General features: G+C 31.9%; 1 long non-coding RNA gene across 2 annotated transcripts; it reads left to right on the top strand.

The window, feature by feature from the left end:
• Positions 1–32,298: 32,298 nt before the first annotated feature.
• On the top strand, positions 32,299–65,365 carry LOC149957240 (uncharacterized). Of its 2 annotated transcripts, XR_016478194.1 has the most exons (5): positions 32,299–32,353; positions 32,407–32,480; positions 65,030–65,182; positions 65,239–65,268; positions 65,322–65,365. It is a non-coding gene; the product is annotated as an uncharacterized LOC149957240 (long non-coding RNA). The 2 variants fall into 2 exon arrangements; XR_016478193.1 differs by lacking the exon at positions 32,299–32,353 and having other exon boundaries at positions 32,398–32,480.
• Positions 65,366–72,089: the final 6,724 nt, after the last annotated feature.

Genomic DNA, 72,089 nt, shown 5'->3' with positions numbered 1-72,089 from the left:
AATTTTTGGATGAATAAAAATATCCTTTTGCTTAAAAAGACAACCAGATATCTTAAATTTACGTACAAATCTCTCACCACTATTGCCTCTTATGACGAGCTTATCTTTTTCATCACCTCGTATCTCCGTGAAGCATTTGTCTTTTTCAATGAAACCTTCTTTATTGTACACTTTCGTTAATTCTCTAGGTGTCTCTCATTGAAAGGATTCTTCTAGAATTTTCCCACCACAAAATGTTTTTTAATGTAAAAATATTAGTGTTGTAAGTCGGAATATTTTCCGTATTTTTCCGAAAAAAATAAAACAACATTTTCATTCCATGATCAGTCTAATATTGTTTGCATATTTAAATGAAGCGGCATTTTCATTTTTTTTCGAATCTAATAAACTCCCTAATAAAACAAAATTTAAAAGCGCCGTATCAACAGTAGTGGTGGACTAAATATGAACCATTTTTTCCAAGATGGCCGCCAAAATGACCCCAATTTAAAATTCTAATTAGTTAATTGCGAGATAGGGAAACCAATTCGCGACCTTCGCTATATAACCTTGACAACTTTTGGCCCCACCCAATCACGTGATATCCAACTTACCCCTGTTCAAAATTAAACTTTATTTACTTTTTGTAAATAAATAAATAAATAAACAAACAATACACATTTTAAACAAATTACAATTGGGCTGGTCAATATCCGCCCGAGATATAGCCACTTATGTATAACCCCGGTCGAAATAAAATACAATTTATTTACTTTTGGAGATACAACGTTTTTACATTTGCAATACAAAGGTAAAATTATCCCCAAACAGGATAGCTTGTTGGTTTCAATAGTACACTAATACATTCTAAAATAATATAATCAAATAAAAAATCCGAAAAACCATTATTTTAAAATAATAAATTAATTACATAAACAATCAAAAACATTTTAAAAAACATTACAATGAACTTAATCGGGCGATATCCGCCAGAGATATAGGCACTAATGTATTATGAAAAAAATTCAATTTATTTACTTTTAAAGATACAATGTTTTAGCAATTCAAAAGTATAATGTTATCCACCTACAATAAAAACGTATTACTTTACCAATATAAAATAATTCTTACATTTTTGATGATACAATGTTGTTTTTATTGATACTTTTGCTAGTGTTCGGAATTGTTTATTCATTATCCACAAATTTTCCGATTTATTTTAAAAACGATGGGAAAAAGAATATCATTTTAACTTATTTAACTATGTTTTTTTACACAACCATGCATTTATTTGAATAAAAGTGGTATTTATTTAAGTAATTATTTGTTTTTATTAAAATAAAAGGCTTATTCACTTTCAATTATTTAAACATTTTGCAATTTTAATTAAACTATTGGTTATTTAAATAAATATTTAAATATAGCCGAGCTTATTTTATTCATGGATAAAAATTAATCGAAAGCCGAGCACTAACTTTTGCAACTCCAAAGACTATATTTTTACCCAAATGGATGTCTGGTTAATGTTAAATAGTAAAATAATATATTCTTAAGTGGGAAAACATTTTAAGTTACATAATCAATAAAAATTCTTAAAAACATTTATTTCAAATAAATAAAAAATAATTACTTTTATTAATTTAATAATAGCAACATTGTGAATACACGTAGATATAATTTTTCGGACTATACACAGTGAACGAATGGTTGTTTATTGGTGACTAAATTAAAACAAAATTAAATTTAATAATTTTAATTATTTTCTAATAAAATATGACTTACTTTAATTGATTGATAATTTTAACTTTCCGGTGAACTGTCGTTACGAGAAACACGCAAAGCAATCCTAGTCAACGCGATCTATAAAATTCTGCCGGATTGCGAGCTATATCTTTAAATTCATAATTTATAATTACCTCTAGGGTGGAACTGGTTCAACATTGTAATCTTGTAAAACTGATTTGATAGCCACACCCTATTTATCGTCACGCGTAGAATTTATCAACTACAAATGTTACAACCTTGTAAAACTGGTTTGGATTTTCAACAATTTAATGTCACACTTTCAAACGCAAAATGTTTATTATCATCTGGCATCATTGATCCTACTCTATTTTTTCCTCACTTTCACATCTCCGCGCCAGATGGAATTAATCAATAAATTATAAACGCAGATCACGTTCCGCCAGGAGACATTCCACAGAGCCCCCTTAAAAAGAGAAAAAACTGGTTTTTACAAACAAACGCTTGATATTAATAAAATATCAATTATTAAATTGTCTAACTTGAAAAAAATTGTAAATAAAAATGATTTGTTTTAAAAACAAAGCTTATTGACAATTTACTTTTTGAAGATACAATAGTTTATAATACTTAACAACTATGAATAATAGTAATAATAATAATACTTCTTTCGCAAAAGACTAAATGTATTGGCTACCAGAATAGTGCAATAAAATAATAAGATAAACAAATTTACACCACTAAAATTATTTTTTAAACAATTGGAAAATAAATTATACAATTAATAAGCATTTAAAAAATAAGACAATCACAAAATATGTACAAAATAGCCTATTTAATTAAGAGATAATTAGTAATATGAACAAAATTAAAGGTTGTAAAAATTGAAATATTATAAGGATACAATTAAATATGGTTATATTTACCTTAAATCGTAAAAGATATTTCTTTACTACGAAATTAGGTATCAGGTTTGAAATCCGGGCTAAAACTTGTTATTTTTAATTAGTATAATTAAATGAATATAATGATAAATATTAACTAACAAATTATTTGATTTTATGCTGTTGTATTATGTTTACGTAGTTAAAAGAGCGGTTTCTATGCTTAATTATCCCTACACATTACATTTGAACAACAGCATCATTGCTAATAATGGAATGGATTTGGTTTTGAATATAAACATCATGTTTTTAAATTTAATTATTTAAAACGTAAAAATAAATAAAAAACAGTATCATTTTTGTATTTTTATATTGTAAGCGTAGTTTCTACAAATCAATTATCTGTAAAAGCTTTTTATTATAAATTAATATAAAAATATAAGAATCATTATTAAAAAATAGCAAGATTTCACTAGAATAAAGTGAATTTTCTTAAAAATACTTTTATCTTATATTTATAAATAATAAGTGTAACCTTGTACACTATCGAATGTTAATTATAAAACAATTTAATTTTCTGGTATATGTTTTTACATAGAGGAAATTATTTACGTGTTTAAACAGGCAACATCATTTGTTGATCTTGTGTGCTTTTTCGAACGTACGGGCGCAACCGTCCTAGATTTTGTTATTGTAATAAAAAGATAAAAACCAAAATTTTATTTAACGCAAAATTATATTCTGTTTTCAAGCCAAGGTGTCAGATTATGAACAATTTAGCTTAAATTATTATTTACTAATTATACGACATGTTCTACAAACTGTATCATAAAACCGTTTGATTTATGGATTTCAGTTTAAAAAGCAGATCCGTTATCGTATTCCCAATGACATATACATTTCATCTGTTAAGTACATGTTTTTAATTTTACATTAACTGTGGAATTCAAAATAGAAATATTAATTGCAGAAGCATGTTCCTTAAAAAAGAGGATATTTAAATCGATTATTTTTTAATTTTAAACCTTAATTAACGTGCCATTATTAATTCTGTTTAATTCACAATGCGCTTCTGATTTAATCTGTTTGTTTTAAAAATTTAAATATTCAGTTTTTTATGTTTGCAGAGCGAATTTCACCAAATAAAATAAAAAAATACTGGTAGAGATAAAAATATTAAATTAAAATTGATAAAAAGTAAATTAAATCTTATATAGAATCTGGAGACTTTAGTTGATTGAAAGTAGTTAACCGCCACTTCCTAGCCAAGCGGGGGCATGGCTACCGCGCCCACAGCTGCGTGACGGGGGGGGGAATGAAGCGGGGATCGCGTTGCCGACCCCCCCTCGGGCGCGTGTCACACGCGCGTGCACTCGTGCGTAGCGAGCACAGGTGTTAATTAATTAGTCGACCTGTCAATCAAGTGCAGGTGTTCAAGGTCATTTAAAAAGGGTGAATATTAATGAGCGTGGTATTGTTTAACTAGGTGGATTACCGTTAGGGGTCATTGACCTGTTATATGGATAGTATAGTAACATGTGTTTGGTAAGCGCGAAAAGGATCAATGAACAAGTGGAGGGGAGGTAAAGTTTGTATTTACTAGTTATAAAGTTTGTACCTTTATAATTACCAGTTAACCGTTAGGGTTCATGACCTGGTAGCTATATGGTTAACAACTCATTAGCATTTTTTGCGTGAATTTAACACGTGTTTTGGGAAAGCGACGCGAGGATCAGTGAACAAGTGGTTAAACTCTTTAGGTCTTTTACATGTTTGACATGATTTTGGCGGGGAAACGGGTATAGTTTGTACTCAATATGTCTATTACATGTTTGTACCTTTATAATTAACCGTTAGGGGTATTTGACCTGGTTAACAATTCATTTTTGGCGGGGATTTAACTTGTGTTTATGATGGTGTAAGCGCGAAAAGGATCAATGAACAAGTGGAGGGGGTAAGGTTTGTATTTACTAGTATAAAAGTTTGCATGGTTTAATTACCTGTCAACGGTTAGGAAGCGTCTTTGACCTGAACAAGTGATCTCTTTTAGTGGATGTTATATAGTGGAAATTTTAGCATTTTGGCGGGAAAATTATTTAACATGTTCTGAAGACGGTTAGCGCGGAAGTATTACCTGTCAAGACATCAATGTTAGGAAGCATCTTAAGTAATCTTAAGAAGTAATTATTAATGAGTTTTATAAGCTGTGTTTTAACGTTAGGAAGCGCGGTAAAAATGACTTAACAGAACGGGGTAAAGTTTGTAGGCTGGTCTCTCTTTTAACGGTTGTTATAAGAACTCTTAGTCATTTTAGCTGGAAAATGCATGTGTTTGGGCCGCCATCTTTAATGATTCATATTCAAACGGGTTCTGTAGGGTATATTGAAAAGGGTGTCCATCTTAGTTATTTTTAGGAAATTTGCCATATATACTTTAGATCAAGCTTGTTTTAAACCAGTAGTTGCTAACAGATTTTTATATATATTAACCTTAAACGTCGCATTTAAAGTCGCTAGATGATTTGGGCCTAGCTGGTTATTATTATGACAATGCATCATGTATTAATTTTATATTACTTAACCTTTACGCGCGGGAACCATTGTTTACATATTACGGGGTAAAACCTAGCAATCGTTAATTATAAGCCTAAAATTTATGAATTGTAAACTGCGTATTCAAGGTTATTTTTGAGGTGAAGAAATTAGGGAGTTTAGTGATCATCTTGGATGTTTCAAGTTTTTAACATAGTCAATACGTTAATGGCAGTAAAGATTGCATATCCTGTCATCCGTTAGGAAGCGTCTTTGGGGTCATCTCACGACAACATTTGTTCAAGGTCAATTGAAAAGGGTGAATAACATAATGCCAAAAGACATTTCAATAACTCACGTGTCGGCGTGTGTAACAAGTTTTCCCTATATGGTTCGATCAAAAGCCGCGTCATGTGATCATCTGATTTACGGTTATTGAAAGGGGTCTTCCATATATTAAATTATTAGTTTTTCAATCATGCAATGCTGCCATTTTTCGCCACTAGGTTGATAACTATGGACTTGGGTACATGTTCCTAATACCTAAAACTGTTATTCTAGGGAGAATGATAGGAAATTAAAAAAAACATTATTTTTAATATTGCCACTTGGGGACGCTTAGGGGTCCAGTTGCGTTGGGGACATGTTAGATATTTTTTAAGTGTAGAAAAATTAATTACTGCTGAGGGTGGCGGCGTCGGCGTTGTGTCCTTAATAATTATCAATTACTTGTAAAAGTATATTAACCTCGTCTTTACAGACTTCTTAACGGTACATAACAGGGTAAATTGTCAAGCGGGGCCATCTTTGCTATTTTTAGGATATGTATACGCCACAATGACGGTGTTTTCCCTATATGGTTCGATCAAAAAAGCCGCGTCACGTGATCATCTAGTTTATGGTTAATGAAAGGGGTCTTCCATAAATTAAATTATTAGTTTGTCAATCGTGTAATGCATTTTTTAGGTATAAACTATTTACTCTTTGGATTAGCTAATGCTTTAAGGGCGCGGGATGAAGTACCAGACTTTTGTTATTATCTGGATATGTTACTTATGAAACATTAACGATTCTTCTAAATATAATGCGTTTATAAGTTCACGTATTGAATATATAATAGCATTAAGAACTTATGAATACGTGGCCAATTTACGAAATATTTACATAACAAGGTGGGTTCGCACTCACAATAAACGTAAAAAGATCATCTAACACTACCTGTATATTATTCCGTGTTAACCAAGCGGCGCGAGGAATGTTTCCGCAGCGATTTAATAGACTATAATATGTACGGTCCGTTAATCTTCGTAAGTGGTAGCGAAAGTATGGGAGGGGCAACTACGTGAAAGAACGCTCAATTAATTTGTGAACCTGTAAAATGACTAATAATTTTATTAAATGAGTGTAAAGGTAAATTAGTGGTAATTCTATCGTAGCAGACATGGGCTTACTGTGATATTAACAAACCCTATTTAGTTTTTAGAGTGGCATTGTTGTTTTTCATCACGAGGGGTAAACTGAACTCTTATAAACGTTCGATTATTATTAAAGAGCATTATAGTATTGCCATTTCTCACCACCAGGGGTAAATTAAGAACTTAGTGGCAGCATACACTACCCTGCATTAATGACAATAACATAATTAATACGCATTGTTTAAATACTTGACCTTTCAGCGAACGAAATGTCCCGGAATTTAGTTTAATGGTTTCGGTCATCAAAACTACTGTTGAAAACATTTACACTTTCGGTTATAATTAGACTATTATTATTCACCCTTTTAACGCATACTATTATTATTTTAACAGCAAATATATAACTTAGATATGACATGGTATTTCATTGCGTCATGCTACATAGAATAGTGGGCGGGAATTATTTACTGGCAGGTGTTTAAATTTTTAAAAAGCGTCATTTTTACCAGAGAGGTAATGGAAATGGTTGAAAGGAAATATTTAAGTTGCGGAAAGTCGATAAGTATGACATTCTAAGTTACGTCAAATACAGAGCTATTTAGAGGGTGATTTGTTATCTTTTTTAAACATAAAGGTGTACAATATTTTTGGGAAAAGTACCGCTTGTTTGAATTTAAAAAATTTTCTTAACAGAAATACTACATTATTTTATTTAGATTATAAATATAGCACTCAGTTAATCAAGTTAATTTTTAAAGAAATATGCAAAAACGTAGCAGCTTATCGATTTGAAATTTTCGTTAATATTGTTGGCAATTAAACTTTAGGTTCATTTCACAGAAAATCATGTTTAGTTACCACTTAAATACAATTTTTTTATACCTGTTTAATGTAAAGGTCGCTTCACGATTTGGTGGCGCTTTGGGTTTTAGCCTGGCTATTATTTAATAGACTAGTTTCTTAATCTTTCAGGACTTTTTGTTAGTAGATTTCTGAAGTTATTTGTCAAAAATTTCGCGTTAAAGAATACGTTTCTCAGTATAGTATAAAAAGCGAATAAGAAAAAAAATTCGTTGTGTTTTACGACTACCTATCTATCATAATTTTTTGATCTATGTTTTCGATGTGTCTGTATTCAAATTATTCCAATGAAATTTTCATAGCACATTGAATATTTTTAATGGCAATGGAAATAAATTCTAAAAGTACATGGTTGATATAGAACATTACGCGACGTTTTTCAACTTTAAGGCAGGTTACTATCTAGCTTTGAAGTTTTTGAAACTTGAGATATAAAACATGAATTCCATCTATTTGGGATACTATAAAAATAGCTCTAAGTAATTGTTTTTGAAAGTTCATATTCTACCAGAAATATTAATAAAATATATTATAACAAATTCAAGTAGTTTACGGTTATCAGATATTTACAAAGTTTTAAATCTGTTTAGGTCAACGATTTGTATTACTTTTTGTTGTACGAGTTGATAATCAGCTGTTTTGTATACTAAATCAATCGCGATTTTTTATTACCAACATTTAATACGTTTTATTGAATAAAGAGTAAAAACCCGAAATGAGATATTCAGATCACGTTTTTCATGAGCTCTTATGCCTCCTGATGTCACGGACATTTAAGTACAATCTCCCCGATGTTATAAACCGATGCTCTAATTGCAACGCTTCGCTCTGTCTCTCCTCTCGCCAAACCGCCAGCGCCGAGATATCCTGCGGGCTTAGACAGGGTGGATGGAGAGCCGTCATCTAGACTTTCGCTTTTTACACGCCAGCTTTTTCCGGCCTTTTGATCAGTGTCTTTTTAAGAGAAACTTATCATTTTTGATACTATTCAGCGGCCCCATTTTTTGAAATGAATCAATTTTTATAGATACATTTAAATTTATTGAAAAACACAAACAATTTATACAAGGAAAACTTTTTATAAATACATTTTAATTTATTAAAAAACAAATAATTTATACAATTAAAATATTTTTAATTACATTCAAATTTATTGAAAAACACTAATTATTTTTATAGACACAATTAATTTTAAATGATATTTTTGTAGCCAAAAGGGATACTGGTACCGTCGCTTTTAAAGATCCGCTTGTTTGACGTAAATCCAACGAGTTTTTCAGCTGGTTTTTGGAAAAGCTGCCTCGTTTTTAAACGTTTCACGTTAAATGGGACTTCAACGCTGTATTTCAATTGTTGGTTTCGTGTAGCAAGGTCCTTTAAAGCTTGAAAGTTTAGAATTGACTGATTTTTTTAGTCAACGTAATGCCTTTCAGTTTAGTGTCAATCTTTCCAGATTCGAATAAAATTGAATAAGCTTTACATCCCTATATAAAAAAGCCGAATATAGTCGTCGAATAGCGGACAATCTTTATCGAATGTCTCTCGATAATGGTGTACTTCGTGAATGTTAATAATTTTGTAACCGTTCTCTATCGCTAGATAAAACTCGGGGGTCATCCACACGTCGGTTATGCTACGCTCTCGATTAGTATGGGTACATTCGAAACATTGTTCAGCTGCACATTTGTAGCAGATAGTATAATAAATTTTACTATTTACTTTGGCTGAGAGAATAGGGAGGTTTAAATCGGTAGGTGGCAGCACCGTAGCTTTAATTAGACCAAAATAAGCGTTAACGGAAAAATTAAAGTTACAAGTTATAATTTCGGGGCTCGATTTGGGATATTTATAGGAACTCATCTGGACGGAAGGGTACATGCTATTAAAATCCACGACTTTGATTGGTCGATCGGGAGTGGCTTCGGCGTAAATTACAAAGTTTTCGACCCTCCCCCCACGAATGGCGTCTCTCGCTCTTATGGGTTTGGTAAAGGGTAGGGAATCGCAAAAACTCACAATTGCTGGATCTTCTACTAACTCATCATATTCGTGTTTCCATATTCTAATAAACTGCGCATTAGGCCTTTCCTTTTTTTAAATATTTTCGCGGTCTAGGGTTTTGAGATAAATATTTAAATTTGAATCTTTTAACTGTTTATCGTAAGCCTGATGGTCAGTGTGCAGTGGGCATTTATGGTAATGGCAGCCGTAAAATTCGGCAATTATTTCGGGCAAGAAACAATAACCGTCTAATCGATAGTGATAAATGACATGTTCTCCACCTAGCGATCGAGCCGTTTGAAATATCACGTTGAGTTTTTTTCCCAAATAAGCTAACCATTTTAGGGCCTTGACACTATGTCGTTTCCTATAACCCGTCCCCGGAACAATCGCGATAGTGTTTGGTTCGAAAAATCTACTAAGGAATAAATTTGTTACGGCTTCCGGAAACGTTATGGCGTTTGACCCTAACAAATCAAAATCGACGGTTTTTAAAAATAAATTTCTAAAACTATCGAATCCTTTCTGTAAAAGTTTAACGTCATCGATCGCGTATTCGATTAAAACTTTATTTAGATCAAAAACGACGTAACGTTGGGAATCGTACCATTAATTAAATTCTACGATTTCCTCGTCCGTAAATTTGTCGATACCAAAATATTCTTTCTCGGGGAGGTCGCCGATATAATCTAAATTGTCTTCCGTAGCAAAAGAATAACAAAACTACCCTTTCTTTTGGACAATCTTAAAAGTTTTCGAGAAATTTCGAAGGGCTGTAGGTAGGAACATGTAACTACCGAGAAAGGCTATTTTAAATTGAGCGAGAAACATACCCAGGGCTTTGGAACCGGTATAAATTATCTCGGGTTTTATTTTCGTTTTAATAGACCATTAAGAATAAGGAGCGTATCGAAACCACTCCCGAAATGGCTAATTAATATGACGTTTTCAAAGACCGGCCTCGTAACTGTATCTCTTTTCCGACCATTAACTGTCACCTGGCATGCTAATAAATAATCTAAAAATTGTTGAACGCAATCAAATCCGTGAAATTGCCGGTAATCATAATTGGTCGAAAATGGCGCTTATTGCATCACGGATATGATTAAAATGGGTCTAATTTTAGTGTCAGTCGTTATGGTCTCAAAATCAAAATAGCATAGCCGTTTCTCATTTGATTTTATCTCTAATGGGAGGACGTGACACTCGTTTTTGGGATGCTCAATTTTGCAAAAAGCGCATTTGTTATCGCAATCATGATTGCCTTCATAGTCTTTCCCGCAATTTAAGCAGCGCCTTAAAACCTGACAGGTCCCTAGCTTTACGTGTTGGGAGAAACAATTTGGTCCGGCAAAATACCGATTACAGTCATTACAACGGGTAACCTGCTCTGTACTAGGGTGGAATTCTGGGCCGCGACACTGGTGGCATTTAAGATTGGGTTCGCAGTCGTGACTTTTTTCTTTGTTTTTGTATAAAAGGACTAGACAATATTTACAGAAAGATTGCGCCCCAAACATTGCCGAATAAGATCGTACGACGTGGGTGTGGTCTTTAATTTTTAAGAGGAATTTTTTTTTCTTTGAAGGGGCCAATAAACACTTTATCGAAATCATCGTCCGCCGTGATTAATATAATTTGGTAGTCGGGTAATATATTTTGGAATCGGTTAATATCAATTATTTCTATGGGACCTTCGGGAACCCCCGCTAGGGCGTGTAATTTTTTGGCTTCGAGTTCTTGTTCGGGTTTTTTCCCGTTTCTAATTGTCTTTAAATCGTTTTGATTAAAACTAGCACCCTGTCCTAAACTTTTCAAATGCTGATAGTCGGCATAAACTCTTCCCACCGCCAGGGCTCTCGTAAAACATAAATTGTCCTTATTTCTAATGGAAAAAAATGTGTTACCTGGGTTAATATACTGATCTAGACATTCATAACTTCTGGCTCTAACGCTGCGAGGGGGTCCTCTCATAAGGGTGTCTTGAAGAAATATTAGATCAAATCGGAGGGGCGAATCTAAATATATTGTCTTAACGGACTGGGCTACCTTTTCAATCCCCGTTAAAATTATCTCAGCTGTCAACTCATTGATATTCATTAATTGGAAATTTATCGGATCGTGCAGCTCATCGGAAATTACCACCACCCTGACGCGCGTGTAGCCTAAATTATCGGCCTTTATTCTGTCTAATATTGATTGGAAAATACGGGTCAATTGGTTACTGATATCCGCGTGGTTTAATTGGTCTAAATTTTTAAAATTACACTCGAATAGCATAGATTTACACCTATACTTCCGAGAAGAACTGGCAATGATTTTATCTATTGAGTAAAAATTTTTAGGGTTGAAACGGGTGCTAAGATCAAGGGCCATTATTTTAAAGTCCTGCGTAAATATTTAATACGGTTTGAATCGTTGTCGTAAACTTCACAGGAATTCTGCAAGTTTAATAGTTTTTCGTAAGTCCACGATTTTTATAGACGTATCTTACACGACAGGTGAGCGTTCTACCGCAGAACCACGGATACAGTTACGCTTCACTGAACTCTTCCGAGGAGAGGTATATTTTGACTTGCCAACTTGTTATACTGGCAATTTTTATCCCGACAATATCCTTCCAGCCGTCGTCTACTTGCTTAGATGGACCTGGCTTGGATGGGGTGCTTTTGGGTGGCGCATCAACTGGTTTGAATAGTGATTGTTTAGATGGGTTGTCGAGAATCCTGTGGCATAATAAGTCTTCTTGTAGAAAAGCTTTTCACCTTTAAATTCGAGACCACGTTTGATCTATTGGTGAACAGTTGGGTGTTTTGGTGCAATGCACGAACTTTTTCTAAAATTCAATAAAAACAGACTGAATAAACTATTACTCTTCGGTCAACTTCCATGGTGTCAAAATAATAACAATAAACGATCATTTAAAAATGTAATTCCCCAAATTTTAAAATGTACTTACAATTTCTTCGCGTCGAATGCAAATTGAGAAATAAATGCAAATCAACGCGCGCCTCTATTTATATTTACAAAATCCCCCAGCGGGACGCTTAGGAAACTCAATAACACACGCTAATTTCTGTAACGGTTTTTATTAATACATGCGTAATTTTTCGTAATAAACAAAAATCCCCTAGCGGGACGCTTAGGAACTTCTATAACACATGTGTAATTATTTATAATATAATCTGAATATCTCATTTCGGGTTTTTACTCTTTATTAAATAAAACGTTTTAAATGTTGGTAATAAAAAATCGCGCCCGAGGGGGGTCGGCAACGCGATTCCCCGCCTCATCCCCCCGTCACGCATTTGTGGGCGCGGTAGCCACGCCCCCGCTTGGCTAGGAAGATGGGGGTTAACTACTATTGAAGAGTAAATTGGTTTCTTCGTATTACACCTCTGACAGTTGGCTCAAAAGTTCTTCCTCTTCTAGCAAAACGTATTCAATTAATATTTCACACATGCTTTTCAATGAATTATGTTTAATTACTTATAACCATATAGATTTCAATACATTTGAAGAAGCGAGTAAAATAGTGGAAGAGCATAATGTGACGTGGTTAGATGTGCAAGAAATAAAAAAGCATTTGGAAGAAATGTAAAAGCATATTGAAGAGTGGAAATTTAAGCTAGAGGAAGCTAGACAAAGAGAAATTTTACTGAGAAATAAAGTTAAAGATATAAAAACAGCTATAATTGGATTGAAAATATTGCAAGATAGTTGGAAGAGAGCAGAAAACTAGAAAGCGTGTTTACAAAAGGTTCTTTTAAGTATTTTTAAATATTTGAATACCAGAATTGTATTTTGTTGCGTTAAAAGTAGAGCTTAGATGTTTTTCTAGTATTTTTCAATGTATTTGGATATCTTAAATATATTTTATCCGATTTAAAGTAGAGTTAAGACGTTTTTGTAATATTTTCTATGTATTTGCGTATTGTAGTATTGTTCCACATATATTTGCGTATTGAAATATATTCACATGTAATGAACGTAGAGTATTTTCCGACCTTTATTTACACTTTGGAAAGTTAATTTATCGTATTAAAAATGATTAAAGAGTTTTTATAGTATCTTTCTGACTATATTTGTGTATAAAAATTTAATTTTACCGTATTTAAAATATAGATAAGTGGTTTTTGTCGTATTTTTATACTTATATTTACATATTAAATATTTTTTAATTTTAATTTTCCTATTTAAAACACTATCTTAAATATATAAGTTTATTCCTAAATTTATAAGCTTATTACAATTGACATATCATTTTCGACTAATCGTACAAAAATTAATTAAGAAATAATATTTGTAATAGGAAAATCGTGGAGGTTAAATTACTTGAAATACCGTAAGCCTATGTAGTATTTTTCTACCTATATTGGCATTTCATAAATATATTTTAACGTATTGAATGTAGAGTATAGAGATTGTTGCATTATATTTCATCCTACGTGACTACATCAGAAACGTCAATGTTATTCTCTTTATTAATCAAGCCGACCCTGAACTTATGTTTTACACTTTGTTCTACGACATTTTAACATACACCATTTCAATACACTCTTAACTTATTCCATACGCTATTTAAAACACATGAGATAAAGATAACGAGGAAACAAGTTGACTCTGAACAAATATGTTTTACTCTACGGGAAGTATGTTGTAAGATTAAATTCATAATGGTTAATGTGAAGTATTTTTCTACCTTTTTTAAATTTTGTGGTATTTCTTTATCTATATATGTGTATCGGAAATGTATTTTAAAGAATCGAACGTAGAGTAAAGAGTTTTTTTTTGTATTTTCTGTCTATATTTGCGTATCGGAGTTGTGTTATGTCGTATTGAAAGTAGAAGAAGAAGGAATTTGTATATTATTATTCTACCTATTAACATATCGGAAATTTATTTTATCAAATTTAAAAAAGGGGATTTTAGTAGTATTTTTCTATCTATATTTTCATATTTGAAATGTATTTTAAAGTATTAAAAGCAGAATAAAGTTCCATAAGAATTCATCATACTGACAAGAGTCTTACCAATCATACATACATCATCTAATCTGGAATTTATGTTTAACAAATGGATAAATTCGTGTTTACAAAAGGTTCTTTTAAACGTAACTTAGTGCATTAATTAAGTATTTTTTTAATTGGAATAACAGATTTTTTTCATTTTAAAGTGTAATACCTAGAAGGATGTTAGACAATTTTTCCGAAAAAAATAATAACCATTTTACAAGTATATTTAATTTCAGGTTCCGAGTTGAAAATTATCTTATAACATTGTATTATTGATTTTGAATTTTTGGTTAAAAACAAAATTTGGAAAAAAGTTATGTTATTAATTTTATTCAAATAAGCAACACTTGTTAGTTATAAACTAAATTAATTGTTAATAACTAAAACACAAAATTTGTTAGTAAACCATGATTTTCCAAAATTAACATATTAACCTCACACAATGCAAAGCTTATCAGACAGTAAAGTGAGTCATAAAATATATTATAAATCAGACAAATTAAAGGTGTTTCGGGTAGTTAAATTGTTCTCTTAGTAATTTGTATGATCTCTTAAATGTATCGACTGCATTTTTAAATTTCAATTAATTTAGTTTTGTATTGTATTGTATTTAAAAAATGTTAAGCTATATTTTAATAATTATATTTATAATAAGTTGTATCGATGTATTCAGGACTATAAAGCACTCTACCGCACATTTAAAACTGTTTTTACTTGGTAACGGTTTAAATTTACATAATACATACTAAACGCTCAGATAAAACAACTCTCATCAAGGCGGAGTTTCCCCAACTGTCTTAGCCGGCGGGCTATTTTAGCGTGAGGGAAAACGTTACGCGCACCAACTCCAGGGTATACCGGGAGAAAAAGCCTTACGATAAGGAAGGATAGTGAGAAACGCGCTCTATTAAAGCATTCCTGCACGTGTTATGCGATCTAGCTAGAACTAAATTTACTGTGTTTTATAGCCGTTACGTTGAATTTCTAATTAACTCGTCAAAAATTGTGTATTTAAATCACAAAAAAGTTGATTTTGGTACTATTTATCTTGAAGAATTCGTTAAATACACAATGGCTTTTAAAAAGGGTACGTTAAAACTTGTATTTTTAAAATAACTTATATTGTTTTAAAATTGTTTTTTGTTGTTGTAGTATCTTTAAAATTTAGGTTAGACAGTCGACTAGTTGTAACCGTATCAATTTTTCGGAAAGAGCCCGGAATTTACATTTCCAATGGGAGTCAAAGCATTATCATTTCCTTGCAGACATGAGACGCTCTCACAAACGCATGTCTTCAATTATTGAAAATCTAAGCTCTACATCAATAAAAAAGGTAAACCTGCCAATTCCGATCGTTGATCCTTATTCCGATTGTACTTTTCATTACAGTTTTGAAGTGTCTTCCGATGGTGGAAAATTTATGTGGTCATTATTACCTTTTACGCAAAAGTATCTTGAATACGAAATGAACTATTCAACCAGTTTTTCACTTAGTAGAGTGCAAGTGTTAGCTTTAGACGAATTTAAACTGCGTATAGATGAACAGATAAATCGGTTAAGAAATAGCATGTTTGGTGTAAACCAAATGTTTTGTGTATTGGTTGATAATTTTTCGAAATTTCAAGAGTTTTATAAACCACTGGAAAAGCGAGAAGTACTCTATGATTTCGTAGAAATCTACGCCTCCTTTCGTATTTCACAGGATAATCATGTGGAAGAAGATTTTTTAAATCAATTTATAGGTTATTGTCCATTTGACGTAACGGAATTAATGGATCACTGTTTAAATGACGTACAATATTTAAAAAGTGTTTTCAGCTTGTAAACAAATAATGTATTCTCTGTCATCATATTTAAATAAATATACTATTTAACAAATTATATTATTTCGCAATAGTTTATTAAGTTTTATGAAACAGTTTACACGAAATGAGCACACTGTCACGAAAAAACTTTTCAAACTACCAATTTTTGCATAGTTTTTTAGTCATTTACACCGTTCTCGAGGAAAACAAGTTAGACGAATGATAATGTCGCACAAAATTAACAATCTCGATTTTTTAAATGTATTTCCGTCTGTAAAAAAGTACAAACATGATCGCTTCGGTCAAATTGTTTAGTGAATATGAAATAAGCCAGCTTGATAAGGTTTAAAAAAAAATTTATTCAAAGTAATTTCAAAAGTTAACAAATTTCTAAATAATTTCAATTTTTCATTATGTTGATAGCGTTGTTTATAGGTGTAAAATTGTTTAAATTTTTCTTTAGATGTTAATCCTGTAGAAATTGGATTCGGGTGCTTTCAGAAATATCATCCGTTTGAGTTACTTTTCAATAAATCTTTGCACATAAGGATTGAAATTATTTATATAATTGTATATTTGATTGTCAGTTTTGCCATTTATATAAATTACCAATAGGTGACTCTACAAAAGATTTTCGCTATAGAGGTTCATGGGAATTCAGTATGTTTGAGCAAGGCATCGTCTGCTAAGATCCGGCTGCTGATACTAAGGCCCGCGTATATACAATTTAGGTTTTCAATATTAACAGCGTTACAAATAGATAAATAAAGGCTAGGGTTGTATTAAAAATATCATTTTATGTGTTATGTGTATTATAAGGTAGTCTGGTTTTAGTTATTTTTTATTTACTAACCTTGAAAGATATAAAATACTCAGCAAAAATAAATAATCTTCTATAGCAGTTAGAACTTTCACTTTACTGTTAAACTAAACTACAGGTAAGCCTTGTCTTAAATAGCGGACGACACTAAATTATCGGCCAACTTCGAGATTTCATTTGACCGTAGTGACGCAAACTTACTGAAAACACGTGACCACCGATCTTTTGTAAAAACACCTATTTCTTTGATGTTTGACGTTTTGTGACCTATCAAAACACTTGCTTGTAACTTGCATGGTGGTTCGTAAGGGTTATATATTCCAAACCCATTTTTTTAAAGTTTGAAACATGGGTTTTTTTAACTTTTACTGTTTTTATTTTAGGAGTTTTTTGGTAGTTAACTTTTCTTTTAGACACAATTATAAGTATTGAAAACATGTTCAAAAATAAAAGTCTTTCAAAACTCATACCCCTTTTTTTGTTATTCAACGTAATATATTTAGTCTAAATTACAAACAATTTAATATTTGTGTTATCTTTTGTTTTAATTAGAGCATTAAATGTTAACTAAATAATATTTTTATGGTACTCGATCGACCGGTATTTTGCTAAAAAATTCATTATAAAATGCTACAAAATGGTTTAGATTTCTTTCGATCTAGACTGTTAATTAAATTATTAATTAAACAATAGACCAAAACCTTCTCGTTTAAGCTAGAATAGGGTTTTTGATTTGAACGATACTCGCACGGTATATTACCACAGTTCTGCTTTAAAACAAATTTACATCTCGGGTAATATTTTGCGTGTTCTTCGAAAGGAATATCGTTCTATTTCCAGCATAACAGCTTTCCATCGCAGCAGAAACATTTGACACAATCTTTGAAATCTGTGTAGTAAAAACCCGCTTGTGCCAAATCTCTTACGTCTATGTGATCAATCGGGAAATTTTTAAACGATTGTATTCGTACCAATTCAGATCGCATTGGGCTTAAATTCCAAGGATTGTTCGTTATGCGTAGCACGGGAACATTTTCTGTAGATTCATCCTGAACAAATTTGCAATTCGGATACCGCTGTATATGAATTAGTGAAGGATGATCACCCTTTCTCCAACTGCCAACCAAACCATCGCAACAAAAACACATTTTTTAATCTTTATGTCCGGTGTAAAATAATCCGGTGTTTGCCAACTCGTTTTCATTTAAAAAGGTTTCCTTAAAATTTGAGTTGAAACTCTTTATCCTTTTACTTTCAAAATGCATTTTTAACGTATTTGACTGACTGTGAGTCATCGGAAAAGGTTCGTTGATGAATGCTGTATAAATATAAAAATCCAGAAAATGTTGCTGTAGTCACTCGTATCACATGATTGTTAAATGTGACTGGCGTCTTCTAGCGGTATTTCCCAAAACTAAAGTTTTACAAAGATTGGTAATATTATAGGGCATTTTAAATCAGCTACTTGTTTTTGAGCTAATTCTTAATTATGCCAATTGTTTTCAAAACACCTGTCACCAAATACCTCATGTTCCGATAAAATCCGTAATTATTCTACAATAATTCGGTCATTTTGTTCGTTGCAAGCACTCATCTATTTACAAAAACATTACATAAATTTACCCAATATTTATTTCAATTAGATAATAAATGTATTGATATTATTCCCATTAATAATAATAATCACCTAAGTTAATATCTAAGGCACCACCCAATGGTAAATGAACTTACACTTTGTAAATTGAACTAAGTCAAAATTAAAAAACTAAACAAAATGATATTAATTACGCAATATCATTGGAATTTACCAAATATTATTCAAAATAAAAAAATAACATTTGAACTTCATCAAATTTATATGAATGTAGACAATGTTGTTTCTACTAAATTTATTTATTTCAATTAAAACAAGATACAAGAATTTACCAAAATGTATTCGAAAGTTTTGAATTTATTATCAAGTCAATCATAATACTTTCAGTTAATCCAATAATATAAGAACTTACCAAATTTAATTTGATTTAGCCGAAATGTATTCAAATTTACCCATTTTATATGAAATTGCCCATGGGTTTTTTTCTTCAAATCACTAATAATATAGAATTTATCGCAACAATAGATACATTAATTTGCGCTATTTTGCAAAACGGTGCACAATTTCTTTCAAAATAAATAGGATTGATTTACTCTGATGTTAAAATGAGGTCATTGTTCCATGTTATTTAATAGAACAGGTAAATCTTGAAAGATAAAGACTTTATTCTTAAATAATTTAATATTATCTCCCCTGGAATGACTCTTAAAATTAATAATCACATAATTTGCAACATGTTCTTAAATATCAAACTAATGGAGTGTTACTTGTAAATTAACAATTGCAAACTTCATTAAAACTAACATTATGAAAATGTTTCCTAATGCGATATTCTACTATAATCTTCATAAATACCGCAAAAATAATGTCAAATCTCTTATAATATATTTTATATTTTAAAATTCAAACCCCATTTGATATAATATTATATTGAAAATGGTCTTTAAGCTTGGTCTATTTATCTAATAATGTTCTTTTGGCATGTAAATATTTTACCTAGGACACCATTTTTAATATGTTAAATTTGCTATGATCAACTTTAAAGGATTATTTGTATAGTATGTGGTAAATCCAACTATCGGAATAAATAAATTAAACTTATTGTAATAATTGTAACATACAATACACATTAATCAAGGCGATGGTTAATAAATCCTATTGAATCACAGATAAGTGAATTGTGAACGTTCAATAACAGACCGTAAAATTAATAACTAATACCAAGGTGAACAAGCTCGGCAACATGATAACAACCCAGTATTACCACAGGTTCGATTGACTCCATTTTCATCACTTTTACCCACAGGTAAAACGACTAGAAGTCAATTACCTATCCATTAATAGTGTGGCCCCCGGCTAGAATGTGTTTTGCGATTCATATACTCTTCTCTCGGTTAAGTGGAACTTATTCTTCCCTTGTTTGAAATATTTTACTAATTCAAGCATTCAAAGTTTTAAATAACACTAAACATCGCGATAACGACATTAATTCTTATAAGATTTAATCATACGGTTATTGCATAATAAATCCAAACATGATTTTGTAGAAAATATACTAAACATTTCGTATAAGTGTAAATTTTCTTGTCTTATGTGTACATTTAACAGTTTGTAGGAGTATGACGGAAATCTTTGTCCAAAAAAATAGATTTTTAAATAAAATTATAATTTTTCCAAATATGGATCTTGGTATTGGAAAGGATATCTACAATTTCCACGTTAATTGTAGATTTTCTTTATTATGGAACTAGAACGTCGTAAAGATCTTGTATTCGGAACGCAAATGGTTGTAATGTAATATATGTTAAAACCTTGAGCCACCAATTGCTAATGTTGTTTAAATCTTCAATGTTTGTAATAGAAATTAAAATAGTTGGTGGAAAGTTACCGTGCACATATAAAGAAAAATGATATTGGGTTTATAAGCGATTGTTCAATGATTTTTATACACCAAAAACAACAAAATCATAACCAATTCAAATTGAAATATTCAACATAGGCTATTTTTTTAGAACATCAAACGAACATTTGTTTCAAAATATCAATTTTTTTTAAATTTAAGTCTCAAGTTAAATTTTAACTATTTGACAACATATACAAATATTATTTACGGATGAATTTATAACATTGTTAATTATATCGATATAAATAAATTACTTTTTTATTTTAATAGAGCTTAATTTTTTTATATTAAATTATTATTTTTTCTTTGTTTAATTTAATTAAATTTTTAATTAACTCAATATTAATACAATATATTTGTTTGTGCTGTCTTGTTTTTACCATCATCTATAAACATTTTTTATCTGTTTGTTTTGGAAAATATATATTATAATTATTATTGAATATCTTCAATGAAAGTAAATTGTTGTTTTTAAAGATTTTTTAGCAAATATTTTTTATTTTTTTTAATAAATTTAAAAAAATATATTTATAAACGGAATACCTATCATATTTAACATTTGTTAAAAATTATCCAGTTTTTTAAAAACTCTGTGGAATATTTTATTAATACGTGGTGGGCACATTTATAATTTTTAAGGTTTTAAAATAATTTTGTGTGGAAATATAAATTTAGTTTGAGGTCGATGCTATCAATTGTTCATAAAAACTTATGCATTAGTGAGGTTTATTACTATACTTAGAGAGACTACTCTTAGTTTATCAATAAATATATTCATCAAATAAACATAGATAAGGATGATCTGTTTTAAAAGGAATTGATCATGTATATCAAGATCGGGATTTTTTATTTATGCATTGTTATTTACTTGATTAATTTAAATTAAATAATATTAAGTCTCTTTTAACAAATTATTTACAGATATAGTAATATATTCTAATATTTGTGTATATCAAAATTAAAATATAACATTTTTGAACTGTTGGTTAAATATTTATTTAATTGTGTTACACAAATTAAATTATAAACAAACATTAAGTTGGGTTAGTTGGTAGAACCAAATCCATGACATCCTCTTTCCGTTTCTTTAAATTTCTGTTAAATAACAAAATAGTATATTATGTACAAAAAAAACTTTAGGTAAACTCTTGCTTAAACATACTTCAACCTGTACTACCGATGGATAGGTTATTCTCTCACAAATCAATTGCGCTATTTTATCACCTCTTAAAATTTTATAATCAACTTTCCCATGATTGATTAAAACAATACCAATTGGTCCAGTATAGTCTATGTCAATAACTCCGGCTAAAACATCAATTCCGTAATGAAGGGCCAAACCACTGCGTGGAGCTTTTAAAACATGGTAAATTAAGAACTGAATTCTTAAATTTTTACAACATTATGAAAAATTTTACCAATACGACCATAGGTGTTTTCGGGAAGTAAAATTTTTAAATCTGTTTCTATTAACAACCTGTCTCCAGAAACCAATATATAATCATATGCAGATTTTAAATCTAAGCCTGCTGAAAATTTGGTTGCGCGAACTGGATCGAAAGCATTCTTTGATATTTTTACAAAGAACATCGCACTTCTTCTATGGGATTTGGCTTTCGACAGATTTTTTTCAAATTGAAACATGTTGTTAAGCTTGATCAAAGGAGCAAAATTGTCCATTGCCATTTTTCCTAGCTCCTATAGTTTGGCCAGTAGCAGCGGTCAAAAGTGGACAAAACTTAGCATAGTCTATTTGATAAAAGAAGTCACGGCCCATAGGTTAGCCCTCTACGTTCGCCCGTCGCTAGTCCGGGCTCACTATCAAAAGAGTTTTCTTACTAAGATTAGGGGTGCCACCAAAACAGAGCGTCGGATTTGGTTTCGTTCTAATCGCAAGATGAACGATCACAGTAAATAAATAATTAAATATTGAGTTTTAACTGTCGTGTGACCGTGACCACGGCCCCCTGCACGTGCTCGCTCCGCGTGCGCTCTGATCGCCACGATAGCGGCCCGGACAAAGAATTCTCATCCTATGTATTTTCGCGACAGTGAGAAATCTCCGCTAGAGGCGATGTCGGGCCCGCCCTAAATTTAAATATTTCAGCGGATTTTTAATGCTTTTTAACGGCGGTCGATTTAAATTGTTCGAGTTATTTTGAACTGTTATAGAAAAATTATTGCGAATTTTAATAGAAAAATTCCACCATTTCACCTTTAAAAGGTAAGTTTTCGAATGAAATAGTTCGTTTTTCTAAATTATTGCAATATTTTGAATGATATCAGTTAATCACTAAGCCTAACTATTGTTCCCAATGGTTTTGCATTATAATGAGGTTTCAAGGTATGAAAACTTTTTAATTGTAGTTTAAACTTTGAGTTTTGTTAAATAACCATATTTTTTTGGTTATTTTATCTAAACCTAGTTCAAGTATTAATTATAAATATAAATTTTTTACTTAATAATTTATAAATAAAACTGTAAAGTACTAAAATTTATATTTTCTCACAAACTCCATTGAATTATTGGTTGAAGGTTCAACGACTAATGACTGACGCTGACGAAGGAAACGATGATGCTATTTTCTTGTTAAATCTAGTTTGCAACTACAACAAAAACGCCCTACATTAAATGAAGTTTAAGTTAGGCAATGCGTTACATGGGACATTTCTTCTCCAAAAGGTTACAACTACCCTAGACGTTACAGCATCATATCTTTGCCATCCAAGAATACTCTCAAAAGATACGTCGGAGGTGTTATGAAACTAATTGTAATAAATGAAAATTAAACCAAAATTGTTCAATAATTTATTTCCATAAAATCTTTATTTTGCGCTTAGTCATAAATCCTATCAACTTTCGATTCCATTCGACTTGTATTAACATAATTTGAAATGCAATTAATTTTTGGCCTATGCTAAATGGTACACGCTATCTACTTAAATGAAAATTATTACAATTACATAATACGTATGGCTTATTTAATAACAGTAAACACAGCGAAGTAAATTCTTATATAGTCAAGCCCATCGTATTTCTTGTTTAATTCCTTGGGCGTATAATTTGTTTTTCTTCAATGACACTGTTAATATTATACTAATAAACTGACTGTTTTGAAAATCATTAGGCATTTTGACTCTTAGTTCATCGTAGATTGCATCTTTGAAAACAAGTTAATGAATAATGACAGACCACCGTTAGAAACCATGTTTTAAATATGACACTAATCAGAATTATAATAAATAAAATTTGGTAAATAAACAACCACCACTTATAAATTCACATATACGGGTATATTTAGTTATAGAAACATTCCATTGAACCACAACCTACCTTTTCAATATCAGTAGAAAGAAAAAGCTTATAGTTTGCTTTTACACAACTTCCTTAGATTATATCCTTTACTGTACTCTACATTGTTTAAATCTAAAAAATATAATTACTTAGTTTGTAAAGCTCCTAATGATTTATATAAGAAATGGAATTGTAAATATTATACCTACTTACTGACTAAAAATACCTATGCAAATGACTTCTTCTGAAAACCACGTGTTCGTTTGTTTACTTTTCTTTCGAGTAACGGTGATTGCGCCGTCTTTTGCTTGAAGGCTGATTTTTAATAAATTATTCCGCGAAATATTTAGCTTCAAAAAATCTCGAAACGCGTTTAAACTGTTCATTAATAATTAACTTAAATATGGTATAAGTAATTTATCTCTAAATTTTATATTTTATAAATAAGTAACGAAATACCAAAAATTCGTAATCTTTCCCCTAACATTTCAGTGTAAAGTTTAGTCTACATTTTTCCCGCGACGCTGTTTTAGCGCTGGCGACCCCGCCCTTTCACTGTTGCGGTTTTAGAGCGATTGTCCGGGCCGCTATCGTCGCGAGCAGAGCGCACGCGGAGCGAGCACGTGCAGGGGGCCGTGCCGTGACTATGACTGACTATGTGACTATATTGATAAATAAGTGTTTGATCTGTTGTGGAGTGACTGTTTCTATCCTATCAGCGAGTGTTGAATGTGGGATTCAACGAAACGGTTAATCATATATATTCTGATTTCCTAAGTATTTCTTTTATGTTATGTTTTATTTTATTTTATTATTGCTCATAAAATATTGAATATCAAATAATTCCACGTACGAAAATTCATCGAATAATAAGTTGCGAGAAAAGAAATAATAATGAAGTAGAGGTGTAAAAATCTTGGCAAGAAAACTCTTTTGATAGTTAGCCCGGACTAGCGACGGGCGAACGTAGAGGGCTAACCGATGGGCCGTGACTTCTTTTATCAAATAGACTATGCTAAGTTTTGTCCACTTTTGACCGCTGCTACTGGCCAAACTATAGGAGCTAGGGAAAAATGGCAATGGACAATTTTGCTCCTTTGATCAAGCTTAACAACATGTTTCAATTTGAAAAAATTTGTCGAAAGCCAAATCCCATAGAAGAAGTGCGATGTCCTTTTATTTCCATTTTTTTAAAAATCTAGTTCACTTTTATGTAAGAAAAATGTTCAAACACTTGTCTTATTTGAACTACGTCCCCGGAACGAAACAAATTTGTCAGTCAATGTGCTTTCCTACCATGGAAAATTTCACCTTTTTATACAGAATGTGACTGTATGTATAATACTATTAACCGTAATTTTTTTAATCTGACAACGCCATATTTTTATACAAAAGAATACGCATTTCTAAAAAGATAATACACATTTTACTATACTTAATGTATAATATATCCAAGGTTAGGTTTATAATTTAAAAAATAAGTATAGTTCATTTTTGTTTTAAATTTGAATTCAGTCTTTTATTATGTTTAAAGGATATGTATTTACGAGAATGATGTATTATAATTTACGTTTGATATTAAGTTAGAAGGTTACACCTATTATTTATAATTATAAGAAATTAATTATTTTGAGACATAATTACTTGATTAATCATTTCTAGAAATGTTTTTTAAATATGTGATAGTATTGAAAAACTGCGCCTTGACACAAATTTGATCAATATTTTTAACTCTCAGCGTTCTAATTTAAAATCTTTACTAATTTATATATTGATATTTATCTCGCAAAATAAATAAAAAACTTGAGAATTTGTCTTTAAATATTTAATAGCAAGATATTTTTGGTTAAAACAGTTATAAGTAAATAAATAAATTAGGATATGTAGTATATAAAAAATACAACTTGTGTAGAAGACGAATTAAGCTCGGTATGTAATCATCCTTGATCTCAAAACACTGTGCATAAATTTTAATAAAAGGATTTATAGATATTTAATGTAAAGGAACTAGAGAAAGAGTATAAAATTAAATAATTTTTAGGTTTATATTTTAAAATATATTCTTATAATTATACTAATTAACTATAACAAATTTTAGCCTAAATTTTAAACATAATACCTCATTTTTTAGTTAAGAAGAAAAACTTCTACGAAATAATGTAATTATAAATATTTTTAATTATATCGTTATAATATTTTAGTTTTTTACAACCATTATTTTTTTAATATTCCTAATATCTTCATTGGATGGTTTATTTTGTACAGATTTTTGGAATTTATTTATTTTTTTAAATCTTTACAAATTGTATAATTTATTTTGTAATTCTTCGAAAAAAATAATTTTATTCGAGTAAAATTTTATTTATTTTAATCTAATTATGTGGTTTGTACTAGGATGGTATCCGTTACATATAGACTTTCTGTGGTCGACTACAAATTTTGTCTAAGGCAAAATACATATTATAAAAAAATTGTATCTTCAAAAGTAAATTGTTATTGAATTTTGTTTTGAAAGAAATCTTTCATAGGAAAATAATAACAGTGGATTCAATATAAAAAGATTTATTTACATGTTTTAAATAATTTTACAAGTTTTTTCAAGATTTGTCAAACTTCAATGGGTGTTTCCGCATTGTTGGGAATTAAAATTTGATTATTTTTACAAAATTCTTGAAAATAGACCAGTGCTTCCCGCTGATTATCGCTCGTCATTTTCAAATCAGGTGGAAATACAAAGTTAGACTCCATTAAAGAATTCAAAGGTTCTTCAGCCATGTTAAGAATATTCGAATCTATACTTTCTTCTTCGTTAGTAGTTGGTTCAACATTTGAGTTCGAAGGTTGAATCTTACCGTCGATTACTAAATCATCGTACCATTCTTGATTTTTTACGTTAAACTCGTTCAAATAATCAATAATTTGCTCGTCTAATAGTTCATCTTCGAGTGTGTATTTCTGGTGTTTTGAATTTAAACAATCACACACTCTTTTCTTAGTTAGTGTTTTATTCGAAAAACTACATGTTAAATGGTTCATTAAATGTTGCTTAACAATTATCCTGTCTAGAAATAGATCTTGACAAATCCAAAATTTTTCCTTAAAGGTAAATCCCTCCATACTTTTAAACGCGTGTTTTCGACATGGCGGGTCAAAATAACACGAATTATCAACGAGTGAATCGCATTTAAATTCTGGTTTCCCCATAAATACCTTCACTTTTTTAACTTTTAAAGGGGGCGATTTTTGAGACATCTTGCGTTTTCCCATTTCAACCGTGATATAATAAAAAAATTTACTCGCAATAAAATTTTTACAGTGATATTATACAACTCAATTGGTCCCCCTACCTGTTGAAAAAAAGGTCAACAAATAACTTGTTTAAATTTTGTGTATTGAGGAGGGAAAGCACATTCCAACGATACGAACACCGCTTTTAATATATAAAAAGTACATGTACTTACGATAAATTTGTATTATAATTAACGTTTAATAAGGTTGAAAATAATTACAAAATATAAATTATTTTTGAAACATAATTATTTGTTTAATTATTTCTAAAGGTTATTTTAAATATACTATATTATGAAAAAAGATTTTACCTTGACTTATTTTTATATAACTTAAAATCTTAGGGGTTTTAAATTTATGATAATACTAATATCTACACATACAGCATTTGTATAAAAACTCGAATTTAACCTTTAATCATTAGAAATATATTCGCCGTGTAAACGAGCGAGTTGAATATTAAGAAATACAGTTTTTCTTCAATTTTGGAGATAAAAAGTATGTTATTTAGTAATTTTAATATTCTTTAATTATATTTTTTTAATTATTACTTTGCAAAATTTTGTTGGAAAGAGGTTCTGTTAAAGTACAAAAAGATGGTTTTATTTGTTGTCCTTATTGTTTTGGATATACTGAGTTGTTAGAAACCTATGGTGGACTCCTATATTATTGTTGAAATAAACAATGTCGATTTTACTACCGACCTGTTGTTTTTAGACCAGACAATTGTTTATCAATGAGAATTCCATCGGATGCATTATTAATCTTTCCTCAACAATTAATTTGTATAATATGTGGTGTAAGAGGAAATAGAAGACGTTCGAGAGATACAGATTGTATAGAATCCGAATATAGCTCGGTATGTATTTATCCTCGATCTAAAAAACACTGTGTATAAAATGAAATAAATCTTTTTTATAAATATTTCTTGTATTATATAGAGAAAATTTACATAAACAACAGAGCAATACAAAATAAAATTTAATATTTTGTAAAAAATCAGTTTTTTGATTCACATCAAATATATACAACATTTATTAGAGCAACCATTTTTTTTCTCTTTATAACGGGGCTCTGTGGAATGTCTCCTGGCGTTTATAATTTATTGATTAATTCAATCTGGCGCGGAGATGCGAAAGTGAGTAAAAATAGAGTAGGATCAATGATGCCGGATGATAATAAACATTTTTGCGTTTGAAAGTGTGACAGTCAATCGTTGAAAAATCCAAACTAGTTTTACAAGGCTGTAATTGTAGTTGATAACGTTTACACGTGACGATAATTAAGGGGTGGATATCAAATCAGTTTTACATGGTTACAATCTTGAACCAGTTCTATCCTAGAGGTAATTTTAATTTATGAATTTAAAGATATAGCTCGCAATCCGGCAGAATTTTATAGATCGCGTCGTCTACGATGGCTTTGCGTGTTTCTGGTAACGACAGTTCACCAGAAAGTTAAAATTATATATCAAATAATGTAAATCATATTTAATTTAAAAATACTTAAATTGTTAAACTTAATTTTGTTTTAATTTAGCCACCAATAAAAACCGGTTCGTTTACTGTGTATAGTCAGAGAAAATTCTATCTACGTGTTAAGGTATTAAAAAATTTGCTATTTTTAATTTAAAAGAACGATAATTATTTTTTATTTATTTTAAATAAATTGTTTTGGAATTTTTATTGATTGCGGAGATTAAACCGTTTTTCCATTGTATCTTAAAAAAATGTAAGAATTACTTTATATTTATAAAGTAATACGGTTTTATTGCAGGTGGATAAAATTATTCATTTGAATCGCTAAAACAAAAAACCTTGAATCTTTAAAAGTAAATAAACTGAATTTTTTATAATATATTAGCGACTAAATCTCTGGCGGATATCGACCAATCAAGACCATTATAAGGTTTTAACATATTTATTAATTGTGTATTGATTGTTTTTGATTGTTTATTATGTAATTAATTTAATATTTAAAAAAAAATGTTTTATTTGATTATGTTACTTTAGAAAACCAACAAACTATCCTGTTTGGGTAAAATTATACCTTTGTATTGCAAATGTAAAACATTGTATCTCCAAAAGTAAATACTAATTAATTTATTTATTATAAACATAATTGGCTATATCTCGGGCGGATATTGAGCAGCCCCCATTGTAATTTGTTGTGTTTTTAAAATATGTATTGATTGTTTATTATGTCGTTATTGTATTATTTATTTATCTCCAAAAAGTAAATAAATTGAAGTTTAGACTCGTTTATTAGTTGTTTAAATATTTTGGGTGGGGCCAAAAGTTGCCAAGGCTATAAAGCAAAGGTCGCGAATTGGTTTCCCTATCTCGCAAATAACTAATTAGCATTTTAAATGGTTAAAAAACGAAAAAAAGTGATGTCAAAAGTAGTCGGGGGTTAAATATTACCGCCGATATCTCGGTCCGAGCTTGTCCGATCGTGTCCAAACTTGTTGGGGTGATAGACCGAGGCTTAGGGGTTGTGGGCAGGGGTCAAGCGTTGAGGTCAAAGGTAATCTTCAAGGTCAAATTTAGGGTTAAAATTAAAATGTGTTTTTCGACTTTCCAAGGTCAAAAACTGGTTTTTGGAAAACATTTTGGGGTCATTTTGGCGGCCATCTTGGCGGCCATCTTGGAAAAAATGGTTCATATTTAGTCCACTACTACTATCAACGCCACTGATGAGATTGCATGTGAGGCGCTCTTAACAGTTATGGAAAACATTAATCACTAGAGGGAATCCAATAATGCAGGTTTCAGGGGCGTAACATCATTATTAAAAAGTTGTCAAAAACGATATTTGGCGTTTCCGGCGGATATGGAAATGCTACACGTGAATCAAGACATATGTATGAAAGATATTAGTAAAATATTAAAAATAAAATTGGTTTTAACTTGCTATTATTCATAGTTTTTGAAATAATCGCAAATAAGTGCCAAATTCCAACGGCCGAAGACTTATTTAATAGAGTGTACATACACCGCCAATGCACAGGATCACGGTTTAGTTTCCGAAAACACTCAAAGGAGATTTCAGTTACAATAGCGGTTATCACCTTCAATTCAAGATCGACATTTTAACTGTCTTACTCCTCCTCGAAAGGCTGATCGAATTTCATTTAGAATTTCAGTGAGCATTCAGTAACTTAGATTAAGTATCGACAACTGCTGTAATTGTTGTTAATTTTTATTCTTTCTTTAAATGTTATTAATTTAATTAGTGCCATATGACAAAAATATAATTAACAACTTGCTTTTTGAATGGTATCGAGTCATTAAAATTAGGTTGGCAGTAGTTATGTACCCCCTTCCTAGCCAAGCGGGGCCGTGGTTACCGCGTCCCCAGCGCCGTGACGGGGGGGAATGAAGCGGGGAATCGCGTTGCCGATCCCCCCTCGGGCGCGTGTCACGCGTGCACTCGTGCGTAACGAGCACAGGTGTTATTTAGCCTAGTTAGTCGACCTGTCAATCAACCTGTTCAAGGTCAAAAGGGTGAATATTAATAAGCGTGGTATTGTTTAACTAGGTGGATTACCGTTAGGGGTCATTGACCTGTTATATGGATAGTATAGTTACATGTGTTTAGGATCACAAGTAGTTATACTTGTTTATTATATGTTTGAATATTAATTTTTGGCGGGAAAGTGTAAGCGTCGCGTGTATAAAAATCAACAAGTGGTTAAACTCTTTAGGTTTATTAATGTACACTTATGTTTGACATGATTTTGGCGGGGAAACGGGTATAGTTTGTACTCTATAGGTCTATTACATGTTTGTACCTTTATAATTAACCGTTAGGGGTAATTGACCTGGTAGCTATATGGTTGAACTGAAGTTTTGGCGCGAATTTAACATGTGTTTCGGTTAAAAAAGCGCGGGAAACTGTAAGCGTCGTTTAACAAGTGGTTAAACTCTTTGAAAAGGTGTATTAATGTACAATTATTGAACATTTTCGGTTTGACCAACACCGAACCATATATCTCTAAATATAAGACTTCTTCAGATGTCCAGAGTCCAGGATCAGCAGTGTCCAAATATTTAGTTGCTGAAACTCTTTTTGACCTTCATCCTCTAATTCGAAATTTAAGACTTCTTCAGATGTCCATAGTCCAGGATTATCAGTGTCCAAATATTTAGTTGCTGAAACTCCTTTGACACCCATAGAACTCGTATTGAATTCATTATACCAGATGGCCATTATTCCTATTATATAAAGCATAACAATAAAGTTTACGATAAATAACTTAACATTTTAAATTGACATTTCGAATTTACCGCGCCTCCACGAAAATCCCTACTTTCCAAGTGCACTAGCGCCATCTATTGTACTAAATCACTACTATAAAAATATATTTTGGGCTGTTAAAAATATATAAAATAAATATCAGTCTAATTTGTTTAATATATACCAATATTAATAACACTTTATAATTAATATAATATAACATTTAACCTAACCGATAATTTTAAGCAACTCGCCTCCCGAAAAATTGCGAAAATCTCTCCTTTCCAAGCCCACTAGCGCCATCTATGTATTACGTTGCAAGATTACCATAAAAATATATTTTCGAACAAAAACTTTTTAAAATATATAACATAAATATCAGTCTAATTTGTTTATTATATACCAATGTTAATAACACTTTATAAATTACTATATTTTTTATATATAATATTTAAGTTAGATGGCGCCACTTTCTTCACCCAGCATCTTCACCCAGCATCTTAAGCAACGCGGTCGAAATAGCCATTCTCCAAAAGAAAGTTAAGCCAGGAGTATTGCCGGGAGTAGTGGCTCACTCTTGTAATCCCAGGTGTCCGGGAGGCAGAGTTTGTGGATGGCCGTGTGAGGACGACCACCAATCCCCTAACGGGTGGTCGGAATACTTCCGCCAAGGGTGTCCCCACCCCTGTCCCCACGTATCCCCCCGTTGGCGTGGCCGTTACACATATCTCGCCCTGATTAATCAGTGATTGTGCGTGTGCTGGTGTCTAAGGCCTCGGGTCGACACCGATGTGTGTGTATCTCAAAAAAAAAGCCAGGAGTATTGTTAAGATAATGTTTAGAGTTTTGAACGTTTTAAATAGGATTTCGGGCACTCTAGTTATTGCTAATGGGAACTAAATTGTGCTAAGTATCTAACCGCGTAACTTTTAACATTTTTTTTAGATTTCTAGGAATTATATTGGCCTCATACTTTCCAGGTAAACTTTTAGGCTAATAAATGAACATTTTTTAAAATATTTTAACGTTCTAGGATGTACGCCATTACTAACGGCCATTGGTAAAGCTCAACGAACAGTAACGGACTCATCATTGTCATTTGACAAGGTAAAAAACTATAATTTTGAACTAGTATTTTGTTTTGGGTCGTATATATAAATATACAGGGTCTTTTTTTTTGCTCGGAAAAGTGTTTTTTTTCAAAAACTATTTATAGTACCGATTTCAAATTTGGAAGGTCAATTCTCTATGCCGGGGGACATCAGTTTGAGAAATTTGAGCGTTTTCGGTAATGTTTTTCACCAATTTTGAAAAATTATTTTTCGACCACTAGGTGCGAGATAAAAAATTTCTATTATAAAGTTGTAGGCCGTCATCGAAAACCCTTAAAAATTGTTCACTCGACGAAAAACAATTTATTTATCAGTGAAAATTCGAGCTTGAAAAATTTACAAGTTGGTGAAGCCAAATTACGATTGTTTGAAACGATAATTGAAAAGGGAACAAGTCTAATACAAACGTAGTAGAGTTTTCACACTTGAAAAAATGTACACGTTTGGTTTTTAAATGCAGATATTTTATTCACATAAATTCTTACAAAACATTTTCAATAATATCACCATTGGCTGCAAAACAGGTTTGTGCGCGGACAATTAAGTTCTCAAACGCTTTCTCTACCATTTCTGGTGTGACGTCTCGGCAAGCACTGATTATTCGTCTAATGAGTTCCTCCCTAGTTTCAATGGGCGTGGCGTATACCTTTGCTTTAACGAATCCCCAGATAAATTAATCCAGCGGTGTTAGGTCAGGTGACCTTGCTGGCCAATGCACTGGACCATTTCTCCCTATCCACCTTTCAGGAAGCTCGTTGTTGAGGTGCTCAGTTACTTGCCGGGAAAAATGCGGAGGGGCGCCATCTTGCTGAAACCACAACTGACGTCTTTCAGCCAATGGAAGGTCGTCGATTGCGTCACTCAGTTCGTTCTGTAGAAAATGTAAATACCTTTGGCCGTTGAGGTTCGTCGGCAGGAAAAAGGGACCAATCAAACGGTTTCCAACAAGTCCAACCCAAACATTGACCCGTTCAAATTGAACCTGGTGATGATATTCAAAACCCCAATGTGGGTTGATGTCAGACCAAAGATGGCTGTTTTGATGATTAAAGGGCCCATCTCTAGAAAATGACGCTTCGTCGGAGAACAAAACATGGCGCAAAAATTGTCTATCTTCTTGGACAGCATTTAGTAACCAGTTGCTAAATTCATAACGTCTTTGATGGTCTCTGTCAATTAGTCCTTGGTGGAGCGTAGCTCTGTATGGGTGATAGCGATTCTTACGAAGAATTTTCCACACACGATTTGCAGAACAACCCAAATCAGCAGCGGCGTTAGCGCAACTGTGACGAGGATATGCCACAAAGTACGCGAGTACATTGTTCTCGAAGTCTAAATCCGGTTTCAAACAATCGTAATTTGGCTTCACCAACTTGTAAATTTTTCAAGCTCGAATTTTCACTGATAAATAAATTGTTTTTCGTCGAGTGAACCATTTTTAAGGGTTTTCGATGACGGCCTACAACTTTATAATAGAAATTTTTTATCTCGCACCTAGTGGTCGAAAAATAATTTTTCAAAATTGGTGAAAAACATTACCGAAAACGCTCAAATTTCTCAAACTGATGTCCCCCGGTATAGAGAATTGACCTTCCAAATTTGAAATCGGTACTATAAATAGTTTTTGAAAAAAAACACTTTTCCGAGCAAAAAAAAAAGACCCTGTATATATATATATATATTGTATTATTCAATTTAAATAAGGTGTATGATAGAAAGATTTATGGGAGGTCGGGGGGGTTAAACTGGGTACGAGGCCCCGTCAAAAAGTTTCTCCAGCGCCACCAAGTGAGGCGTTTTAGAACGTATGTCGGGGAAACATTAAGTTGTTTTAAGACTAGCTTTACACACATTTTTGGTGGAATATTTTAAAATAATTTGAATGCTATTATAAGTATATTACCATGTCGAGAGGGATCCCAGCTACTAGTAGATTGTTGATTTTTCATCAGAAACATTAACGATTTGTGAGAATACATGGAAAAAATCCCGTCCTTTTATATCAGTAAATCCAGGAAAAACTGGAAATCTGAATCAGGTTATCGATAACTAGAGGTGAATAGCCCTATAAATTAGAAAGGAATGTCATAGTATATAACCAGTTGTTAATATCGTATCTAATTAAAGTTTACGTGGTGGTTCAGGCTAGTGGCCATATTATTTTTGCAATGGACGATCTATTTTTAACATTACCGAGTAACGCTTCGAGCGATGTATACCCGGAAAATACAGCGTCTACTTATAAAGTAAATTTAGGACGACCATTAAATGTACCTTCAAATTTTGAAGTTGGAATTAGCGAAATTATATTACCGCCAACATGGGAAAATATTACAGAAAAAAACCGGTCATTTTTAGCAGTTTCCACGACAACCGTTAAAAACGTGCAACCGTTTACATACTTTAAAATATCAGTGAAAGTGGGTAAAATTGAAGCGGAGAAAGACCAGAATGGAAATATCCTTCGATATAGTGTCGTGCGAAAACTTATTGCAGCGCTTAATGAAAGTTTAAAAGAATTCGGGCTTGATAATGAAATTAAAATTGAACTCCACGCGAAACCAAACGGGCTCTGTTGGAATTTGATAACCACCAATAACTACCATATTAGAATTCCCAATGGACCAATTAAAGAGCTTCTCGATTTTGAACCTAACATAAATCCATATCGGAAAGACGGATTTCATATTGGGTCATATTTTTGTACGAAACCTTTTGCTGGTTATATAAAGTCCTTGTCGTTAAATAACTTTAATTACATTGAAATTAGAAGTGATAATGTACAAGACGCCGCGTTTAGAGTCGAAACTCGAATTGATTATCAAATACCGACTGGTGCTTACTCGAGTGTCCAAGACATTTTAGACGCAATGATGTTAAACTTGGATGAGGAAATAAGGGATAAATTTAAATAAACCATTAACCATAATGGATCCGATCACATTGGAGCCGCGGCGGGGTTTGCAATTATATTTCATTCATCTGAGAAAGGTCTCGGTGAAATGTTAGGCTTTACGCGCTTTAGTGAACTCTTGGCTAATACAGATAGTCTCTACGCTGCTGATTTATCAATGGGAGCCAGAACACTATATATATATTCAAATTTAATATACCCTCAATATGTAGGCGATACGTTTGCTCCTTTGATGAAAATAATACCGCTAGCTGGAAATGATAAACCGTTTGAAAAATCTATTATTTTTGACAAAATTGATTACTATCCTTTGAGAACAAATAATACAGAAATAGTTGACATTGACATGAAAACGGATTTTGGCGAAACAATAGCCTTTATAAATGGTAAAAGTGTCGTTAGACTTCATTTGAGACGAAATGGCCGACAGTGAAAGTTATTTCAAATATTACCGCGAACAATATGGTGGAGGACCATTTTTTGCCAGATCTGTTTATCAACGGGAAAGAGGCGGTAGCGGAATTTTTAAAAAGCTGATAAAATATATAACACCCATTATCAAACCCGTGACCAATGAGGCTTTTGGAGTAGGCAAGAGATGGTGGCAAGATTTAAAACAAGGACATGACCCTAAAGAAACGTTAAAGAACAATTTAAGAATCGCCGGTAGCAATTTATTACATAAAGCGGCTGATCGATTAACGAGAAATCAGTCTGGCAGCGGCTGCCGTAAACGACGAACGGGCCCCATTAGGAAACGAAAAAAAGTGTCCAAACGGAGAGTTACAAAAAGAACCAAACTTGACTTTTTAGGATAATAATGGCGGTTTACGAGGGAATGCTAAGTCAGCTGGATATTTTTCAACGCCCATTGGTCAATACTAATGTAATTACCACAACGGAAATAAGATATTTACCAACAAACAATTTATCGGACAATGGCCCTCTGGAATTTTTTATTCCCGCGTCGGAAGATTTATATATGGATTTATCAAAAACTATGTTAAAATTGAAACTGAGACTTTTACATAACGATGGATCGAATGTCCCCGCCGTTGAAACAAAAGTGGCACCAACGAATAATCTAATAGGGTCGCTTTTTAGTCAATGCGATTGTTATCTCGGGGATACTTCTACCCAGTCCGCGAACAACTGCTACGCTTACAGTTCGTACATTGAAAAATTAGTCAACTATGGAGAAGATGCAAAAAATTCGCAACTCCAAAATAGCCTCTTTTATATGGACTCCACGACCAAACCAACGGAAATGTGGTTAGATACGTTCAAGTCAGAGTCCAACGGGGCCCTGAAGCGAGGCTCAAGATCAAAAGAATCGCAATCCTTTGAAATAATGGGGACTTTGTCTGTTGATGTGTGTAAAATTAACAAGTTTATGTGAAACCAAGTTCCGGTACGATTTCGTTTAGTTAGAAGCCCGCGCCTAACTACCGTCATGTCTATGGAAGCTGGCAAGGATTATAAATTAGTTATAGACCAAGCGTACTTGTACGTGACAAAAGTTAAAGTTAATCCTTCAATCGTATTGGCGCATGCAAAAATGCTAGAATCAGATATTCCAGCTATCTATCCCTTAACGCAAACGATTGTTAAAAATTTTAGCGTAGCGAGAGGCCTAACGAGTATAAACCGCGATAACATCATTTTAGGTAGATTACCGAAACGAGCTATTGTGGTTTTTGTCAAGGAAGATGCGTTTATCGGGTCATTGAATAGTAAGGGTTTACAATTTGAACATTTAAACGTGACCGATTTGTCCCTCTCGGTGGGTCCTGATCGTTATCCTCCCGTAAAACTCGAAGGATTTATATGTCAAAGAGGTAAATTTATTGATTTGCGTTCGCACGTCCGCGGAGCTAATGACAAGTAAAATGTCTTGTACTCGACTTCAAACGGTTTTGCAATGTGTAAAACAAGCTGGGAGCGGTTAAAAATTATTCGTTTAAGTCTTAATACGGAAATTCAGGAGATAAAAAACTATTACCAGTGTATGAAGAAATGTATTATAGACGAATTAACCGAGATTCTAATGTCGTTAACGGGATCCTGTGAAAATACAGCTTGCCACTTTCAATTGGCTCATGACATTACTTGCCTTCCCGTAGCTTCGCATTGGTCTGAAAGGCTTGAGGCTAATGTGACAAGAGCTCTTCCTCTGGTCAATTATCAAAAGACTCTAAATAATTTTAACGAAAACTACCCACATTGTTCTTTAAACATACATAATTTATTTCATGCAATGGTTCACGATGTAAATGAAATTATTACAGAATTTTTGTTTTAATAAATGGTATAAATTTAAGAATATGGTTTGTTTAATTTTTATTACAAGTTAAAAGATCAAAGCGCGCGGCCATGAATAAAACCATAGAGAAAGTCTATTACGATACTGAAAATCCAGGGGGATTAGTCGGTGTCAAGCGATTAGAAAAAAGTTTGCCCTTAATTCCAAAGACCAAAATTAAAAAATGGTTGTTAACGCAAGACCCCTATACGTTGCATAGAGACAGAAAGCTTAAATTTACTCGTACACCAACATATGTGACGTCACTGAATGAAATTCATCAAATGGATTTAATAGTTTTGGACGAGTTGAAACCGGATTATAATTATATTTTAGTTAACATTGACGTTTTATCGCGCTTTTTATCCGCGTTACCTTTGAAAACAAAGAGCGGGAAAGACGTTCTACAGGCGCTAAAAAAATTCACAAAGTTAATAAACCCATGAAAATTAATACGGATCAAGGGAAGGAATTTCTTAATAAGACCGTACAGGATTATTTAAAAAAGAACGATATAAAACATTTTGTAAGTTACGGGGACATAAAATGCGGAATCGTAGAACGCGCCAATAGAACTCTCGAGAACAAAATATATCGTTTAATTACTAAAACTAAGAAACCAAATTTCATTAAGGATTTACCGAAAATTGTTAGATCGTAAAATAACAGTGTACACAGGTCGACCGGGTTCAAACCGTGTGAAGTAACGGTTGATAATGAGCATTTAGTTTGGAAAAATCTTTACGGTCAAAAATCAATTAGCGAAAAAGCCAAATTCAAAGTCGGTGAACGTGTTCGATTAACAAAAGACCCGAAAGCGTTTACTAAAGTCTACAAGGGATACTGGTCGAAGGAAGTGTTTACTTTTAAGAGAGTGATTAATAGACCTCGTCCTGTTTACGTCATACAAGATCAAAATAAACAAGTCATCTTGGGTTCATTCTATCCCGAAGAACTACAAAAGATTCTATCATGAATACTAATCAGCTTGATGAATTTTTGAAATGTGATTATAGAACGCGCCCATTTTATATTGGTACATTTTCCAAAGACGCGATTCCCAAAAAACCGCCGAAACAGAACACGTATTGTTTTATTATAAATACGGACGATTCGACGGAACCAGGTTCTATTTGGGTCGCTGTGTTTATTGAATCGGGAAAGGGAGAATTTTTCTGTTCGTTTGGAAATTCACCTGTTACGTACAATTTTAACTTGGGTCATTTAGCTTAAAAGTGGGTATATAATAAAAATATTATCCAATCGATTGACTCGGAAACATGCGGTGCGCATTGTTTATTTTATATCGTATGTAAATGTTCGGGGTATACTTATAGAGAAATATTAGATATGTATAATGATACTCTATATATCAATGACATAATCTCGTTATGGAATATGTGTCTGCATTTAATGAATCACGAAAATAAATATTGTAATCAATAAATTTTTTATTGTATCAATTTTTCCATTTTTTAAGAGGGCTTAATGCGCGGCTTCTGTTTTTAGGTGTCGGATAAGGTTTGCGAACATTTAGTCTCCTCTTCACGTGCTTTTCATTCGTTTGTAAATCTTTATCCGAAAATGGTAGAGACACAGCCTCCGATAAATTCTCCACGCTTTCAGCCGATGGCCTATACGTTGCGTCGCTGTCTCGTGTAGTACCAGTCGCGCCTTCAGACGTATTGAAGAGGTTCCTTATGTTACTGGTACTTTCGGAACGGCGTGGTGTACTACTTGAAAGAGGATCAAACTCGCGGCGGAGTGCTTCGTGGACGGCTTCGGGAATATTCGGTGTTGACTCCGCTATCAAATGATCCGGTAGAAACGCCGGGACTGGGGGAGTAGGTCGAAGAGGGGGTCTCGGTTCCGCGTGTAGATAAACGGGAATCGGATCGGGAGAAATCAACGTAGTACTGGGTGAAACGGGGGAACCGCGAGAGACATTTCTCGGAGAATTTGTTGGTGTAGCTACGGGTCGTATCATCTGCGCCGGTGCGAGAAGAGGGGCCACGGGCCGTATAATCTGCGCCGGTGCGAGAAGAGGAGCTAACGTATTCGATGGAGGAGGCATCGGTGGGGGCTCTAAACGAACGGCGGGGACTCCTTGAAATTCTTTAATTTTAAAGTACCTTTGAAGCATAGTTAAATACTCTCGTAACGTATCCTCCTCACTCCCTACTTTAATCGGTTTATTTATGATACTTTTCATTTGATTTTGAATAATGTCTATTAATGAACCGAGAATTGCAACCCAGAATCCTCCTCGCTGAGATATTAGAATTTTTCGACGGTTTAAGTCTGTTAAATTTTTACGAGCAAGTTTTCTGATGCACGCTTTATAACGCTGTAATATTTTTTTCCTATTTGCGCCTACAGGTAGCGCCTCCCGGGTAATATTAAGACAAATATTAGAAATAGAGTTTAATTGTTCGGGACTAGCGTTTTTAATTAAAAATTTGCGCTGACTGGGGGAAGCTTTTTTAATGAGCGTTAAATAAGGTTTATGTTCCCGTATCGCTCGTGGCCAAGTCATCTTACGTAATGAAACAATTTTATAAATACATTCAAATTTATTCAAAAAACACAAAGAATTTATACAATGAAAACATTTTCACATATTTTTATAGAATATATTTAACAGAATAATTTTTTTTTAAACATTATTTTTAAACCCGTCACCATTACTCTAGAAACGTTATCATTGGGCCCTCTTCAAATAAGCAATTTGTTCGCACTTTGAAATGTCCTGGTGTTTCTTGATTTAAATCTAAAACAATATTAGAATAGGGTCGAGAAGCAGTTACATTATTGTACACAGTACTTAGAAAATTTGGGTTATTAGGAAATACTTGTCGACTGAGACATTTAATCTGACTAGGATCACGCGGACTCTTAAATAGAACAATATACGATGAGTTCAAGCTAATATCGCGAGCCGCTCGACCTTGACCAAAAACATTTTGGGTTAAGAATAATATAGTTAAATTTAAGTGGTGACTACCAACACGAAATAATTCCGAAACGTACGCGTTATTTAAACAACTTTGAGAGAGATCGTCGAGAACGAGCAAGTTATTTATAGAACTTTCAAATATTTCTTCCGGTTTCTCACTTAATAAACCCTGATGAAACTCGATATCATATATAATTTTTTTAAGCTCATTGAATTTTTCCGACCAAATATTATAACTATAAATGATTCGCTCGGGAGGTTTCTCGAACAGCGTGTGTCGATTTTTAAAAGCCGAAAAGTCCATACTGTTTTTCCGCATCGACTCGGTCCACTGATGAGGAACGTGGTCGGCGATTTAAACTTGAGCCGTGTAACTGACATTTTTGTAGCCGAAGGGAATACTGGTACCGTCGCTCTTGAAAATTCGCTTGTTAGACGTAAACCCAACGAGTTTTTCAGCTGGTTTTTGGAATAGCTGCCCCGTTTTTAAACGTTTCACGTTAAATGGGACTTCGACGCTGTATTTCAATAGTTGGTTGCGTGTAGCGAGGTCCTTCAAAGCTTCAAAGTTGACAATTGACTGATTTTTTTTAGTCAATGTAATGCCCTTAAGTTTAGTGACAATCTTTCCAGATTCGAATAAAATTGAATAGGCTTTACATCCCAAGGAAACAAAGGCTTCTATATTTTTGTTGGGATACTGGTCAGCCAATGTACCTAGGGTAGTCCCTAGCGGAATATTTAAGTCTTTACTCATATAAAGAAAAGCAGAGTCAGTATCGACGTAATTTAAATTAGGACCAATTTGAGCCATTAATTTGTATAATTTAATACGGCCGTAACTAGCTACAAACGCGCCTATCGTTGGTGACCCTTTCCGATAAGTTGGAACGTAGTCTTCCCTAAAACGAGTGGTGACTAAGGCTATATCATCGTCTAGTAGTTTAAAATCCGTTAATTCTTTGGTTTTATCGGCCAAAATTTCGACTAATTCCTTATAAGAATTAATAAAAACGCATTGGCCTCGATTTAAATTAATGGAATTTTTGCCCCACAGACTGTTTAGACTAAGTTTACCAATAGCCTTTAAAGCGGGATTATCGGTTATATCGTCTAAATTTAAATCTAACCCGTCAATTTCATTAAAGTCTCGTAAATAATTAAGTTTTTGTTCTAATGTAATTATGTCTTTTGGATACGACGAATTTTGAACCTTAATTTTATAAAAAAGCCGAATATAGTCATCGAATAGCGGACAATCTTTATCGAATGTCTCTCGATAATGGTGTACTTCGTGAATGTTCATAATTTTGTCGTCCACACGTCGGTTATGCTACGCTCTCGATCAGTATGGGTACATTCGAAACATTGTTCAGCTGCACATTTGTAGCAGACAGTATAATAAATTTTACTATTTATTTTAGCTGAGAGAATAGGGAGGTTTAAATCGGTAGGTGGCAGCACCGTAGCTTTAATCAGACGAAAATAAGCGTTAACGGAAAAATTAAAGTTACAAGTTATAATTTCGGGGCTCGATTTTGGATATTTATAGGAACTCATCTGGACGGACGGGTACATGCTATTGAAATCCACGACTTTGATTGGTCGATCGGGAGTGGCTTCGGCGTAAATTACAAAGTTTTCGACCCTCCCCCCGCGAATGGCGTCTCTCGCTCCTATCGGTTTGGTAAAGGGTAGGGAATCGCAAAAACTCGCAATTGCTGGGTCTTCTACTAACTCATCATACTCGTGCTCCCATATACTAATAAACTGTGCATTAGGTCTTTCCTTTTTTAAAAAAATTTCGCGGTCTAAGGTTTTGAGATAAATATTTAAATTATAGTCCTTTAACTGTTTATCGTAAGCCTGGTGGTCAGTGTGTAGTGGGCATTTATGGTAATGACAGCCGTAAAATTCGGCAATTATTTCGGGCGAGGAACAATAACCGTCTAAGCGATAGGGATAAATGACATGTTCAACACCTAGCGATCGCGCCGTTTGAAATTTCACGTTGAGTTTTTTTTTCCAAATAAGCTAACCAGTTTAGGGCCTTGACACTATGTCGTTTCCTATAACCCGTCCCCGGAACTATCGCGATAGTGTTTGGTTCGACAAATCTACTAAAGAATAAATTTGTGACGGCTCCCGGCAACGTTATGGCGTTTGACCCTAAAAAATCAAAATCGACTGTTTTTAAATATAAATTTCTAAAACTATCGAATCCTTTCTGTAAAAGTTTAACGTCATTGATCGCGTATTCGGTTAAAACTTTATTTAGATCAAAAACGACGTAACGTTGGGAATCGTACCATTGATTAAATTCTACGATTTCCTCGTCCGTAAATTTGTCGATACCAAAATATTCTTTCTCGGGGAGGGCGCCGATGTAATCTAAATTGTCTTCCGTGGCGAATGAATAACAAAAATAACCTTTCTTTTGGACAATCTTAAAAGTTTTCGAGAAATTTCGAAGGGCTGTAGGTAGGAACATGAAACTATCGATAAAGGCTATTTTAAATTGGGCGAGAAACATACCCAGGGCTTTGGAATCGGTATAAATTATCTCGGGTTTAATCTTTCGTTTTAATAGACCGTTAAGAATAAGCAACGTATCGAAACCACTCCCGAAATGGCTAATTAATATGACGTTTTCAAAGACCGGCCTCGTAACCGTATCTCTTTTCCGACCATTAACTGTCACCTGGCATGCTAATAAATAATCTAGGAAATTTTGAACGCAATCAAAGCCTTGAAATTTCCGGTAATCATAATTGGTCGAAAATGGCGCTTCTTGCATCGCGGAAATGATTAAAATTGGTCTAATTGCAGTGTCAGTCGTTATTGTTTCAAAATCAAAATAGCATAGTCGTTTCTCAATTGATTTTATTTCTAATGGGCGGACGTGACACTCGTTTTTGGGATGCTCAATTTTGCAAAAAGCGCAATTTGTTGTCGCAATTATGATTACCTTCATAGTCTTTCCCGCAATTCAAGCACCGTTTTAAAACCTGGCAGGTCCCTAGTTCTACGTGTTGGGAGAAACAATTTGGACCGGCAAAATACCGATTACAGTCATTACAACGGGTAGCCTGTTCTAAACTGGGGTGGAATTCCGGACCGTGACAACGGCGGCATTTAAGATTGGGTCCGCAGTCATGACTTTTTTCTGTTTCATACTATGTAAGAGGGTAAGACAATATTTACAATAATATTTTGCCCCAAAAATGGCCGAATAAGATCGTACGACGTGGGTGTGGTCTTTAATTTTTAAGAGGAAAATTTGTTTTTCTTTGAAGGGACCAATAAACACTTTATCGAAATTATCGTCCGCCGAGATTAATATAATTTGGTAGTCGGGTAATATATTTTGGAATCGGTTAATATCAATTATTTCTACGGGGCCTTCGGGAACCCCCGCTAGGGCGTGTAATTTTTTAGCTTCAATTTCTTGTTCGGGCTTTTGCCCGTTTCTAATTGTCTTTAAATCGTTTTGATTAAAACTAGCACCCTGTTCTAAACTTTTTAAATGCTGATAGTCGGCCAAAACTCTTCCCACCGCCAGGGCTCTCGTAAAACATATATTGTCCGTATTTCTAATGGGGATAAATGTGTTACCTTGGCTAATATACTGATCTAAACATTCATAACGTCTTGTTCTAACGCTGCGATAGGGACCTCTCATAGGGGTATCTTGAAGAAATATTAGGTCAAATCGGAGGGGTGACTCTAGATAAATGGTTTTTACGGACTGGGCTACCTTTTCAATCCCCGTTAAAATTCTCTCAGCTGTCAACTCATTGATATTCATTAATTGGAAATTTATCGGATCTTGCAGCTCATCGGAAATTACCACCACCCTGACGCGCGTGTAGCCTAAATTATCGGCCGTAATTCTATCTAATATTGATTGGAAAATACGGGTCAGTTGGTTACTGATATCCGCGTGGTTTAATTGGTCTAAATTTTTAAAATTACACTCGAATAGCATAGATTTACACCTGTACTTTCGAGAAGAACTGGCAATGATTTTATCTTTTGAGTAAAAATTTTTAGGGTTGAAACGGGTGCTAAGATCGAGGGCCATGGTGTTTTTAAAGTCCTGCGTAAATATTTAATACGGTTTGAATCGTTGTCGCGACGTCGTAAACTTCGCCGGAATTCTGCAAGTTTAATAGTTTTTCGTAGTGACGTCCACGGTTCTTGTAAACTAGAACTTCACCTCGCCGACCCGCTAGTAGTAGGAAACTAAAACTTAACACTTTTTTCCAAGATGGCCGCCAAGATGGCCACCAAAACAACCACCCCCCCCCCAAAATATTTTCCAAAAACAAAAATTTTTGTCCTTGGAAAAATCGAAAAACATATTTTTGTTTTCAATCTCAAATTTTACCTTGAAGATGATCTTTGACCTCGTAGTAGGAAACTAAAACTTAGCGCTTTTATTTCCAAGATGGCCGCCAAGATGGCCACCAAAACAACCCCCCATCCTAAAAATATTTTCAAAAACAAAAAATTTTTGTCCTTGGAAAAAGTCAACAAAATATTTTTAATTTAAATCTCAAATTTCACCTTGAAGATGATCTTTGACCTCGACGCTCGAACACTGTCCACAACCACTAAGCCTCGGTCTATACTCCCAACAAGTTTGGTCACGATCGGACAAGGTCGTAGTAGGAAACTAAAACTTAACACTTTTTTCCAAGATGGCCGCCAAGATGGCCGCCAAAACACCCCCCAAAATATTTTCAAAAACAAACATTTTTGTCCTTGGAAAAATTGAAAATAATATTTTAATTTTCAATCTCAAATTTCACCTTGAAGATGATCTTTGACCTCGACGCCTGACACCTGTACACAACCACTAAGCCTCGGTCTATACTCCCAACAAGTTTGGTCACGATCGGACAAGGTCGGCCCGAGATATCGGCGGTAATATGTGACCCCACCAAATACTGATGTTAATTTACTTTTGGTGTCATTTTTTTCGTTTTTTCGTTTTTTAGCGGTTTAAAATGCTAATTAGTTATTTGCGAGATGGGGAAACTAATTCGCGACCTTCGCTTTATATCCTTGGCGGTTTTGGCCTCACCCAAAATACTTTAATCAACTAAACTAATATAAATAAGTTTTCATTTTTCGCAAATATTTTATTATTTTAAAACAATGCTAGTTTAAGTAATCAAAAAAACACAATTAGTTATTATAATATTTAATAACTAATATTTTCAATATATTTTTTTAAACAAGGTAACTAAAACTTAACGCTTTTATTTCCAAGATGGCCACCAAGATGGCCACCAAAACAAAACCCCACCCCCAAAATATTTTCAAAAACAAAAATTTTTGTCCTTGGAAAAAATTAAAAAAATATTTTAATTTAAATCTCAAATTTCACCTTGAAGATGATCTTTGACCTCGACGCTCGAACACTGTCCACAACTTCTAATCCTCGGTCTATACTCCCAACAAGTTTGGTCACGATCGGACAAGGTCGGCCCGAGATATCGGTGGTAATATGTAACCCCACCAAATACTTCCACTTATTAACTTTTGGTGTCACTTTTTTCGTTTTTTCGTTTTTTCGCCGTTTAAAATGCTAATTAGTTATTTGCGAGATGGGGAAACGAATTCGCGACCTTCGCTTTATATCCTTGGCGGTTTTGGCCCCACCCAAAATATTTTAAATAACTATTTTTTTTTCGCAAAATATTTTATTATTTTAAAAACAATGCTAGTTTAAGTAATCAAAAAAACACAATTAGTTATTATAATATTTAATAACTATGATATTTCAATATATTTTTAAACACTTAACAACATATGAAACACTACCAATAAAACTAAAAGCTAACAAATTAAATTAATAAATAATAAAGAATTAAAGAAGGTTGTATAAATAATTTGAAGGCTGAAAAATATAAAAACACAATGTTAAAAATATTTTAAGTGTATAATTAAAAATATTTATAATTACATCAATTCGTAGAAGGTATTTTTCCTCTTCGGTACAAAACGAGATGTCGGGTTGGAATTTCGGGCTAGAATTTATAAATATAAATAAATTAACCTATTAAAAAACGAATATATCTAAATAAATATTTACCACAAGAATTCTTTTTGTTGCACGAATAAAACACTGGTTTTGGTCTTAATCGCTTCGGAAGTATACAGTTCGAGACTGTCTGAATTAAAACAGATCGAACGGTATGTTGTACAATGCCAACATGATGAATTTGATCTAACACATGAAGTTCAGACTCAAAATGATTTAAATTCTTGTGATTCCACCACGAAATTTGACGGAGTATTACAAAGATTATACATTCTTACTACTCGAAAAGAGAGAAATTTTAAAGATCGTAGTAAAGAAAGTACAGGCTTTAGATGTAATTCCCCAGACATCTTGATTCTAGATTTCTTTTGGTAAAATCCTTTACATTGAGATTTTACAGTTTAAGCCCGACCTTTATTTTAAAAATTTAAAAATATTGTCTTTGGGAATAATTATTAATTTTTTAATACAACTAAGGTTAACTAATTATCCCTATCCTTCTTAAACAAGTTTTTATAAATTAATAAAAACAATTATATTCAATTTTTAAACAACCTAGTACAAAATGTACTTATAAAATTTCAGTTAATATATTCAACAATTACCAAAATAAACATATAAGAAAATCAAAAACTATAGTTTAAGCACGATATTAGTATAGAAAAAGTATATAGAAGACATGAAAAAATAAGAATAATATCTATTGCATTAGCCTTGTAAAACTGATTTTATAACCACACCCTAATTATCGTCATGCGTAGAACTTATCAACTCATTACAACCTTGTAAAACTAGATTGGATTTTTCAACAATTTACTGTCACACTTTCAAACGCAAAAATCTTCATAAAAATCGATTTTACCCTTATCTTGTCAAATACATTGTAACACATCTCCGCGGTAAAACGATAAAATTATAAACCCAGATCACGTTTCGCCAGGAGACATTCAACAGAGCCAGTGAGAAGAAAAAACTGGTTTTTACAAACAACCGCTAGATATTAATAAAATATCAATTAATAAATCCTCTAATTTGAAAAAAATTGTAAATAAAAATGAATGTTTTTAAAAACAAAGCTTATTGACAATTTACTTTTTGAAGATACAATCGTTTATAATACTTAACAACTATTGATAATAATAGTAATAATAATAATAATACTTCTTTCGCAAAAGACTAAATGTATTGGTTACCAGGATATTGCAATAAATAAGATAAAAGAATTTACACCAATAAAATTATTTTTTAAACAATTGCAAATTAAATTATATAAACAATAAAGATTAACAAAACAATCTCAAAATATGTACAAAATAGCCTATTTAATTAAGAGATAATTAGTAATATGAAAAAAATTAAAGGTTGTAAATATAGAAATATAAAAAACCAATTATAAGGACACTAATAAATATAGTTATATTTACCTGAATTCGTAGAAGATATTTCTTTACTACGAAATTAGGTATCAGGTTTGAAATTCGGGCTAAAACTTGTAATTGTTAATTAGTATATTAAATAAATATAATGATAAATATTAACTAACAAATTATTTGATTTTATGCTGTTGTAATGTGTTTAAGTTGTTAAAAGAGCGGTTTTTATGCTGAATTCCCCTACACATTTGAACAACAGCATCATTGCTAATAATGGAATGGATTTGGTTTTGAATATAAAAATGTTTTTAAATTTAATTATTAAAAAACGTAAAAATAAATAAAAAACCGTATCATTTTTGTATTTTTATATTGTAAGCGTAGTTTTTTAAATCAAATATCTGTAAAAGCTTTTATTATAAATTAAGATAAAAAAATATAAGAATCATTATTAAGATTTCACTAGAATAAAGTGAATTTTCTCAAAAATACTTTTATCTTATATTAATAAATAATAAGTGTAACCTGGTACACTATCGAATGTTAATTATAAAACAATTTAATTTTATCGTATATGTTTTTATATAGAGGGAATTATTTACGTGTTTAAACAGGCAACGTAATTTGTTGAACTTGTGTGCTTTTTCGAACGTACGGGCGCAACGGTCTTAGATTTTGTTATTCTAATAAAAAGATAAAACTAAACATTAATGAACACTAATTATATTCTGTTTTCAATCCAAGGTATCAGATTATGAACAATTTAGCTTAAATTATTATTTACTAATTATACGACATGTTCTACAACCTGTATCATAAAACCGTTTGATTTATGGATTTCAGTTTTAAAAGCAGATTCTTTATCGTATTTCGAATCACAAAGACAATTCAACTGTTAAGTACACGTTTTTTAATTTTACATTAACTGTGGAATTCAAAATATAAATATTAATTGCAGAAGCATGTTCTTTAAAAGAGGATATTTAAATCGATTATTTTTTGAATTTTAAAACGTTATTAACGTTTCATTATTAATTATGTTAAATTCACAATGCTCTTCTGATTTCATCTGTTTGTTATTAAAATTTAAATTTTCAGTTTTTTATGATTGCAGAGCGAATTTCGCCAAAATAAAATTAAAAAAATACTGATAGAGTTAAAATATTAATTTAAAATTGATAAAAAGTAAATAAAACCTTGTAAAGAATCTAGAGACTTTAGTTGATTAATGAGAAGGGTAGGTTTCTTTGTAATACACATCTCACAGGTGGTTCGAAAATTTCTACAGTCGGTGGTAGGATAATAATAGAGCAAATACGAGATTAATAAAAGATCAGTTTGAATGGTCTGAAATTCCATGTAAAGCCTGCAAATAAATTGACAAAAAAAGAAATTTAAGGGTAAATTAAACTTAAAATCAGATAAATGAATATTGTAAGGTACCAGACTTTACGTACGCCTTATAAATGGAAATATTAGGTGTCTTAAGTACTATATGCATATTAAAACTTAATTTCATATATTTTCCCGCATGAAAAATTTGCATTCGTGAACTTTTACTCTTCGTGTATTGAATAAACGTAACAAATTAAGAATATAAGTTCTTATCTTATCTTAGTTTGTTTATTGTATTTGTACATTTTCCGGTTCAATAGGCTACAACAAGTTTTGAAGATGACATATTGGGGTTTAAGATATTTGAACCGTATTGTATTTAATAACATTTTTACATAACTTTACCACTAGAATTAATTATGGATTCATCTTTTACCCGATTAATGTTTTATTGCATTTATCAGAATTACGTTAACATAACATGAAATATTTGACTTGATTTCATATTGTCTCGGATATATTTTAGAATAAAATGTTTTAATTTTTATTATGTTTGTGTAAAACATTTGCAGTTACACCTTCTGTTAAAATTAGAGTGAATATATATCTTAAATCATAGTATAATGTTTATTTATCTCCCGTCTTTTAATGTAAACAGCGTATATAAATATAATTAATCTTAATTGTTTTTAAATTTATTTAATAAAAGGTTAAAAAATGTCAATAAAAACAGTTTATAATTTTGTATTTTATATTGTTTCGAGGAGTTTCTATACATCCTTAATTTTAATACAATATTCTCGTAATTACCTATTCCTCTTTGAATACAAAAAAGTTGTTTTCAAAATAAATTTACTCAGTTTTTAAAAATATATAAAGATATAACTATATACTTGTATCTAAAATACCGTGCGTTAATTATAGTAGAAATTTTTATATTCCAATATTTATAATACGTATAGATTTATACTTGCTTTAACAATCCAATTAAAAATCTAAGAATTTTCTAATTTAAAATTTATTCAGAACTTAAAAAATAGAATGTAAATCATTCGGGGAAAAAAACGGATATTCAACCTAACCACGTTTAAATTTTTAACTATACATACAATTTCCGTGAAGATATTTTTTCCAAAAATCTCTAGTCGCTTATCTCTTAATAAATCAGAACCCAAATGACAACCAAATTATTGTTAATTGAATATTATTGGTACGAACTATTTGTAAGTTTTTAAATGTTTTTAAATTTGTTTAGGGTTTAGCTTTTATCCCTTTTCATAATGGAGCTAATTATATTGTTCTTCGTTGTACCGACCACACAAATATGATTTTCCTTAAAACGTGAAGGAATGTTTGACAGGAGATTAATAGAGCGGAGTCTGTAACGTATTTTTCTTTCACAATATGTATCCCTTTTTATAATGAATAGATATCCCGAGGGGTTCTGGATTTAACAAGTGGGTTCTATAATACTATGTAAATAACGGGACAACTCCATCTGTATTGATAGAGTTTAAAGTGCAGGTTTGTTATACGTTATTTTTTTTAATTATGTTTACTATTAAATCTAGAAGTGACATACAACAAGGTATCATTTTGATCAGTGTTTACCTTATGGTTAATTTAAATTATTTGAGTAAACTCAATTCAAAACTTTATTTTTTAGCTTTATTTTTTACCCAACTTTATTTTAAACATAATACGCATCAAATAATAAAAAAGCAATTATCTAATTTAAAAAAATATAATATAAGAAAGGAGAAACATGAGAGTTTGGTTTTATATTTTATATTTTTGGGAGGTTGAACGTGTAAATTATGTAGGTAAAGTAACATCTTCCAAGTACGACGGAAAATTTCAAGGTGATTGCCCTTAAATGCAGCAATTTGTCTCGATTGTCATAATAACAAATGTTTATTCTAATTAACAGATTCGCTAAATGATATTCAAATATAGTACGAATGAAATGTGTCAACCAACCTTTTTTACATTGTATTAACCCGTTTTTTTTTCCTTTGTATAACTACTTAAGATTCCCTATGATAGAAAAACAACATAAAAATTAATTATTTACAGAGTAAAAACAACCAGTAGTGTATTTAAATAAATTTGTAATTAAAATTTTAAAAAACTAAGTTTATAAACCGTCAATTCGCGGAAATTGTTTATAAATTGAAATTTGCAAAAAAAAAAACTTAAGAAGCTTTGGAAGAATGATGAGCCGCTGATGCACAATTATTAAAACACATTTTGTAGTTTGCCATCTGTTATTGATTAGATTATCATTATTTTTTGGCGATAGTTATAGATGTACAAACCTTAGAATTGGCGACACAGATAATGGAGTTCAATATATTCAGAACTTAATTTGAAGAAACCGTAGCAGTGGTTGTTGATTTTAAAAGTGTTTCTCAAAAATAGCAAAAAAGTAATTAAAATGTTACATAAAAATATTGCTTTTAGTTTTTTAGTGATTAATATATACAGACATAATAAAAAACAAATTTATTTACTAATTAATATATACACACATAATAAAACAAATTTATTAAGTGGTTAATTTTTTGCATTGTAATTCAGTTTCCTACACAGTACCTGTTTATTTATTAGTTCGGCTTTAAAATACAAATTGTCTGATTATTATAGGACAAGAAGATTTACACTTAAACGAAAATATTAGTATATTTTCTAGAAAATCATGTGTTGATGTATTATGCAGTAACCGTATGATTAAATCTTATAAGAATTAATGTCGTTATCGCGATGTTTAGTGTTATTTAAAACTTTGAATGCTTGAATTAGGTATTAACTTAGGTGATTATTATTATTAATGGGAATAATATCGATACATTTATTATCTAATTAAAATAAATATTGGGTAAATTTATGTAATGTTTTTGTAAATAGATAAGTGCTTGCAACGAACAAATAGACCGAATTATTGAAGAATAACTACGGATTTTATCGGAACATGAGGTATTGGTGGCAGGTGTTTTGAAAACAAATGGCATAATTGAGAACTAGCTCAAAAACAGGTAGCTGATTTAAACAGCCCTATAATATTACAAATCTTTGTAAAACTTTAGTTTTGGGAAATACCGCTAGAAGACGCCAGTCACATTTAACCATCATGTGACTACAGCAACTTTTTCTTGATTTTTATAATCATCCAGCATTTATCAACGAATCTTTTCCGATGACTGACAGTCAGTAAAATACGTAAAAAATGCATTTTGAAAGTAAAAGGTAAAGAGTTTCAACTCAAATTTTAAGGCAACCCTTTTTAAATGTAAACGAGTTGGCAGTTGTAGCAAGGGTGATCATCCTTCACTAATTCATATACAGCGGTATCCGAATTGCAAATTTGTTCAGGATGAATCTACAGAAAATGTTCCCGTGCTACGCATAACGAACAATCCTTGGAATTTAAGCCCAATGCGATCTGAATTGGTACGAATACAATCGTTTAAAAATTTCCCGATCGATCACATAGACGTAAGAGATTTGGCACAAGCCGGTTTTTACTACACAGATTTCAAAGACTGTGTGAAATGTTTCTCCTGCAATGGAAAGCTGCTATGCTGGAAAAAGAACGATATTCCTGTCGAAGAACATGCAAAATATTACCCGAGATGTAAATTTGTTTTAAAGCAGAACTGTGGTAATATACCGTGCGAGTATCGTTCAAATCAAAAACCCTATTCTAGCTTAAGCGAGAAGGTTTTGGTCTATTGTTTAATTAATAATTTAATTAACAGTCTAGATCGAAAGAAATCTAAACCATTTTGTAGCATTTTATAATTAATTTTTTGGCAAAATATCGGTCGATCGAGTACTATAAAAAATATTATTTAGTGAACATTTAAATTAAAACAAAAGATAAAATAAATATTAAATTGTTTGTAATTTAGACTAAAAATATTACGTTGAATAATAAAAAAAGGAAGTATGAGTTTGAAAGACTTATTTTTGAACATGTTTTCAATACTTATAATTGTGTCTAAAAGAAAAGTTAACTACCGAAAAACTCCTAAAATTAAATCAGTAAAAATGTTTCAAAGTTAAAAAACCAATGTTTCAAACTTTAAAAAAATGTGTGTGGAATATATAAACCTTACGAACCACCATACAAGTTACAAGCAAGTGTTTTGATAGGTCACAAAACGTCAAACATCAAGGAAATTGGTAAATTATATAAACGGCAAAACTGACAATCAAATATAGAATTATACAAATAATTTCAATCCTTATGTGCAAAGATTTATTGAAAAGTTACTCCATCGGATGATATTACTGAAAGCACCCGAATCCAATTTCTACAGGGTTAACATCCAAGGAAAAATTGAACGAATTTTTTACACAACGCTATCAACATAATGAAAAATTGAAATTATTTAGAAGTTTGTAAACTTTTGAAATTACTTTGAATAAATTTTTTTTAAACCTTATCAAGCTGGCTTATTTCATATTTACTAAACATTTTGGCTGAGGCAAAGAGGTTTGTACTTTTTTACAGACAAAAATACATTTAAAAAATCGAGATTGTTAATTTTGTGCGACATTATAATTCGTCTAACTTGTTTTCCTCGAGAACGGTGTAAATGACTAAAAACTATGCAAAATTGGTAGTTTGAAATGATTTTCGTGACAGTGTGCTCAATTCGTGTACGACTGTTTTATAAAGCTTGAAACTATTGCGAAAATATAAAATTTGTTAAGTAGTAAATTTATGAAATTTTGTTTTAATAAATATTTATTTAAATGTGATAACAGATAATACATTATTTATTTACAAGCTGAAAACACTTTTTAAATATTGTACGTCATTTAAACAATGATCCATTAATTCCCTTACGTCAAATGGGCAATAACCTATAAATTGATCCAAAAAATCTTCTTCCACTTGATAATCCTGTGAAATACGAAAGGCAGCGTAGATTTCTACGAAATCACAGAGTGCTTTTCGCTGTTATAAATCAAACAAATTAACGATGTTTCGTGTAATGAAATTGATTTCTTACTATTTTGTATGATCGCTTAAATGTATCGGCTCTTTCCGAAAAATTGATACTGTTACAACTAGTCGACTGTCCGACCTAAATTTTAAAGATACTACAACAACAAAAAAAAAACAATTTTAAAACAATATAAGTTATTTTAAAAATACACAATTTTTGCCGAGTTAATTAGAAATTCAACGTAACGGCTATAAAACACAGTAAATTTAGTTCTAGCTAGATCGAATAAAACGTGCAGGAATGTTTTAATAGAGAGCGTTTCTCACCGTTCTTCCTTATCGTAAGGCTTTTTCTCCCGGTATACCCTGGAGTTGGTGCGCGTAACGTTTTCCCTCACGCTAAAATAGCCCGCCGGCTAAGACAGTTGGGGAAACTCCGCCTTGATGAGGGTTGTTTTATCTGATTGTTTAGTATGTAATAGTATTATGTAAATTTATAACGCTACCAAGTAAAAACGGTTTTAAATGTGCGATAGATGGCCAAGTCAAATAGCGATTTAAAATACTCCTGTATTCATCCATACAACATATTATAAATATAACTATTAAAATATAACTTTTAAAGACAATACAAAAGTAAATTAATTAAAATTTAAAAAATGCAGCCGATACATTTAAGTGATCGTAGAAAATAGTAAGAAATCAATTACACGAAACATCGTTAATTTGTTTGATTTATAATACATTTTAAGACTCGCTTTTACTGTCTGCTACGTTTTACAGTCTGTGAGGTTGATATGTTAATTTTTGGGTTTTAGTTCTTTAACAATTAATCTAGTTTACATCAAAAAGACTAACTTATACCGCCAATGTCTTGCTTATTTTAATAAAATTGATAATAGAACTTTTTTTGCATAACATAAAACTCAAAAATGAATAATACAATGTTATAAAATAATTTTCAACTCTGAACCTGAAATTAAATATGTTTGTAAAAAATGGTTATAATTTGTTTTTAAATTATCTTACATCCTTCTAGCTGTCACACTCTAAAAGAAAAACTCTGATTTAAAATTTAAAACTTTTATTAATATTTTACAACATTTTTTGTTGACACAAAGGAACTATCGTTAATAAAATTTAACACGCTATCAATAAAAACCACTAAATCGTCTATCGCCTTTAAGAACCCAGTTTTTGGTTCTCCTTCCAAAAGCATTTCGTGAGAATTATGCTCTTTTTGAAAATATCTCATTCTTTGTGCAATTAAATCCATTTCAAGTCTTCGATTTAGATTTTTCAATTCTTTATTTAAATGTTTAATCAGTTCATAGTCCTTAAACGGTTCCTTATTTTCTTTATAAGTCATTATTCGCCAACAAAAATCAAAGCGAAACTAGTTTGTATAGAAAGCGATGTGGTTTGTTTTTTCTAACAGACCACGTAATATAAACTACATTAACAACCCGATTTTAAACAGGTTACCTTGAAATAAAAATTATAAATAAAATTTTTTTTAAACTTTTTTTGTGATATTATTTTACATTTCCAATTTGGTAAGAATAAATGGACACAAATGAATCTGATTACCGCGAACTATTAATGGTACATCACAATCTTTCCGTCTTTCAACAATTAAACCGTAGAAAGGGCGAAAAAAGCCCCAGGTGGATAATTCATCTTAACTCGATAATCTTTTTTCTTCCGAAATCCTTTGCAAATATTCGTTAGATAGGTTCCTTTCGTATGAAAGGTAACAAACTTTCAAGGAGTATTCTCTCTGCTATATATTCCGCTTGAAGTTTTCGTTTCTGTTTTTTCAATTCTATAATTGTATGCTGTAGTGACAACAATTCATTCTCCTTACACAATTCCTTATTTTGTTCAGCACTCATTTTTTTCGACTGTCGTCAACAGATTTTATTCTGTTATGTGTCAAAAGTAATGAAATAGGCAAAAATCCATAAAAATCAAAATTTTTGGTATTTGTTCATAGAGTGCCGGTTTTAAATAAAATTATTTTTTTAATCATCACACTAACATCATTATCGAAAGCACGTGCCAGTTCTATTATTCCCGCCCATTATTTCGTTTTCCATGAAACCTAACGATCGTTTTGTCGTTATAAAATACCAACTAGCTTGTGAAAATGATAATTTGACTAATCTAAGTTATATATATTATATTTGCTGTTGCCAATAACTAAGTCTTTAAATCAATCTTGTGACGTATACGCTAAAATGTAAAATAATAATAGATGGTTGTATGTATTAAAAATGCAATATACATACATTTTTGTAACGAAATTTTCCATTATTTAATATTTGTACCCAATTAAATTAATTATAAATATAATTAAAATGAAGCATAAGCAAGCGACAATAAAAACCATTGACTGTTTGTTTAATAAAGAAACCATTCAAATTAAAAAATACAGCCTTCTAGAAATTATAATAGTGGCAATAATAAATGTAATTATAAATGTATTTCATAGTTTACACATAATATAGGTTGTTTACATTAAAAGACGGGAGATAAATAACTACATATGTCATCTTCATAACTTATTGCAGCCTATTGAACCAGAAAACGTACAAATACAATAAACAGACTAAGATACGATAAGAACGATTTATTCTTAATTTGTTACGTTTATTCAATACACGAAGAGTAAAAGTTCACGAATGCAAATTTTTCATGCGGGCAAATATATGAAATTAAGTTTTAATACGCTTATAGTAGTTAAGATGCCTAAAAATTCCAGATAATAAGACGTACGTAAACTCTGGTACCTTACAATATTCATTTACCTGATTTTAAGTTTAATTTACGCTTAGATTTATCTTTGTTGTCAACTTATTTCAGAAAATTCAAACTGATCCCAGTTTTTTCCAAACTCAGTGAAATATTTCATGCTTCACATTTATAATTTTTAAAGCTTTTAAATAATTTTGTGTGGCAATATAAATTTAGTTTGAGGTTGGTGCTATCAATTGTTAATAAAAATTATGCGTTATTGAGTTTTTATTACTAAACTTGGAGAGACTTATTTTATCAATAATTATATTCATCAAACAATCATAGTAGGGATGCTCTGATTTAGAAAGAATTGGTCATATATACCCATTTAATTTTTTAATCGGAATTGTATTTATACATTGTTGTTTTCTTGTAATAAAATTATATTAACTCTATCTTAACAAATTCTATATATAATCATATATACCAATATTTGTTTATATAAAAATTAAATAAAACATTTTTTAACTGTTGGTTAAATATTTATTTAATTATTTTACATAAATTAAATTATACACATTAAGTTGTGTTAGTTGGTTGAACCGAACCCATGACATCCTCTTTCCGTTTCTTTAAATTTCTGTTTAATAACAAGAAATAGTATATTATGTCAAAACTTTAGGTAAAGTCTTGGTTAAACATACTTCACACTCTACTACTGATGGATAAAATATTCTCTCACAAATCAATTGCGCTATTTTATAACCTCTTAAAATTTTATAATCAACTTTCCCATGATTGATTAAAACAATACCAATTGGTCCAGTATAGTCTATGTCAATAACTCCGGCTAAAACATCAATTCCGTAATGAAGGGCCAAACCACAGCGAGGAGCTTTTTAAACATGGTAAATTAAGAACTGATTTCTTAAATTTTTACAACATTATAAAAAAAATTACCAATACGACCATAGGTGTTTTCGGGAAGTAAAATTTTTAAATCTGTTTCTATTAACATCCTGTTTCCAGAAACCAATATATAATCATATGCAGATTTTAAATCTAAGCCTGCTGAAAATTTGGTTGCGCGAACTGGATCGAAAGCATTCTTTGATATTTTTACAAATTTTATTTCCATTTAAATCTAGTTCACTTTTATGTAAGAAAAATGTTCAAACACTTGTCTTATTTGAACTACGTCCCCGGAACGAAACAAATTTGTCAGTCAGTGTGCTTTCCTACTATGGAAAATGTCACCTTTTTATACAGAATGTGACTGTATGTGTAATACTATTAACCGTATTTTTTTTTATCTGACAACGCCCTATTTTTATAGAAAAGAATACGCATATCTAAAAAAGATAATTAACATTTAACTATACTTAATGTATAATATATCCAAGGTTAGTTTTATAATTTAAAAAATAAGTATAGTTCATTTTTGTTTTAAATTTGAATTCAGTCTTTTAATATGTTTAAAGGATATGTATTTACGAGAATGATGTATTATAATTTACGTTTGATATTAAGTTAGAAGGTTACACCTATTATTTATAATTATAATTAATTATTTTTGAGACATAGTTATTTGATTAATCATTTCTAGAAATGTTTTTTAAATATGTGACAGTATTAAAAAACTGCACCTTGACACAAATTAGATCAATATTTTCATCTCTCAGCATTCTAATTTAAATTCTTTACTAATTTATATATTTATATTTATCTAACAAAATAAATAAAAACTTGAGAATTTATCTTCAATTAGTTAATAGCAAGATATTTTTGGTTAAAACAGTTATAAGTGAATAGATATATTACCTCATTTTTTAGTTAAGAAGAAAAACTTCTACGAAATAATGTAATTATAAATATTTTTAATTATATCGTTATAATATTTCTAGTTTTTTACAACCATTATTTTTTTCATATTCCTAATAATATCTTTATTGGATGGTTTATTTTGTACAGATTTTTGGAATTGAATTATTTTTTTAAATCTTTTTAAATTGTATAATTTATTTTGTAATTCTTCGCAAAAAATGATTTTATTCGAGTAAAATTTTATTTATTTTAATCTAATTAAGTGGTTTGTACTAGGATGGTATTCGTTACATATAGACTTTCTGTGGTCGCCTACAAATTTTGTCTTTGGCAAAATAAATATTATTAAATATTATAAAAAATTGTATCTTCAAAAGTAAATTGTTATTGAATTTTGTTTGAAAGAAATCTTACGTAGGAAAATAATAACAGTGGATTTTATAGAAAAAAGATTTATTTACATGTTTAAATCATTTTACAAGTTTTTTCAAGATTTTGCAATACTTTAATAGAAGTTTCCGCATTGTTGGGGATTAAAATTTGATTATTTTTACAATATTTTTCAAAATAAATAAGTGTTTCCAGCTGATTATCGCTCGGCATTTTCAAATCGTTTGTAAGTACAGGGTTAGACTCCATTAAAGAATTCAACGTTTCTTCAGCCATGTTAAGAATATTCGAATCTATACTTTCTTCTTTACTAGTTGGTTCAACATTTGAGTTCGAAGGTTGAATCTTACCGTCGATTACTAAATCATCGTACCATTCTTGATTTTTTACGTTAAACTCGTTCAAATAATCAATAATTTGATCGTCTAATAGTTCATCTTCGAGTGTGTATTTCTGGTGTTTTGAATTTAAACAATCACACACTCTTTTATTAGTGAGTGTTTTATTCGAAAAACTACATGTTAAATGGTTCATTAAATGTTGCTTAAAAATTCTCCTGTCTAGAAATAAATCTTTGCAAATCCAACATTTTTCCTTAAAGGTAAATCCCTCCATACTTTTAAACGCGTGTTTTCGACATGTCATGTCAAAATAACACGAATTATCAACGAGTGAATCGCATTTAAATTCTGGTTTCCCCATAAATAACTTCATTTTTTTAACTTTTAAAGAGGGCGATTTTTGAGACATCTTGCGTTTTCCCATTTCAACTGTGATATAACAAAAAAATTTACTCGCAATTAGGTTTTTACAGTGATATTATACAACTCAACAAATAACTTATATTTTGAAAAATATTAAATTCCTCAAGGTTAGCAGGTTTGTGTATTGATGGGGGAAAGCACATTCCAACGATACGAACACCCTTTGTAATATATAAAAAGTACATGTATTTACGATAAATTTGTATTATAATTATCGTTTAATAAGGTTGAAAATAATTACAAAATATAAATTATTTTTGAAACATAATTATTTGATTAATTATTTTTGAAACATAATTATTTGATTAATTATTTTTGAAACATAATTATTTGATTAATTATTTTTGAAACATAATTATTTGATTAATTATTTTTGAAACATAATTATTTGATTAATTATTTTTGAAACATAATTATTTGATTAATTATTTCTAAAGGTGATTTTAAATATACTATATTATGAAAAAAGATTTTACCTTGACTTATTTTTATATAACCTGAAATCTTCGGGGTTTTTAATTTATGATAATACTAATATCTACACATACATAATTTGTATAAAAACTTGAATTATACCTTTAATCATTAGAAATATATTCGCCGTGTAAACGAGAGAGTTGAATATTAAGAAATACAGTTTTTCTTCAATTTTGGAGATAAAAGTATTCTTTAATTATATTTTTTAATTATTTCTTCATTTTATACAGTGGACGAGACTTCTTGCAAAAATTTGTTAGAAAGAGGTTCTGTTAAAGTACAAAAAGATGGTTTTATTTGTTGTCCTTATTGTTTTGGATATACTGAGTCGTTAGAAACATATGGTGGACTCCTGTATTATTGTTGGAATAAACAATGTCGATTTTACTACCAACCTGTTGTTTTTAGACAAGGCAATTGTTTATCAATGAGAATTCTATCGGATGCATTATTAATCTTTCCTCAACATTTAATTTGTATAATATGTGGTGTAAGAGGAAATAGAAGACGTTCGAGAGATACAGATTGTATAGAATCCGAATATAGTTCGGTATGTATTTATCCTCAATCTAAGAAAAACACTGTGTATAAAATGAAATAAATCTTTTTTTATAAATATTTCTTGTATTATATAGAGAAAAGTTACATAAACAACAGAGCAATACAAAATAAAATATAATTTTTTGAAAAAAAAAACCGTTTTTTAATTCACATTAAATATATACAACGTTTGTTAGAGCAACCAGTTTTTTTTTCTCTTTATAACGGGGCTCTGTGGAATGTCTCCTGGCGAAACATGTTCTGCGTTTATAATTTTATTGATTAATTCAATCTGGCGCGGAGATGCAAAAGTTGGGAAAAAATAGAGTAGGATCAATAATACCAGATGTTAATAAACATTTTTGCGTTTAATTGATATAATTAGTCAATTGATGAAAAATCCAAACTAGTTTTACAAGGCTGTAACTGTAGTTGATAACGTTTACACGTGACGATAATTAAGGGTGGGTATCAAATCAGTTTTACAAGGCTAATGCAATTGAACCTGTTCTATCCTAGAGGTAATTTTTTAATTTATGAATTTAAAGATATATAGATATTTTTTATAGTTCACAATGCGGCATAATTTCATAGAGCGTGCTTCTGATAACGCTGTTCAGCAGAAAAATAAACTTATAAATCAAAGTAAGTAATGTTTAATTTTGAAAATAATTCAAATTAATAAACTTAATTTTGTTTTAATTTAGCCGCCAATAAATACCCGTTCGTTTACTGTGTATAGTCAGAGAAAATTCTATCTACAATGTTGCTATTTTTAATTTAAAAAGGTTAATTATTTTTTATTTATTTTAAATAAATGGTTTTGGAATTCTTATTGATTATGTAATTTAAAATGTTTTTCCAACTTTAGAATATATTATTTTACTATTAAAAATTAACCAGCCATCCATTTGTGTAAAATTATAGTCTTTCGAGTTGCAAAAGTTAGTGTTCGGCAGTCGATTAATTTTTTTCCATGAATAAAATAAGCTCGGCTATATTTCAATATTTATTTAAATAACTAATAGTTTAATAAAAATTGCAAAATGTTTAAATAATTGAAAGTGAATAAGACTACTATTTAAAAAAAACAAACAATTACTTAAATAAATACCGCTTTTATTCATTGTAATTTGTTGTGTTTTTAAAATATGTATTGATTGTTTATTATGTCGTTATTGTATTATTTATTTATCTCCAAAAGTAAATAAAGTTTCATTTCAACAGGGGTAAAACATAAGTTATTGGTCGGATATTGACCAATCAGGCCTATTGCAATTTGTTGTGTTTTAAAATATGTATTTTATTTCGACAGGGTAAGTTAAATTGTATTTTATTTCGACCGGGGTTATACATAAGGGGCTATATCTCGGGCGGATATTGACCAGCCCCATTGTAATTTGTTTTAAAATGTGTATACATAGTTTGCACCGAAGGGAGGGTCCTATGGTCTCCAAGGAAATTGGGAGGGCGATCAAAAATTCAAACCATTTCGCGCGTTCCTACTAAATAGGTAGCCATTTTGTTGGTAATCTCGTCAAAGCGACAAAACTAATTAGATTTATGCTTTAAAATTTTAAATGGGCCCTAAACAAAGTCAGATAAGATTCTAAGGCCGGGTTATTTAAATAAAATATCAAATTACGACAGAAATATCTACGAAAAGAAGTTGAAAAAGCTTATCAAAGTTAGGCCTTTGCGGTCATCCTTTTTACAATTACCTTCGCTATCGAATGAAATAAACAATTTTCGCTCTCCCTTGGTAATTGAACTACTCGAACAATTTTTAACGTGAAACTAATTTCTTAATCATTTGAAAATAATTAAAATCCGCAAACAGACGATTGAAACTGTTAACCCTCCCGTTTTACTAAGAAATCTACACCGGCAAAATGGCGGCATAGAATCGTTCATTCTAGCTCAAATTAAATATTTATTCTTGGTTCTTATATCTATACTTGGAACTGCGTCATTGATGACGTAGGGATGCAAACTATGTATTGATTGTTTATTTATTTATTTCCAAAAAGTAAATAAAGTTTAATTTTCAACAGGGGTAAGTTGGATATCACGTGATTGGGTGTGGCCAAAAGTTGCCAAGGATATAAAGCGAAGGTTTCCCCATCTCGCAAATAACTAATTAGCATTTTAAACCACTAAAAAACGAAAAAACGAAAAAAATGACACCAAAAGTAAATTAACATCAGTATTTGGTGGGGTCACATATTACCGCCGATATCTCGGGCCGACCTTGTCAGATCGTGACCAAACGTGTTGGGAGTATAGACCGAGGCTTAGTGGTTGTGTACAGGTGTCAGGCGTCGAGGTCAAAGATCATCTTCAAGGTGAAATTTGAGATTGAAAATTAAAATATTTTTTTCAATTTTTTCAAGGACAAAAATGTTTGTTTTTGAAAATATTTTGGGGGGTGTTTTGGCGGCCATCTTGGCGGCCATCTTGGAAAAAAGTGTTAAGAGATAGTTTCCTACTACTCCCGCTAGAATTTCAACCTTCTCGTTTCTTAGTTGAAAATCACCTTCTTCATAAACTATCTGTTCTAGATACTCTTTTAACTCATACGCCGAATCTAGTTTGACGCAAACGCCGTCTTTCGTCGCGGTTGGCCGATCGCTATTTTTGACGTAACGTCTTACGTCTAAATACAAGTTATTTTTTAAACTTGCAATTTTTATCCCGAAATGTTTATGGCGGGAAAACTCTACGACTATATCCGTCCAGCCGTCGTCTACTGGCTTAGATGGATCGGCTTGAGATGGACCGGCTTGAGATGGACCTGGTTGAGATGGGCCTGGCTTGGATAGGGTGCTTTTGGGTGGCGCATCAACTGGTTTGAATGGCGATTGTTTGGAAGGGCGATCGAGTACCTCGTGGCATGTTAAATCTATGATATCAGGTTGATTCTTCGGGATGTCTACATCGAAACGAGTTTTCTTAATATTTACTTTATTTCCGAAATCTAATCGACGACGGACCTTATTGACCTGGCGGCAGGGGGGTGTTTCGGATTGGTTCTAAAAATTAAACTAAATTAAATGGTTTAAAAAATAGACTGAATTAATAAACTATTACTTTGCGGTCAAAATCCATCATGCCAGAATAATTTCCTAACAATAAACGGTCATTTAAAAAAGGTAATTCCCCAAATTTTAAAATGTACTTACAATTTCTTCAAGTCGAATGCAAGTTGTGAAATAAATGCAAATAAAGCGCGTCCCTCTATTTATAGTCGCAAAACCCCCTAGCGGGACGCTTAGGAACTTCTATAACACATGCTAATTTATCTAACGCTTTTATTAATACATGCGTAATTTTTCGTAGTAAACAAAAATCCTCTAGCGGGACGCTTAGGAACTTCTATAACACATGCTAATTTTCATAACGGTTTTAGGTACTCGTAATTTTTCGTAACGGTTTTTTATACAACATGTGGTAAATTGTTAGGAAACTCCATTTTCTAATGGTTTTGTAACAATTTTTACGTACTCTATTAACGCAACGTTTTTTTAAATATATCAATGTTTTCTCGAGAAAAATTCCATACACGAACCTAACCTCGAGCTATAGAAATAGTAAATCAAATATTTGGGTTAAGATTACCGGGTATAAAAGGCGAGATTTTTTCATGTTTTATCACATTTCGTTCCTGAACTACAATGTAAGTTGTAAAACGTCTTAATACGAACCTTTTCAAAAAAAATCAAATTTTAGGGCCTCCAATACTACGGCAGAATTTATTAAAGTAGTGAAGGGGAGAGGACGCGGAAGTAATGTACTTTTGATAATATACTGTAACAAGTAGTTGATAATTATTAAATTATAGGAGAAAACGCGGACCTAGGACCAGTTCTAAGTAATTATTTTCTATTTTTTATTATACTTTTATAAAATTTCTAACAATAGGACCCGACACGCTGCCACCACCCTCCACGCCTTCTGACCCACCAACACCAGGGAACTCCCCAACGCCCTCGAACTCTCCCACAATTCCATATCGGGAGATTTTGATCAACCCGTCATTGTCGGCGGAAATGCGAGTACTGGACTTGAGGAAAGGTAATTCGTTAAATATATTTCAATACGTATGAAATTATAATATGAATATTTTCTAGCGCCGGGGATCAAAATCATCGTGGAAGGGGGTAATATATTCAACATGTTTTATTATATTAGTAACTAATTTATGTAATTTTAGGTGGCGCCCTTAAAATTTTAATTTAAATAAACTGTTTATATTTATTTTTGTCTCTTTCTTAATAAACACGTTAGTTGTATCATATAAACCATTTTCATACAGATTGGTTAAAACGTACCATTCCTAATAAACCTTAACTTGTTAATCGACGCTTACAATTTCCCGCGCTTTTCTAACCGAAACACATGTTAAATTCGCGCCAAAACTTTAAGAGTTCAACCATATAGCTAACCGGTCAATTACCTCTAACGGTTAATTATAAAGGTACAAACATGTAATAGACCTATAGAGTACAAACTATACCCGTTTCCCCGCCAAAATCATGTCAAACATAAGTGTACATTAATAAACCTAAAGAGTTTAACCACTTGTTGATTTTTATACACGCGACGCTTACACTTTCCCGCCAAAAATTAATATTCAAACATATAATAAACAAGTATAACTACTTGTGATCCTAAACACATGTAACTATACTATCCATATAACAGGTCAATGACCCCTAACGGTAATCCACCTAGTTAAACAATACCACGCTCATTAATATTCACCCTTTTGACCTTGAACAGGTTGATTGACAGGTCGACTAACTAGGCTAATTAACACCTGTGTTCGTTACGCACGAGTGCACGCGTGACACACGCCCGAGGGGGGGTCGGCAACGCGATTCCCCGCCTCATTCCCCCCCCCCGTCACGCAGCTGGGGACGCGGTAGCCACGCCCCCGCTTGGCTAGGAAGGGGGTACATAACTACTGTTGGCATTACCATCGAGTAGAGTTTGTTGCAATCCGAAGTACTAGACTAAAAATGAATACTCAGTAATGCAATTTCTGCCAAGGTGAATTGGAATATCTCGGAAAAAGTGTCCGGTGACGGATTCAAACCAAACTATAACAATATTCAAAAAGTTATTGATTGGCCAGTACCTGAAGTTCAATAATTTTTGGGACTCGCATAATATTACAGACGTTTTGTTAAAACTTTTGCGAGCATTGCTACGTGCTCATGAAGCCAAAAACTCAATTCGATTTAACAGAATCGTGCGAACAAGCTTTTAATACCTTAAAAACCTATTTAACATCGAACCCTATTTTGGGATATCCAGATTTAAATAAAAAATTCAAGATTGAAACGGACGCTTTGAGTACGATAATCATTCGATTATCTCATTGATTCAAAATGGTCGGGAGACTGTCGTTTCTTGTGATAGTCGAACCTTGCATAAGAGTGAAAGGAACTATTTGACGGTCACGCGAGAAATGTTAGCCGTAATTGACATGGTGGAAAATTTTGGCCTTATCTATTCGGTAAGGTTGCGAAATATGAAGAGGCCCGGGGGGAAACTCACCAGATGGATACTGAAACTTGAGGAGTACGACTACACTGTTAGAAAACACGGCGCAATCTGCAAGCTTTTCAAAAAGAACGCACGAATCACAAAATAACACACCAGGTTTGCGCACTACATTTCATATCTGCACTGATCATAAACTGACTTTCCAAAATTGTATGGTCGGAACGAAGATGCGCAAAGATAATCGAGTTTGCACACAAAACGGCTAATAGTAACAGTGTTTCAGAATTTATAGCCCGGTGTACCTAGTAACAGAGACCATACCACCGGAGGTCTATCATCAGTCTTGAAAACACGTGTTTTTAAAACGCGTGCTTCGACAACTCATATTTATTTAATTGGCAGACGATTGACGGCGCATGCTTTGATCTATGAAAGTGCATCGTCTACTTGGGACCTCTAGCCCGACCACAGCCGCAAGTAGCAGAAAGTTTTCTCTTACACATCTATTTGGGAGCTTTGGTTAGTATAATGTAATTTTGACAGTTCGGTTATATTTCTGCAGTTCTAATCAATAGTGTGCAAAAGTGGAAACATATTTATATAAGTACAATTTTGGTTAGAAGGGTTCAATCTTGAGAGGTCATTTATTTTTGGGCAGCTTTGGTTAGCAGTACCCAAATTTAGACGAGTCATTTACTTTGCGAAGCTTTGATCACTTTATAGGGCTCGAACTAGGTAAGTATTTATTTGCAATTGTGCAGCTCTATTTAGATTAATGTAATCTTAAGAGGTAATGTTTTGTGTGTTAATTGGAACAATAGCCCCGCCACTCCCTTTGTTACCCTTTCCGCCCCCCCCCCCCCCTTAAAGTACTTTTTAAGGATATTCCAATGGTGTAAATTATTTCCCACAAAGCATTATTAAATAAGTTGGCAAGCCAAAATATACCTCACCTCGGAAGAATTGTCCCTAGTGGTATTATTTCTCGGGACGACCCTTAAAGATATCTCCGCAATTCAGAGTTATTTACAAAAAACGTAATCCTAGTTCAATCCCGCCCGGTATAAAATTTTAATTTTATTTAAAATAATTGAGACGAAACCACCGAGTTTAATTTATTCAGAATAATATAAATTAAGTAGTTACAACAGCGAATTAGACGTTCTAATACAATGCACAATTAAATTTAACCCTATACCTATAAATGGTATTTGTATTTTTCTCGCTTACGAAATACTTGCCGCATCTTTAACGCTCATTTTATTTCAACACTCGCCCTTGATGAAGATACCGTAGAATAGCTTTATTCCACATCTGGTAGTGGACGACTCGTAGACTTCCTGTTGACGTTGTGACACATAACGCATGAAAAACACCAATACCGTCCAATTTCCAATATCATGTTATGTCTCGCACACCCAGGAAATCAATGACTGCATTAGGAATCGTACATGTCTAAATAACCCCACCAATAAAAAATGTATTAACAAGAAGCAAAAAACTTACCATTCACAAAAAACAGAAAGCCACTTGACTAAACGACAGCTCGAATATCAATAAATGACCGTAGACTGAATAGTTGGGGCTCTTTATAAATAAAAACAAACGAACCCTATTGATGAACTGCATTAAACATATTAATGAGTCGAGAAAACATTTCATATAAATTACTAAGTAATGACGACCCAGTTAAAAACCAGACCAACATAAGTGTAAGAGCACGATGTATACAACTCAAAATTTTCTTCATAAATGAACCATTACGCTTGAAAACTAACACGCTAAACACACAATAGATAAAAATTTACGACTGAAAAAACGAAATAAATGACAAAAAAATAAGTGTTCTACTCTTTAACCATTTTATCTGCTGACTGCGCTAAAACAAGATTTAACCTTTTAATTTTCCAACGTAAAACATTTAGACTTTAAAAACTATTAATATGATATTCCGCTTTAGCTGAGCTTATAATTTTCTTTGAAACGTAACATGTTTCGGTGGTTCTGTGGTAGAGCACTCGCCTGTGGGCGTTTGAGTTTTCGGAGAGTGCAGGTCGTTCGATTTTGCTCTCCGTGTTTCGTCGCGCTAAGCCTAAGCTTGCCTTTTGCCTGTTTATTTTTACTATCTGTTATTTTTCGTTAATTTAATTTTATAGTTGTTAATTTTTTAATCTCGTTACCCCTCCTGGGTGTTTCTACCAAGGATGGAAGCTCTAAAACTGTTTTATCGATTTTAAGCGAAATCTACCAAGTTTTGACGTTGTTTCTACGGCCGTTATTGCGAATTTTGGATTGGATTGTGTTTCTTCTCTCGTTACCTGTGATGAGGGTGGTTATATTCTAACCCTGGAGAATGTAGCCGATGTCGTTGGGCCCACAAGGGGTCGTAGGTGGTGCCTTGGGTATTAGCCTAGCTGATTATTAATAACTGGTGGCTTTACCGGGGAGTCGGGGTTAGGCTCTTGTAACCCATCACGGGCGGTGGCGCACTGGGAGATGTTAGCTCCGTCTAAATGGTCCTATCTCCAACCTCCGACTTCGGTCCGGTGTGGGCTGGTAACTAGGCTTCGGCCCAGGCTGACGGAGAGGGGCCAGGCAAACTGGCCGTTTCGGCGGATTGAGTAGCCAGTTGTGGGGCTGCGGGCATTCGTATGAGGGCACGGCGGACCCATCTCCCGGCCTTTTGGAGTTCCACCGGGATATCCGGTGCCAGCTGTGCGGTCTTATTTTTTGCGTCCTCGTTAATTGCGTCGAAAAACGTAATTTTTAAGAACCAATGAGGTTGCAGTGTTATTTGATTTTATTAAAGCGGAGGAGCATACCGGGAGCCCCAACGGGTGGAATAGGAGAAACGCTAAAAATAATGTCGACATATTCATCCTCCCTGAATATAAATAAATACATTCTTTTTATTACTACACAAAACAGAATAGCCTTGACTACCAGATTTTCTTATTTTTGGTTCTCTCAAACGCTATACACAAGAAGTGGCAGCACCACCAGCTAGATCTGTGACGGACCTTGGTTCGGGAATATTTGAGACCGAAACGAGGCGAGATGGCGTTGCGGCACCACGCTCGTCCGAGGTAGAGCCTTTGATCAAGGGTCTGATAATAGCAAATTAGAGTTAAATATTTACTATGTTTAAATTAAAACAAAATACAAAAATTAACCAGTTTTAGCGCCCGCTAATACGCTACCTATCTAGTTTTTGACTGCAACCAAAAGACGGAGTAGCCATAGTTTTCGGTCGCGAATAGTTACAAACTTATTGATTTTTCCGGTTTTTAAAGTACTGTGTAAAATTATGTTTTAAAAATATGTTTCTACAAATTTTGCATTTTGTTGGTATAATTTGTTTTGGAACTAAGGAAAAGCAACCAAGTAGATGCGGGGGCAAAATGCAAATAAACGTTTGTTTACCGGAAACGAGGAAAAAGGTAGCCCATGTGGTAACACTGTTTAGGAGTCGAAGCCACCATCATACTGCTGTTCCCTTAGACATAGGAACTATACTAATTATAACAAAAACAGTTCTTCGAACTGAAAAAACATTTTAGAGCTCGTTAAATGTGCAGCCTTAAAGGGAGTTTGAGTTTTAAATTATTTTTCTATGCAGGCCTTAGTTCGGCACTTTTATTAGAGACACTACAAACATTTAATTTTTCATTTTAGAAAGCACTAATTTGTTAACAAATTATAAAATTGGGATGCAATTCTTGTAAAGCACCACGTCTCATAAATGGGCATATATTATAACAAAAACAGTTCTTCGAACTGAAAAAACAGTTTAGAGCTCGTTAAATGTGCAGCCTTAAAGGGACATATATTATTTTTATTGTTGATTAATATGTCAAGTTCATTTAAAGTATTAAAAAATATTCCTGTGAACAACAGAATGACGTCATTCCGCCTTTCAAATCACAGTCCACTGCTCCTCCAATTTTTAACACAAAATCTTTGATCCAATTTTGCCCACAAAGATATCCATATTTATATTTATTTTCTTCCCTACACATTTAACATAAAATTTTTAAAATTTATTCTTATTATTATTTTATTTTTGTTGCAGATTATTGCAATAAATAAATAATAAATAATAAGAAATTTTAAAAAATGTATGTTAAATGTGTAGGGAAGAAAATAAATATAAATATGGATACCTTTGTGGGCAAAATTGGTTCAAAGATATTGTGTTAAAAATATGAGCAGTGGACTGTGATTTGAAAGGCGGAATTACGTCATTCTGTTGTTCACAGGAATATTTTTTAATACTTTAAATGAACTTGACATATTAATCAACAATAAAAATAATATATGTCCCTTTAAGGCTGCACATTTAACGAGCTCTAAACTGTTTTTTCAGTTCGAAGAACTGTTTTTGTTATAATATATGCCCATTTATGAGACGTGGTGCTTTACAAGAATTACATCCCAATTTTATAATTTGTTAACAAATTAGTGCTTTCTAAAATTAAAAATTAAATGTTTGTAGTGTCTCTAATAAAAGTGCCGAACTAAGGCCTGCATAGAAAAATAATTTAAAACTCAAAAAATATTTTTATATTAGTTCAACCACATAAAACCAAGAATGAATTTATTTATAATAAAGGAGAATGAATATGTCGAGATTATTTTTAGCGTTTCTCTAATTCCACCAGTTGGGCCACCCGGTATGCTCCTCCGCTTTAATAAAATCAAATAATACTGCAATCTCATTGGTTCTTAAAAATTACGTTTTTCGACGTGATTAACGCTGCAGCGAGGACGCAAAAAATAAGACCACCTCCATTTTCCCTCCCCTCCCCCCTTAGCGTGACGGGGTTAGGGGCTCAACGTGTCCGTCGATAGTCTCGACATATTCATTCTCCCTGAGTATAAAAAAATACATTCTTGATAAAACTTATTACCTTAGCTGCGCAAATATTCAGCCCGTCGTTTTGCCTCCTTGGCATTTCAAATTTTAAAGCTCGAAAATTATTAGTTGTCAAACTTAACAGCCGTCAAAAAATTAAACATTCAAAAATACTGATAGTTTAGTTCAACCAAAGATAATACGTATACTGTATTCGATATCAGGGTGCCTTACATTGACTATAAGCCATGAAGCTGTTACCGAATTCCAAGCGAAATTCCGAAAAGTCGGGCTGCTAAATTAAGCCAGTGATAATACCAAGAATGTATTTATTTATACTCAGGGAGAATGAATATGTTGAAATTATCGACGGACACGTTGAGGCCCTATCCCCGTCACGCTAAGGGGGGGAAGAAGGCGGTGTTATTTTTCGCGTCCTCGCAGCAGCGTTTACGCGTCGAAAAACGTAAGTTTTAAGAACCAATGAGATTGCAGTATTATTTGATTTTATTAAAGCGGAGGAGCCGTGAAGCCTGGTTGACCATTGACGTTGTTCGTCCATTCACGAAGTGTGTTGGGATGAGGTAAACAAAGATGTTTTCTCAAGAAATAGTA

Source organism: Leiobunum rupestre, chromosome 2, assembly GCF_980474605.1.
Source record: "Leiobunum rupestre chromosome 2, qqLeiRupe1.1.hap1, whole genome shotgun sequence".
Taxonomy (NCBI): Eukaryota; Metazoa; Arthropoda; class Arachnida; order Opiliones; family Sclerosomatidae; genus Leiobunum; species Leiobunum rupestre.
This window is presented reverse-complemented; position numbering and strand designations above follow the sequence as displayed.